The following is a 58793-nucleotide window of genomic DNA, read 5'->3' as shown; positions in this document are numbered from 1 at the left end:
CTGACCTCCCCCCCCAACCACTACCCTCCCTCTGATGCCCCCACCATTACCCCCCCCCCTCTGACCCACCACCATTAACCCCACCCCCCCACCATTACGCCCACCCTCCCTCTAACCCCCCCTCTGACCCCCCCCCACTAACCCCACCCCCCCTCTGACCCCCCCCCCCACTAACCCCACCCCCCCACTACCCCCACCCCCCCTCTGACTCCCCCCACTACCCCCACCCCCCTCTGACCCCCCCACCACTACCCCACCCCCCCTCTAACCCCCCCCCCTCTAACCCCCCCCCACCACCACCCCACAGGCCGCGCCTTTTCCGTTCCGTGTCTAGGGCGGAAGGGGCGGGGCCCGCAGGGGGAGCACTTCCGGTCTGAGACGCGGTGAGCAGTCAGAGTTCTACACACTGTCCATACTTCACCTCGCCTGTACAGTCCACACTGTCCATACTTCACCTCGCCTGTACACTGTCCATACTTCACCTCGCCTGTGCACTGTCCACACTGTCCATACTTCACCTCGCCTGTATACTGTCCATACTTCACCTCGCCTGTCCATACTGTCCACACTGCCATACTTCACCTCGCCTGTGCACTGTCCACACTGTCCACACTGTCCATACTTCACCTCGCCTGTCCACACTGTCCATACTGTCCATACTGTCCATACTTCACCTCGCCTGTGCACTGTCCATACTGTCCATACTTCACCTCGCCTGTCCACACTGTCCATACTGTCCATACTTCACCTCGCCTGTGCACTGTCCACACTGTCCACACTGTCCATACTTCACCTGGCCTGTCCACACTGTCCATACTGTCCATACTTCACCTCGCCTGTGCACTGTCCATACTGTCCATACTTCACCTCGCCTGTACACTGTCCATATATAACTTCCCCGGTCACTTCCGAGGGTCGATTAGTCTATGGGTCTCTGTGAGTCTATGGGTCTCTGTGAGTCTATGGGTCTCTGTGTGATTAGTCTATGGGTCTCTGTGTGATTAGTCTATGGGTCTCTGTGTGATTAGTCTATGGGTCTCTGTGAGTCTATTGGTCTCTGTGTGATTAGTCTATGGGTCTCTGTGAGTCTATGGGTCTCTGTGAGTCTATGGATCTCTGTGTGATTAGTCTATGGGTCTCTGTGTGATTAGTCTATGGGTCTCTGTGAGTCTATGGGTCTCTGTGTGATTAGTCTATGAGTCTCTGTGAGTCTATGGGGCTCTGTGGGTCTATGGGTCTCTGTGTGATTAGTCTATGAGTCTCTGTGAGTCTATGGGTCTCTGAGTCTATGGGTCTCTGTGTGATTAGTCTATGGGTCTCTGTGAGTCTATGGGTCTCTGTGTGATTAGTCTATGAGTCTCTGTGAGTCTATGGGGCTCTGTGGGTCTATGGGTCTCTATGTGATTAGTCTATGAGTCTCTGTGAGTCTATGGGTCTCTTGAGTCTATTGGTCTCTGTGTGATTAGTCTATGGGTCTCTTTGAGTCTATGGGTCTCTGTGTGATTAGTCTATGGGTCTCTGTGAGTCTATGGGTCTCAGTGTGATTAGTCTATGAGTCTCTGTGAGTCTATGGGGCTCTGTGGGTCTATGGGTCTCTGTGTGATTAGTCTATGAGTCTCTGTGAGTCTATGGGTCTCTGTGAGTCTATGGGTCTCTGTGAGTCTATGGGTCTCTGTGAGTCTATGGGTCTCTGTGTGATTAGTCTATGGGTCTCTGTGTGATTAGTCTATGAGTCTCTGTGAGTCTATGGGGCTCTGTGGGTCTATGGGTCTCTGTGTGATTAGTCTATGGGTCTCTGTGTGATTAGTCTATGGATCTCTGTGAGTCTATGCGTCTCTGTGTGATTAGTCTATGGGTCTCTGTGAGTCTATGGGTCTCTGTGATTAGTCTATGGATCTCTGTGTTAGTCTCTGTGTGAGTCTGTGGAGCTCTGTGTGAGTCTATGGGTCTCTGTGAGTCTAAGGGTCTCTGTGAGTCTATGGGTGTCTGTGTGCGTTTATAGATCTCTGTGTAAGTGTCAGTGTGAGTATGTGGATCTGTGTGAGTCTGTGGGTGTCTATGGGTCTCTGTATGATTAGTCTGTGGGTCTCTGTGTGAGTCTATGGATCTCTGTGTGAGTCTATGGGTCTGTGTGTGTGTCTATGGACCTCTGTGTGAGTCTCTGGCTGTCTATGGGTCTATGTGCGAGTGTGTGTGAGTCTACGGGCCTCTGTGCGAGTCGTGTAATGAGCGTCTCCTCTTTCGGCGTGAGGGCAGCGGGCGGCCATGACGGTACACAACCTGTACATCTTCGACCGGAGCGGCGCGTGCTTATACTATGGCGAGTGGAACCGGCGCAAGACGGCCGGCATCTCCCGCGAGGAGGTGAGGGGCGAGGAGGAGGGATGAGGGAGGAGGGGGCAGCGGGTGGGAGGAGGAGGCGGCATGAGGGGGGAGGAGGGGGGAGAAAGGAGGAGAGAGGAATGAGGAGGGTAGTGGAGGAGGAGGGGTGCAGAGGGGGGAAGGGGGAGCGGGGTTAAGTTAGTCGACGGGTGAAGGTGCAGCCCGGGAAATGCTGCTCACCCCACTTGGCTGGAGCAGCCTCCACGATTAGCGGCTGTAGAGAGTTCCCATCCCGTGAGGTTGTTTGGTCACCCCCACGGCACCCGGTGCACCTAGCCTGGCACAGACGCGGTGAAGTCACCGCCACTTGCTGGTGAATGCCGGTTGAAGTGCCCACGTGTGCCCGAGTGCGGTGGTGCGGTTAGCGCGCCGCGCTACGAACCTGACGACCCGGGTTCGATTCCCGCTCACAGCCAACACCGATGATGATTATCTGAACCGGTTCTGGGCCTCCCCCTAGATAGACTCAGCCTCAAATAAGTACCTGGTGCGGTATGCAAACTTCGCCACTCGGGAGACAAAGCTGACCGGGCGTGTTAGTGGCACCCTCGTGTGCCGCAGTGCCGGCCTTCATCGTTGCTGCTGCTACTCGCGGTGCCTCAGATATTGGAAGAAGTCACCTCCTGTGAGTGGCTGGCTGAGGTGCCGTTTGTTGAGGAAGTACTGAAGGCGATCTAAAGTCTGAGACCAGGAAAGGCACCGGGCAGAGATGATTTCCCAAGCGAAATGCTGAGGGCGGGTGGCGTTTGTACACAGACTGCCCTATATGACATAACAACAGTCTGGACCGCTGGACGGGTTCCGCAGGATTGGAAGGATGCCCTGGTGGTCCCCCTCTTTAAGAAGGGGGACCGCACAGACTGTAGCAGCTACAGTGGCATCTCACTCCTCAGTGTGCCGGGAAAGGTCCTGGCAAGGATTATTCAACATCGCCTTGCTAGGCACGCTGAGGAGGGGCTTGCGGAGCCCCAATGCGGTTTCAGGAAAGGGCGGTCCTGCACAGATGCCATATTTTCTGTCCGTCGGCTACAGCAGAGGTGTAGGGAATTCCAACAAGACCTACATCTCAGGTTTGTTGACCTGGTCAAGGCCTATGATACCATCAGTAGACCTGGGCTCTGGGTTGTTCTTCGTGTTTTCGGAGTCCCTGACCCGCTTCTTACAATCATTAAGGACTTTCATGATGGTGAGCGGGCCCGGGTAAAACTACGTGGCCGGGAGTCGGAGCCATTCTCTGTTCACTTTGGGGTGCGACAGGGATGTCCTCACGCTCCCACATTATTTAACATCTATTTTTACCACGTAGTTCGTGAAGCCTTCAATAGCTGTACCGGAGGAATTTCCATCTGGTACAGATACAATGGGAGGCTGATCGATGCCTGGGTGCGGTCAAGGCATGGCTTCCTATTGCTCAACCATGTTTTGTATGCCGATGATCTGTTAATTGCTGCTCACTCAGAGGATGAGTTGGAGGCACTGCTGCTGAACCTGGAGCTTGCCACTAAGAGGTGGGGACATACTATCAGCCAAAACTAAACACCTGCCTGGGTATTTTGTACCATCGGACACTCCACCCCCACAACTCCCAATCGGTGATGGGGCAGTAGTGGAGAGAGTGGAGAGTTTCCCATACCTGGGCAGTGTGCTTATAACCGGCTCCAGTTTAACAGCAGAGGTCTCACTCCGAATCAGTCGAGCGGCAATATCTTTTCATCGGTTGCGTAACGCTTTGTGGAAGCTACCTGGTCTGTCGCTCCGCACGAAGCTTAAAGTCTTCTCGGCCACAGTCATTCCCTCCCTTCTCTACGCTTGCGAAACGTGGAACCCCCTAATGGAGCATCTTCGCTGGTTGGAGACATTTAGGCTGGCCTGCCTACGATCCATCCTGGGTTTAACCAGGCTGGATTGTGTGAGGAGCTCACAAATCCTTGAAAGATCTGGGCAAAGTCCCATCGGTGAGCTCCTCCGGCAGGCAAGGCTGCGTTGGCTGGGTCATGTAGCCCGCATGCCCAGCCACCGCATGCCAAAACAGCTTTTGTTCGGCCGGATCGAGGGGGCTAAATGGGCGCGGCACGGGCTAGAGAAGAGATGGAGTGATGTGGTGCAGGAGGACGTGGAGCTGGTACCAGCCGATGACTGGTACCAGCGGTGTCAAGATCGGCCTCTATGGAGGAGGCCCGTGAAGGACGCTACTGCGCAGTTGGAGGCAGTCGCCCTCCAGCAACAACGGAGGGCGGAGGAGCGACGCTCACAACAACGAGCGGAGCGCCGGGTGGCTAAAGCACAGCAAGTTGGCACAGTAGGGGGCACAGGTGGTGCATCAACCAGTCATCTCGGTCATCTCAGTCAGTCGACCCGTGGCACCTGGGTCTGCCCCGTGACCTGCCAGCGGGCGTTCGACACTTCACGTGGCCTCAAGATGCACATGGCCTGGCACAAGCGTCGTGGTGACGTCACCGCCACTTCGTGGCGAATGGCGGTTGTTGTTGTTGTGTATCCATCCGAGCATGTGTGACTGTGTGCGTGTGTATGTGTGTGTAGGAGTTTAAGCTGATGTACGGGATGCTGTTCTCCATCAAATCCTTCATCAGCAAAATGTCTCCCACGGACATGTATCCTTTTAATCAAACTCACACCCCACATACACACCACTCGCACATACACTCACCACACACAGAACATACACACCACATACCACCCACACTCACCACACTTACCACACTCACCATGCTCACATACACGTATCACACACCACACTCACATACACTCACCACATAACACTCACATACACTCACCACACTCACCATGCTCACATACACTTATCACACACACACACAGCACACACACACCACATACACACCACATACACACCACACTCACATACACTCACCACACACAAAACACACACAACACACACACACCATAAACACATAACACTCACATACACTAACCACACACAGAACACACATACCACACACAACACACACACAGCATATACGTACCACACTCACATACACTCACCACACACAGAACACAGTGGGCAGACGAGCGTGCGAGGAGGCGGGCGGGCGGGCGAGCGGACGGGTGAGCAGAGTGAGCGGGTAGACATGTGAGCGGGTGAGCAGAGCGAGCGGGTGTGCGAATGAGTGGGTGGGCGAATGAGCCGGTGGGCGAATGAGCCGGCAGATGGATGTGTGACGGGTGTTCGCAGGGCTCGAGGTTTTTGATCCCTGACAGCATGGGTGGTGCGCAGGAAAGATGGCTTCCTGAACTTCCAGACGAGCCGCTATAAGCTGCACTACTACGAGACGCCCAGCGGCGTCCGCGTTGTGCTCAACACCGACCTGCAAGTGGGCTCCCTGCGTGACATCCTGCACCAGATCTATAGCACGGTTAGCCCTCCACCATCGCCACGTCCACCATCGCCACGTCCACCATCGCCACGTCCACCACCGCCACACCGCCAGATTCACCACCGTTTACGCCACCAGATTCACTTTAGCTTACACCACCAGATTCACCACCGCCACATCGCCACATCGCCACATCGCCACATCCACCACTGCCACTGTGCTGTGTGCACGCTGCCTGGCCTCTCGCTCCTTACCAAGCTCCAGGCCTTCTTAGCCATGAACCGTGGATCCCCCGAATGGAACATCAGCTCCAGTTTGAAATATTGAGGCCGACCCTGCCTACGATATCAGCCTGGGTTAAACCCAGGATGGATTACCGTGTGAGGAGTTCAGATTTGTAAAAGATCGGGACACAGTCCCATCAGAGTTCCCAATCCAAATCAGTCGGGTGGCATTACATCGGCTGCGTAACACCATGTGGAAGCTACCTGGTCTGTCGCTCCACACGAAGTTTGGGTCTTCTCGGCCACAGTCATGCCCTCCCGTCCCCTGTGCTTGGAACATCTGCGCCAGTTAGAAATATTCAGACTGGCCCTGCCTACTATTCATCCTGGGTTGAACCAGGACACAGTCCCATCAGTGAGCTACTCCGGCAAGCAAGGCTACGTTGGCTGGATCATGTAGCCCACATGTCCAGCCACCGGGTGCCCAAGCAGTTTCTGTTCGGCCGGATAGAGGGGGATAAACGGGCATGACACTGGCTATAGAAGAGATGGATTAATATGGTACAAGAGGATGTGGAGCTGAGTGGACTTGCTAATTACTGGTACCGGCGGTGTCATGATCGGCCTCTGTGGAGGAGGCTCGTGAAGGACGCTGCTACTGGGCAGTTGGAGGCGGTCGCCCTCCAGCAGCAACGGAGGGCAGAGGAGCAACGCTCACAAAGAGCGGAGCGCCGGGCGGATAGAACGTAGCAAGTTGGCACAGTATGGGGGGGCACAGGTGGTGCATCAGCCAGTCATCTGTCAGTCAACCCACGGCAGCACCTGCTGGGACTATGCCATTATCTCTTGGCAGCAGTGAGCCTTCGACACTTAACTAGGCCTCAAAGTGCACCTTGTGGTGAGTAGTCTAGTAGGATGAGCGGTAGTGCAGCAGTTAGCGCTACTCTGCGCTACAAATCCGGCGGCCCGAGTTCGATTCCCACTAACGGCCAACACCAGTGATAATTATCTGAACTGGTCCTGGGCCTTCCCTAGGTCGACTCGGCCTCAAATGAGTACCTGATGTGGTGTGTAAACATCGCCACTGGGGAGACAAAGGTGCTGGCCACCCAGCCCCTTTGTGTGCCGTGCCAGCCATCATAGGTGGTGGCGAGTAGTTTGTAGTGTGTGGTGGTGGTGGCGAGTAGTTTGTGGTGGTGGTGAGTAGTTTTGTATTGTGTGTGTGGTGGTGGTGAGTAGTGTGTGGTGGTGAGTAGTTTTGTATTGTGTGTGTGGTGGTGGTGAGTAGTGTGTGGTGGTGAGTAGTTTTGTATTGTGTGTGTGGTGGTGGTGAGTAGTGTGTGGTGGTGAGTAGTTTTGTATTGTGTGTGTGGTGGTGGTGAGTAGTGTGTGGTGGTGAGTAGTTTTGTATCGTGTGTGTGGTGGTGGTGAGTAGTGTGTGGTGGTGAGTAGTTTTGTATTGTGTGTGTGGTGGTGGTGAGTAGTTTGTCGTGGAGCTGGTGGTGAGGAACCCTCTGGTGAGCCAGCGGGACGTGGTGAGGAGTGAACTCTTCAAGCAGAAGCTGGACAGCTTCATCCGTGGGCTTCCCTTCTTTGCACCACGCCCAGCATAACCATCCAGCAGTGGACAACCCACCAGCACCGCCACCACCACTCCCCTCCCCACCTACCCTGGAATAAACAGCGACGATGTGAATCGTGACTGTAAATCGTGAGCAACGTGGTGGCTAGGAGATGTTAATGCCATCGCCTGGTATACAGGAGGTCGTGGGTTCGATCCCAACCCTGACTATGCCTGCTGATGTATATTTGGATTCTGCATTTCTCCCTTCCTCCGGTTTTTACCCTCATTTAGACTCAAGCTCACGGGTTCAGAGCATTTGGCTGCTGCTGTAGATTCCCACGTGCACGATGGTGATAATCCAGTTGGTTAAGCTGCTATCGTTTGTGATGCCCAGGTCGCTTCTGAAAAAGAGCTACACAAGCAGCTCAGTAGGGGCCTTACCTGGTCAAATAAAATACAGCAGTTACATTTTAGTTGAGTATATAGCTGTCTATGCGTCTCTGTGTGTCTGTGTCTATGCATTTGGCTGCTTCGATAAATTTACACGTGATGATAATCCACTTCCTTGGGCTATCGTTTGTGATGGCAAGGTCGCTTCTCAACAAGAACCGCGTTGTAGTAACTCAGCGGTGCCGCCTTAGCTGGTCTACTGAGACTTGTCGAGAGCTTTCGTAGCCGTCGTGTTATTCACGTGAATGACGAGCAACAGCGGCGCGATTCGGGGAATCCGTTTATTGTGGCGTTGGTCAGCAACACCGAACCACGGCCGGGGCCGCCTCCACGTTACTGGGTCAAGGCTGAGTTGACCTACGGAAGGCCCAGGACCGAGTTAGTGTGCCAGGCACAGGAGGTTCATAATGGCTGTCGGCCAGGGCCAGTGGACGAGGCATCACACCCAGCATGCCACTTCACTCCGTACCCAGCGTGCCACTTCACTACCCACCAGACACACCACACCCAGCGTGACACTTTACTCCGTACCCAGCACACCACACCCAGCGTGCCACTTCACACCCCACCAGACACACCACACCCAGCGTGACACTTCACAACGTACCCAGCACACCACACCCAGCGTGCCACTTCACTCCACACCCAGTGTGCCACTCCACTACCCACCAGGCACACCACACCCAGCGTGATACTTCACTCCGTACCCAGCACACCACACCCAGCATGACACTTCACTACCCACCAGGCACACCACACCCAGCGTATGGTGAGAGGGGAAAACCCTCCGTGGCCGGACACGGGCACGAGGTGGCCCTCATTCAGCAGTGGATTGAGCGTGGCCTCTAATTGATTAATTTGCAGATCCCACGCATTCACGGTGGCGATGAGATGTTATCTCCCTCGCCTGGCATGCAGGAGGTCGTGGATCCTGACCCTGACGCTTGCTGTGTATTTTTGGAGTCTGTGTCTCTCTCCGAGGTCGCGTATATTTTTCTCCGGGTCCTCTGGTTTTTCCTTCCACATTTAGAATCAAGGTCATGCGTTTAGAGTGTTTGGCTGCTGCTATAAATTTCCACGCGATAAGCTATTTCATTGAGCGATCGTTTGTGATAACCAGGTGACTTCTGAAAAAGATCCACATATCTCCGTGGGCTTTACCTAAAAAATAAAATAGTGTAGTTTTATTCCGACCGCTGCCACCCCCCAGGCGCCGAGTTGGTTTCTCCCGAGCAAAGTCTTGTCCCAGGCACGTGGATTGCTCCACTCCATGGGTGGGGGGTGGGGGATTTCAGGCATCGATCTTCCCATCCACGCACAGCACCGGCCAGAACCCCAGCAGCCACTGCAGAGAGACATGTATTCATGTTATAGCAGCCTTAGCCTGGCTCGGTGAGCCTCAGATTAACACAGAACCCCACAGGAGCCTTCGTCTGGCTCAGTAAGCCTCGGTGATTAACACTAAATTTAACACGTAGGCTTTGGCGACCAATATTCATAATAAAGGTTTTTGGGTTAGATTGTGTAACCCACCACCACGTGACCAGTAAGGGTTGTCACTTAAACAAAACGTGTCAATTCGTTGCTACTTCAGCACACCGGTGTTGGAGAGTAAACCCACGACAACATTTACAATTTGAGTACTTTGATGTTTCGCCGGTGATTGAAAGTAGCAGCTTCAGGCGATTTGCCAGAATTGTGAAGTCTTCCTGCTTCCGGTCTTAAATAGAGCAATGGTGTGACGTCATCACGCCTATCAGGTACAATGACCAGTGGGGGGTTTATTGTTATAGAAATCACAATGGATTGTAGGAATCTGAAAATATTCAGTGCATATTTACAGATGGGCAAACCACAGTTAATTAACACGCGATGCCTTGAATAGGCACCCACCCATCCACGTATCCCCTCACCCACCCATTTATCCACCCACCCACCGTCCCCTCGTCCTACACGGGAGCATGGAGCCACTGAGTACCCTCACCGTGACTCGGGGTCGTTTCTTCAGATACAAGAGACGCGCGCTGAGGCTGCAAACACAATGGAGGGGGGAGAGACAAGAGGACGCGTCTGAGGCCTCTTTGCTGGTGATGGTATTGATGCTGGTGAAGGTGACGATGTTGGTGACATTTGGCGGTAAAATGGGTGTGCGTGGGGCTGGTAACCCCCTGCACCTGGTACTTCTACCAAGCATCACGATGGAAACACTGCAATAAGCTCGTGCTGGAGGCCCCATGGGGACAGGCCTTCATGATGCCTTCTGGCCAAACTCCATCTGGCAGAGCCAGACTGAACCCCACCCCCACCTCGGGGTTCCCTCCAGGAACAGGAGAACACACTGCGATTGGCTACGTGGAATGTTCAGGCTCTCGTTTTGAAGGCGAGACTGTCACTCCTCTGTCGGGAGATGGACCGGTACCACCTGGGATCTCTGTGAAACACAGGAGGTCCGGTGGACCAGTTCTGGATCCAGTCTTCATGAGCGGTGAACAGTTCTCCACTCGGTGAAGGAAACTACCAAACAACATGGTGTGGGCGCTTGTTTTGAACAAACGAATGAAGGGGGTGTGTGAGCATGGCGGTGAGGTCCCAGGTTGCTGTGGGCCTCAACAAGGTGAGGAATGGTGGTGGTAGTTGCTTACGCCCCCACCGAACATTAACATCAGCGGAGGGATGCAGGCAAGGCCAATGAGTCAGATGCCTTCTTTAACCTCCGGTCCCAAGTGCTAGCTAAATTGGCCCCTCGGGATAGAGTCATCCTGTTGGGTGACTTTAATGCCTAAGTGGGTCATGACGCAGACACCTGGATCGGAGTGATTGGAAGGCATGGGCCAGATGAGCTCATTAATAACGGTAGAAGGTTGCTTGACTTCTGTGCAGCCCATGGCCTTGTAATTATCAACACGATGTTCGGGCATCGGCACATCCACTAAATATCATGGATGCACGCGGGGTCCAAGCAAGAACATCTGCTGGACTATATAATGGATGGCCCAGTGGATGCAGCCCATGTCCTTGACACCAGGACTAACCATGGAGCTGATCTGCCCACTGACTATCAGCTTGTCATTTTAAGATGCGCCTGACATGCTTCCACTCCTGTGGTAGGTGTCCATGTAGGGCTCCATTAAAACTCACATGAGTCTGGTCTGAGCTAGCTGAGGATAATTTCAAGCAGGAATTTCAACATTGCTTCCAGCTGGGGTTGGCATCGTTCCCCCTCCTGATGCTGAGGGGAAATGGGCAAGGTTCAGGTCTGTGGCTCATGCAGCTGCAATGGTTGCATTGGGTATGCGGTCCAGACCTCCCCAGATGCCTTGGCTGAAGGAGGTGCTCTGGCTCGTTGAGAAAAAATGATAGGCCCACACTTCCACCATCTACAGCATCCCACGTCGAAGAATGAGGAGGCTTACCGCAGCCTTCGCTCGGAGGTTCGGAGAGCCGTGCGGCGCTGCAATAATGGGTGGTGGTTGCGGATTGCTGAGGAGATGGAGTCTGCCTCAGTAGCGCGCGATCACAAATCCATCTTTAAATCCATTCAAAAAGATACTTGCAGTACCTCACCTATCACCATCCTTAATGGAAAGAACGATACTCTGATCTCTGACCCCCAGGAACTAAATGCAGGTTTGCAGAGCATTTCTATCAGGTCTGTCGAGGATAATTCCCTCAGCAAAGACAATAAAATGGGGCAAGGTGGGGACGACCCTGCTGGGGCTGCTGTGCCTCAAATATTGGCATAAGTAGCCACCCCTTCTGAGTGTTTGGCTGAGATACCATCTGTCGAGGAAGCACAAGAGGCGATCCAGAGTTTGAGACCAGGAAAAGTGCCGGGCAGAGAGGATCTCCCAAGCGAAATGCTGAGGGAAGGTGGCATGTGTGTGCACAAATGTGTAGACCAGAGGATGGGTTCCACAGAATTGGAAGGGTGCCCTTGATTGTAACAACTACCGGGACATCTCTCTCCTCAGTGTGTGGGGAAATGTTCTGGCAAGGATTATTCAAAATCGCCTTGCCAGGCACGCTGTGGAGAGGCTTGCTGATGGTCTGGTGAATGCTGCTCACTAAGAGGAGAAGTTGGAGGTGCTGCTGCTAAACCCAGAGTGTGCCACTAAGAGGTGAGGTCTTACCATCTGCACCACCAAAACTAAGAACCTGCATGGGTATTTTGTACCGTCAAACGCTCCATCCCCTCAACTCGCCATTGGTGATGGAGCAGGTTTGTATAGAGTGGAGCGTTTTGCATACCTGGGCAATGTACTTATGACCGGCTCCAGTTTCACAGCAGAGGTCTCACTCCGAATCAGTCAGGTGGCATTGTCTTTTCCTCGGCTGCATAAAGCTGCGTGGAAGTTACCTGGCCTGCCAGCTTCGGGTTTTTTCAGCCACAGTAATTCCCTCTCTTCTCTATGCTTGTGAAACGTGGACCCCTCCTCTAATGGAACATCGGCGCTGGTTAGAAACATTCAGGCTGGCCTACCTACAACCCACCCTGGGTTTAACCAGGCTAAATTGTGTGAGGAGCTCACACATTCTTGAAATATCTGGACACAGTCCCATCAGTGCGCTCCTTCAGCAGGCAAGACTGAGTTGAGTGGGTCATGTAGCCCGCATGTCCAGCCACCGCATGCCCAAGTGGATTCTGTTTGGCCGGATAGAGAGGGCTAAACAGGCATGGCACGGGCTGGAGAAGAGATGGGTTGATGCGGTATGCGAGGATGTGGAGCTGCATGGACTTGCCAAAGACTGGTATCAGCGATGTCAACATCGGCCTCTGTGGAGAAGACTCATGAAGGATGCTTCTGGGCATTTGGAGGCAGTCGCCCTCCAACAACAACAGAGTGCAGAGGAGTGACACTCACAACAATGATCCGAGTGAACCCCCAGGCGGCAAAATTTCAGGAAGTTGGCACAGTAGGGGGCACAGATGGTGCATCTGCCAGCCATCTCGGTCAGTCAACCCATGGCACCTGCTGGATCTCTCCCATGACCTCCTGTCAGCGAGTCTTCGACACTTAACGTGACCTCAACGTGCACCTGGCCTGGCACAGGCGCCGTGGTGATGTCACTGACACTTAAGTGTCGAATCGTGGCTGTTGATGATGATGTTGGGGATATTGATGATGGTGAGGATGTTAGCGATGATGGGTTTGGTGATTTTGATTATGTTGGCGATGATGATTATAATGTTGGTGACGGTGATGTTGGCGATGGTGATCGTGATTACAATGTTGGTGACGGTGATGTTGGCGATGGCTGCGGTGATGTTGGTGATGGTGACGCCACCTGAACAGGATGTGCAGGTACGAGCCGAGGCCCGACAGGAGGTGCCACCATGCGTGGAGCTGCGACACGGCGCCCAGAGACGTGGGCAGCATGGAGACCCTCACCCTCCTGCACACCTCGTCACACTCACCTCGTCACTCACCTCATCACACTCACCTCGTCACACTTACCTCGTCATGCACACAACAGCCATTCGTCACTAGGTAGCGGTGATGTCACAATGGCGCTTGTGCCCGTTGGCAGGTCACCGGACAGACCCTGCAGGTTTGCATGGGTCGACTGACTGAGACGACCTGCAGATGCACCGCCACCTGTGCCCCCTACTGTGCCAACTTGTTGCCTCTAACTGCCCAGTAGCGTCCTTCACGAGCCTCCTCCACAGAGGCCGATCTTGACATCGCGGTCCCAGTCATCGACAAGTCCACTCAGCTTCACGTCCTCCTGTACCACATCACTCCATCTCTTCTCTAGCCCGTGCTGCGCCTGTTCAGCCCCCTCTATCCGGCCAAATAAAAGCTCAAACTATACTCTTTGGTTCTTTCAGTAAAGTCACATAGGTATAAAATAAAATAAATCACGACGTTTCAAACTAGATTCTAAGCTTTCGTGACTGCAGGAATTACTCTTTGGTTCTTTTGGTCAAGTCACGTAGAAAGAAAATAAATTAAATAATAATGGAATACGACGTTTCGATTGCAACACAAGAATGAATGAGAAAACAAACAGTAAACTTAGAAATATAATGCAATACAACACAGAGTCGGCTAACACAACAGTCAACACCCTACCTGGTTGATTACGTTCTTCCAAAGATTGCTAAATTTGAGAGAAAAAACACAGACACGGAGACACATAGACACAAGCAGAGAGAGACACAGAGAGAGACACACCCAGAGACAGAGAGAGGCACACACATAGACAAACAGAAAGACAACGCCTCTGTGTCGAGGCCTTAAATAGAGAGGGGGGGGGGATTGGGGTAGAGAACAATGAGAGAGTTGTGTGGAATTCCTGCCCATAGCGGCCAGAGGAGAGACAATGGACTCATAAACAAACAAGCACTGCAAAATTTAGAGAGAGAAATATGAAGTTTGAGAAAACAAATTTAGTAAAATTAGGAAGTGTAATGCAATGCAACACAGAGAGTCGGTTAACACACAGTTAACGCATAGCCTGGTTGATTACGTTCTTCCAAAGATTATGACATCAACAATCAACAACCACCATCACCTGTATCCCATCGCCCACATCATCAACATCAGCGTCATCTTCAATATTCCCCATGTCAGTCTGACCTCTGTGCGGACCCTGTGAGCTGTAACTTAGCAACCCGTCACCCTCAACTAAACTATGTTTTTATTTTACCACGTGGACATTTATAGCATCAGCCAAATACTCTATACGTGTGGTGATGTTGATTATAAATGTGGAGGGGACAACCGGAGGGCCCGGAGAAAAATCCACGCGACCACGGTGAGAGAGAACAGCATACAAACTCCTGATATACAGAGGCGTCAGAGTCGGGATCGAACCCACAATCTTCTGCATACCAGGCGAGGTAGTTAACATCTCGTGACCCCAAGACCGTCGTGACCCGGTGACCCCTAACCTCCACGTGGGGCAGAAGTTGTTGTCGAGGTTCCAGAGGATGAAGCCGAGGAGGAAGGAGGCGAGCGAGGAGAACATGAGGGTCTGCAGGCACGGGAGGACCCTGCACCACCATCACCATAGCAACCATCATCATAGCAACCACAATCATAGCAACCACCACCGCTGCAACCACAGCAACCACAACCATCACCACAATTACTCCTACCACCACAGCAGGAACAACCACAACTACTACAACCACAGCAACCACCACAACCACCACAACCATCACTGATCCACTCAGTGTCAGTCACTATGCTCCAGCCTGGTCTAGTAGCTGGGATTGCTGTCGCCATCCTAGAATCTCACCCAGACCTGGAAGAACGCGGCGAACATAGTGGAATAACACGGAAATCCAAAAGAAACACCTCATTTGAGACCGAAACATCATCGCACCTCCTGGCTTTGAGATTCCTCATCCTGAAAGACATGCCACTCACTCACTCACCAACCTACCCACTCACTCACCAACCCACCCACTCACCCACTCATTCACCCACTCACTCATCCACTTACCCACCCATTCACCACTGGGGTGACCATCAACCACATCAGAGCAGCACCAGGCGGATGCACACATCTCCTTCATGAATGGAAAATTAAAGACACTGCCACAGTCGTGCAACGGTGGGCATGCAGCCAAAACAATTAAACTAGGCAGTACACTCAGACAGTTCCATAGAGACTCATGGAGACAGAGTCAGAGAGATCCATAGAGACTCATGGAGACACAGAGTCAGAGAGATCCATAGACTCATGGAGACACAGAGACTCAGATAAATTTATAGAGACTCATGGAGACTCATGGAGACAGAGTCAGAGAGATCAATATAGACTCATGGAGACACAGAGTCAGAGAGATCCATAGACTCATGGAGACACAAAGACTCAGATAAATCTATAGAGACTCATGGAGACACATCGAGACTCCGAGAGATCCATAGAGACTCATGGAGACAGAGAGTCAGAGAGATCCAGAGACGCATGGAGACACAGCGACTCAGATAAATCTATAGAGACTCATGGAGACACATCGAGACTCGTGGAGACACATGGAGACACATAGAGACTCAGAGAGATCCAGAGTCTCATGGAAATCCATGGAGGCACACAAAGACTCATGGAGACACATAGAGACTCATTAAGATCCGTAGAGTCTCGTGGAGACACAGGAAGGCCACATAAGCTACACCACTGTATTCTGAACTCCTTAGACGGAGGAAAAGGAGGCAAAGGAGGAATGGCAAAACTCCACCATCTGTCTCTGATTAAGCAGCAGCATCAACAGAAGCAACATCAGCAGCAGAAGCAGCAACAGCAGCAACAGCAGCAGCAGAAACAGCTGCAACAGCAGCAGAAGCAGCACCAGCAGGAGCAACAGCAGCAGAAGCAACAGCGGCAGCAGAAACAGCAGCAACAGCAGCATCAACAGAAGCAGCAGCAACAACAGCTGCAGTAGCAGCAACAACAACAGCAGCAGAAACAGCAGCAAAAGCAGCAGCAACAGCAGCAGAGACAGCAGCAGCTGCTGCAGGACCTCCACATTGAGCATCGAGCTCCTGAACCACATCTACATCAAGCACAACAATAGAACCACCACAGCCACCACCACAACCCCAATGACCACCACAACCACTCAACACTACTTCAACCACAACCACCCAACACCACTCCAACCACAACCACTCTCAACACCACTCTAACCACAACCAGTCCCACCACAACCACCCAAGACCACTCCAACCCCAACCAATCAACACCACTCCCACCACAACCACACTCAACACCACTGCAACCACAACCACTCTCCACGCCATAATAAAGGTGTTTGGCTTAGATCGCGTTATTTATAAATGTGTCGCAACCCTCCACCACCCGACACGGCCAATCAGTAAAAACTTGTGTCACGTTGACAAAAGACAAAATAGTTCACTACTTTCGCCCACCGGTGTGTTGAAGAGTGAATCCACGACATTTACAATTCTTGAGTAGTACGACGTTTCGCTGGAAATTACATCCAGCTTCATCGGGCGATTTGCCAGAATCGTGAAGCCCTCCACTTGCTCCCGGTTTTAAAAAGTGCAGATTGGCCGAAGATGCTGGATGTAATTTCCAGCGAAACGTCATAGGGGCCGTCCATAAATGACGTCACACACCTAGGGGGGGGGGGTGGGGTCAGACATTTGTGACGATATGTGACGAAGGGGGGGTAGGGGGTTTGATAAATGTGACGTCACAGGGGGGGGGGCGGGGGGCAGAGCTTTGTGACGTCATATTTGAGGGGGGGGGGGGTCTGACTTTTTGTGACGTCGTGTGACGAAGGAAAGGGGGGGTCAAAAATCGTCCAAAATAGCGTGACGTCATTTATGGACTGCCCCATACTCAAGTTGTAAATGTTGTGGATTCACTCTTCAACACACCGGTGGGCTAAAGTAGTGAACTATTTTCTCTTTTGTCAACGTGACACTTTTTTTACTGAGTGGCCGTGTCGGGTGGTGGAGGGTTATGACACAAAATCTAACCCAAAAATCTTTATCATGAATAATACTGGTCGTGAAAGCCTCCATGTTAAACCGACTCTCCACACCACTCCCACCACAACCACAACAACCACAACAACCACCACAACCACCGCAACCACCGCAACCACCGCAACCACCACCACAACAGGCATCACGAGCACTCGGTACCAGAACACGATGTAGACTCCACGGACGACGAGGAAGCAGACGAGCATCCCGTACATCACCTGCAGCAGCAGCAGCATCATCAGCATCATCAACATCATCAACATCATCAACATCGCCATCAACATCACCACAATGATCACCTAGTGCAAAGTCACCTACAGCAACATGATCACCATCAACATCACCATCATCAACATCAATGAGCATCAACACCAACATCGCCACCGTCACCATAAACACCAACATCGTCACCATCATCAACATCACCATCAATGTCATCATCGCAATCAACTTCACCACCATCACCTACAGCAACATCATCACCACCATCACCATTTACCAAAATCACCATCACCACCATCAACATTGCAATCAACTTAACCACGATAATGTACAGCAACATCACCACCATCACAATCAACATAACCCCCATCACCTACAGCATCGCCACCACCATCAACATCACCAAGTGCAACGTCACCTACAGCAACTTCATCACCACCCCCATCAACATCAAACAAAAACCACCACTGTTGGCCACCAAATAGCGGTGAAGTCGCCACGGCGCTTGTGCCAGGCCAGGGGCACTTTGTGGCCACGTGAAGTTTCGAAGGCTCGCTGACGGGAGGTCATGGGACAGACCCAGGTGTCATGGGTTGACTGACTGAGATGACTGGCAGATGAACCACCACCTGTGCCCCCTACTGTGGCAACTTCCTGTGTTTTAGCTTGCCCAGCGCTCCACTCGTTGTTGTGAGCGTCGCTCCTCTGCTCTCTGTTGTTGTTGGATGGCGACTTCCTCCAACTGTCCAGTAGCCTCCTTTACGAGCCTCGGCCGATTTTGACACCGCTGGTACCAGTCATCAGCAAGTCCACTCAGCTCACATCCTTGTGTACTGCATCAGTCCATTTCCTCTTTAGCCCATGTGGTGCCCGTTTAGCCCCCTCTATCCAGCCAAACAGAAGCTGCTTGGGCATGTGGTGGCTGGGGATGCAGGCTATATGACCCAGCCAATGCAGCCTTGCTTGCCGGAGGAGTTCACTGATGAGACTGTGTCCAGATCTTTCAAGGATTTTTGAGTTCCTCACACAATCCAGCCTGGTTAAACCCAGGATGGATCGGAGGCAGACCAGCCGAAATGTTTAAAACCGGCGCAGATGTTCAATTAGAGAGATCCACGTTTCACAAGTATATAGAAGGGAGGGCATGACTGTGGTCGAGATGATCCGAAGCTTTGTGCGGAGTGACAGACCAGGTAGCTTCCACACAGCGTTATGCAGCTGATGAAAAGGATAATGCCGCTCGGCTGATTCACAGCGAGACCTCTGCTGCCAAACCGGAGCTGGTCATAAGCATACTGCTCAGGTATGGAAACCTCTCCACTCTCTCTGCAACTGCTCCATCACTCATGAGGAGTGGAGGGGGTGGAGCGTTTGGTAACATAACATACCCAAGCAGGTGCTTCGTTTTCGTGGTGCTGACGGTAAGACCCCACCTCTGAGTGCCATGCTCCATGTTCAGCAGCAGAGCCTCCAACTCCTCTTCTGAGTGAGCAGCAATCACCAGCTCATTAGCATACGCATCATGGTTGACCAATTGGGAGCCATCCCTCGACCGCACCTAGGCATCAATCCGTCTCCCATTGTATCTGTACCAGATGGAAATTCTACTCGTACAGCCATTGAAAGCTTCTCAAATTAACTGGTCGAAAATATATAAAAGAGTGTAGTGGCCAGAGGACATCCCAAGGTGAACAGGGAATGGCTCCGATTCCCGGCCACATAGCTTTAGCCAGGGATGCCCACCATCATGAAGGTCCTTAATTATTGTGAGCAGAGAGTCAGGGAATTAGAAAGCACGAAGACCAACCCAGATCCATGCCCTGTTGATGGTATCATAGGTCACAACCAGGTAAATAAAGCAGAGATGTAGGTCCTGTGGGAATTCCCTACACCTCTGCTGTAGCAGACGAACAGAGAATATGGCATCTGTGCAGGACCGCCTCAGTATAAAAGCACATTGGGGCTCCGCAAGCCTCTCCTCAGCGTGTCTGGCAAGGCGATGGTGAATAATCCTTGCAAGGACCTTACCCGGCACACTGAGGAGTGAGATGCCCCTGTAGTTGTTACAGTCTGTGCGGTCCCCTTTCTTAAAGAGGGGGACCACCAGGGCATCCTTCCCATCCTGTGGAACCCATCCAGTGGTCCAGATAGTTGTGATGATATCATGTAGGGCAGTCTGCACACAGATGCACCTTCCCTCAGCATTGCGCTTGGGAAATCATCTCTGCCTGGCGCTTTTCATGGTCTCAGACTCTGGATCACCCCTTGTACTTTCTCAGAAGATGGGATGCCAACCAGCCACTCATAATGGGGGGGCTACTTCCTCCAATATTTGAGGCACAGCAGCCCCGGCAGGGTCATCCCCACCCTGTCCCATGGTATCTTTTGAACCGAGGGATTTCCCCTCAGGGGTCAGAGATCGGATCACCGTTCTTTCCCTTAAGGATGTTGATCGGTGTGGTGCTGCAAGTTGCGTTTGTGATGGAATGAAAGAGTGATTTGTGATCGTGGGCTAACGAGGTATTTTCCATCTCCTCAGCGACCCGCGACCACCACCCATCCTTGCAGTGCCACACGGCTCTCCAAACCTCCGTGCGAAGGTTGTGGTAAGCCTCCTCATTTTTTGACGTGGGATGCGGTGCAGACAGTGGGAGTGAGCCTGTCGCTCTTTCGCAGTCAACCGGAACACCTCCTCCATCAGCCAGGGTCTCGGGAGGGGGGGAGGTGGGGAAGGAAGGTCTGGACCGTTTAGAGAACCGCACGGCTCTCTGAACCTCCAAGAGAAGCCTGCTTACGCGTGGACGTTGCGTGTTGTGGACACTGGGAGTGGGCCGCCCGTTTCTCTCAGCTCACCCGAAAACATCACCATTAACATCAGCATCATGATCATCATAACCAGCATTAACATCACCACCACCACCATCAATATCGCCAATGTCAACAACATCATCACCAGAATCATGCTCACCAACATAACCACACATCAAAATCACCAATATCAACAACATCAACATCACCAAAATTAACACCACCACCATCAATATCGTCATCATCGTCACCACCGACACCACCATCAACATTACCATCTACAGTAATATCATCAACATTATCACTACCAACATCACCACCAACATCATCACCACCACCACCAACTACATCACCAACAGCATCACCACCATCAACATGACCTACAGCAACATCACCACCACCATCAATATCGCCAATGTCAACAACATCATCATCATCAGGATCATGATCAACAACATCACCACCATCAACATGACCTACAGCAACATCACCGCAATCATTAACATCACCAACACTAGCACCATGGACATCACCCTTGAAGTCATCAAGATCAATAAAATCAGTGTTATCCCCAGTGCCAGGCTAGGTGCACCATCAGCCGTGTGATCGTCCTCACCTGATGGAACACTGGCTCCTTCAAGAGGAGGTAAATCTGCAGAGACACAGACGGCTGCGTGAGTGGTGAGGTAAGTGGTGAGCGATGAGTGAGTGTGGTGAGCGATGAGTGTGTGTTTTGGGGCATCACGGTGGCTAGGAGATGTTAACTACCTCGCCTGGTCTACAGGAGGTTGTGAGTTCGATCCTTGACCCTGATGATGCCTGCTGCTGTATATTTGGAGTCTGCGTTTCTCGTTCATCATCACGGTGGCTAGGAGATGTTAACTATCTCGCCTGGTCTACAGGAGGTCGTGGGTTCGATTCCGACCCTGACGATGCCTGCTGCTGCTGTATATTTGGAGTCTGCATCTCTTTCCCCATGGTCGCGTGGATTTTTCTCCGGGTCCTCCGGTTTTCCCCTCCACGTTTAGAATCAACGTCTCCACCACGTGTTTTAGAGTTGTTTGGCTTCTGCTATAAATTCCCACGTGACTACGACGATTATGATAATAAGCAGTCAATTGTTTGAGCTCTCATTTGTCATGGCCAGGTCGCTTCTGAACAAAAGTTGGTTACAATGAGTGTGGTGAGTGTCTGTGGTGATGTAGGGCAGCGGGTTAGTGCCGCGCTCCACCACAAACCCGGCGACCCGAGTTCGATTCCCGCTCAAGGCCATCAACACCAGTGGCGAATCCTGGGCCTCCCCTAGGTCGTCTACGTCCCAAATCAGTACCTGGTGCAGTGGGTAAGCATCGCTACTGCTGTGGTGCTGGCCACCCAGCCCCTCATGTGTCGTGCCGGCCTGCAGTGGTGCTCGCTAACAGCTCTTGCCGCACAGTTACGGCTACGAGAGATATTTAACAAGTAGGCTTTCGCGACCAATATCATCCACAATACAGGTCTTTTGGATTCTACCACTTAAAAATATAAATGTGTCGTTAAACCCGCCACCACCCGACACAGCCAATTTGCAAGGTTTGTCACGTAAACAGAACGTGCCAATTCGTTACTAGCACACCGGTGTGTTGGAGAGCCAAGCCACAACATTTACAATCTGAGTACGATGTTTCGCCAGCAATTACAACTAGCATCATCAGGCGACAGCCAGATTTGTGGAGAAGTCCACCTGTTTCGTTCCTTAAATAGAGGGGTAGATGTGATGACAACACTTGTCTTTGTCTTGTGGTTATATTTAAGCAGCTGAGGAGGTGGCGGTGTCTAAGTGTTAAGTTAATTTATGTCAGTTAGGGTGAGGTGAGTAATGTATACGTCTGTAGATGTATGTGTGGTGTTTCAATTGCTGTTAAGTGTTTCAAAGAGATTGCCTGTGTGTCTCTGCGTGTGGCTATGTGTCACTGTGTTAATTTGTGTGTATGCATGTCTCCATTACAGTATTCAAGGGGCTGGTAACCCCGCCATTTTAAAATCACCTTACCAATTAATCACGGTGAACATACTATAATAAGCTTGTCCCGGATTCCCTGAGTGGACGTACATATGTACGTATGTATGGGACAAGCATCTTCTGGCCAAACCCCATTTGGTGGAGCCAGACTATACCCCTCCCCTAGGGATTCTTCCAGAGACAGCAGGAAACCACGGTGGGTGGCCACGTGGAATGTCCAAACGCTCAGTGTGGAGGAGAGGCCGCCACTCCTCTTCAGGAGCTGGACCGGTACTGCCTGAATCTATGTGTGGAATACAGGGGGGTCCAGTGGACCGGCTCTGGCTCCAGTCAGATGAGGGGTGGACAGTCCTCGACTTGGGGCAGGAAACTGCCAAACAATAGGGAGTGGCTCTTCTTCTAAACAATATAATGAAGGGGTGTGGGAGCATGGTGGTGATTTGTGGGAAGCTGTAAGCCCCAGGCTACTGTGGGCTCACCTTCCCATCAATCAGAGGCGAGGAGTGGTGGTGGTAGCTTATGCCCCTTAGGATAGAGTCATCCTGTTGGGTGACTTTAATGCCTGAGCAGGTTCTGATGCTGGCACCTGGTCTGGAGTGATTGGAAGGCATGGGCCAGATCAGCTCAAACACAATGCTACGAGGCTGCTAAACTTCTGTGCAGCCCATGGGCTTGTAATTACCAACACGCTGTTTCGGCATCGGCGCATCCACACAACATCATGGATGCATGCCGGGTCCAAGCAGGAACATCTGCTGGACCACATAGTGACGAAACAGCGGATGTAAGCCCATGTCCTTGACATCAGGACCTACCGTGGAGCTGATCTGCCCACTGACCATTGGCTTGTCAACTTAAGATGCGCCTGCTGCTGAAGCTGGAAAGTGACGGCGATGTTGATGTTGATGGCGATGTTGATGTTGATGGTGATGGCGATGGCGATGTTGAGGGCAATATTGATGGTAATTTTTATGGTGATGCCGATGGTGATATTGATGGCAATACTGATGGTAAAATTGATGGTGATATTGCTGGCGATGTTGATGGCAATGTTGATGGCGATGTTCGTGATGTGGATGGCGGTGTTGATGGTGCTGATATTGATGTTAGTGATGTTTATGTTAGTGATGTTGATGTTAGTGATGTTGATGTTAGTGATGCCCTCACCCCTGTGACGAGGCAGCTGAATGCCACCAGAGTGAGGATGAACGGAACATTCATGAAGTTTGGCTTCTCAAAGCTGAGAAACCTGCAACATCAACAACATCATGATCAACAATATCAACAACATCAACATCATCATCATCAAGCACTCACAGGCAAAGTACACAGTACACCAGTCATCTGTGATGTAGAGGTCATCCGTGATGTTGTAGAGGTCAGAGGTCATCGGTGATCTTGTAGAGGTCATCCGTAATGTGGTGGAGGTCATCAGTGATCTTCTAGTGGTCATCAGTGATCTTGTAGAAGTCATCCGTGATGTGGTGGAGGTCATCGGTGATCTTGTATAGGTCATCGGTGATGTTGTAGAGATCATCGGTGATCTTGTATAGGTCAGTGGTGATCTTGTAGACGTCATCGGTGATGTTGTAAAGATCATAGGTGATCTTGTATAGGTCAGTGGTGATCTTGTAGAGATCATCGGTGATCTTGTATAGGTCAGTGGTGATCTTGTAGAAGTCATCGTTGATGTTGTAGAGATCATCGGTGATCTTGTATAGGTCAGTGGTGATCTTGTAGACGTCATCGGTGATGTTGTAGAGATCATAGGTGATCTTGTATAGGTCAGTGGTGATCTTGTAGAGATCATCGGTGATCTTGTATAGGTCAGTGGTGATCTTGTAGAGATCATCGGTGATCTTGTATAGGTCAGTGGTGATCTTGTAGAAGTCATCGTTGATGTTGTAGAGATCATCGGTGATCTTGTATAGGTCAGTGGTGATCTTGTAGAAGTCATCGGTGATGTTGTAGAGATCATCGGTGATCTTGTATAGGTCAGTAGTGATCTTGTAGAAGTCATCGGTGATGTTGTAGAGATCATTAGTGATCTTGTATAGGTCATCGTTAATGTTGAAGAGATCATAGGTGATCTTGTACAGTGAGGGAAAAAAGTATTTGATCCCCTGCTAATTTTGTACGTTTGCCCACTGACAAAGAAATGATCAATCTATAATTTTAATGGTAGGTTTATTTGAACAGTGAGAGACAGAATGTAGAGGTCATCCGTGATGTTGTAGAGGTCAGAGGTCATCGGTGATCTTGTAGAGGTCATCCGTAATGTGGTGGAGGTCATCAGTGATCTTCTAGTGGTCATCAGTGATCTTGTAGAAGTCATCCGTGATGTGGTGGAGGTCATCGGTGATCTTGTATAGGTCATCGGTGATGTTGTAGAGATCATCGGTGATCTTGTATAGGTCAGTGGTGATCTTGTAGACGTCATCGGTGATGTTGTAAAGATCATAGGTGATCTTGTATAGGTCAGTGGTGATCTTGTAGAGATCATCGGTGATCTTGTATAGGTCAGTGGTGATCTTGTAGAAGTCATCGTTGATGTTGTAGAGATCATCGGTGATCTTGTATAGGTCAGTGGTGATCTTGTAGACGTCATCGGTGATGTTGTAGAGATCATAGGTGATCTTGTATAGGTCAGTGGTGATCTTGTAGAGATCATCGGTGATCTTGTATAGGTCAGTGGTGATCTTGTAGAGATCATCGGTGATCTTGTATAGGTCAGTGGTGATCTTGTAGAAGTCATCGTTGATGTTGTAGAGATCATCGGTGATCTTGTATAGGTCAGTGGTGATCTTGTAGAAGTCATCGGTGATGTTGTAGAGATCATCGGTGATCTTGTATAGGTCAGTAGTGATCTTGTAGAAGTCATCGGTGATGTTGTAGAGATCATTAGTGATCTTGTATAGGTCATCGTTAATGTTGAAGAGATCATAGGTGATCTTGTACAGTGAGGGAAAAAAGTATTTGATCCCCTGCTAATTTTGTACGTTTGCCCACTGACAAAGAAATGATCAATCTATAATTTTAATGGTAGGTTTATTTGAACAGTGAGAGACAGAATGTAGAGGTCATCCGTGATGTTGTAGAGGTCAGAGGTCATCGGTGATCTTGTAGAGGTCATCCGTAATGTGGTGGAGGTCATCAGTGATCTTCTAGTGGTCATCAGTGATCTTGTAGAAGTCATCCGTGATGTGGTGGAGGTCATCGGTGATCTTGTATAGGTCATCGGTGATGTTGTAGAGATCATCGGTGATCTTGTATAGGTCAGTGGTGATCTTGTAGACGTCATCGGTGATGTTGTAAAGATCATAGGTGATCTTGTATAGGTCAGTGGTGATCTTGTAGAGATCATCGGTGATCTTGTATAGGTCAGTGGTGATCTTGTAGAAGTCATCGTTGATGTTGTAGAGATCATCGGTGATCTTGTATAGGTCAGTGGTGATCTTGTAGACGTCATCGGTGATGTTGTAGAGATCATAGGTGATCTTGTATAGGTCAGTGGTGATCTTGTAGAGATCATCGGTGATCTTGTATAGGTCAGTGGTGATCTTGTAGAGATCATCGGTGATCTTGTATAGGTCAGTGGTGATCTTGTAGAAGTCATCGTTGATGTTGTAGAGATCATCGGTGATCTTGTATAGGTCAGTGGTGATCTTGTAGAAGTCATCGGTGATGTTGTAGAGATCATCGGTGATCTTGTATAGGTCAGTAGTGATCTTGTAGAAGTCATCGGTGATGTTGTAGAGATCATTAGTGATCTTGTATAGGTCATCGTTAATGTTGAAGAGATCATAGGTGATCTTGTACAGTGAGGGAAAAAAGTATTTGATCCCCTGCTAATTTTGTACGTTTGCCCACTGACAAAGAAATGATCAATCTATAATTTTAATGGTAGGTTTATTTGAACAGTGAGAGACAGAATAACAACAACAAAAATCCAGAAAAACGCACGTCAAATTTTTTTTTCATTGATTTGCATTTTAATGAGGGAAATACGTATTTGACCCCCTCTCAATCAGAAAGATTTCTGGCTCCCAGGTGTCTTTTATACAGGTAACGAGCTGAGATTAGGAGCACACTCTTAAAGGGAGTGCTCCTAATCACAGCTTTGTTACCTGTATAAAAAACACCTGTTCACAGAAGCAATCAATCAGATTCCAAACTCTCCACCATGGCCAAGACCAAAGAGCTCTCCAAGGATGTCAGGGACAAGATTGTAGACCTACACAAGGCTGGGATGAGCTATAAGACCATCGCCAAGCAGCTTGATGAGAAGGTGACAACAGTTGGTGCGATTATTTCGCAAATGGAAGAAACACAAAAGAACTATCAATCTCCCTCAGCCTGGGGCTCCATGCAAGATCTCACCTCGTGGAGTTGCAATGATCATGAGAACGGTGAGGAATCAGCCCAGAACTACACAGGAGGATCTTGTCAATGATCTCAGGGCAGCTGGGGCCATAGTCATCAAGAAAACAGTTGGTAACACTCTACGCCGTGAAGGACTGAAATCCTGCAGCACCCGCAAGGTCCCCCTTCTCAAGAAAGCACATATACATGCCCGTCTGAAGTTTGCCAATGAACATCTGAATGATTCAGAGGACAACTGGGTGAAAGTGTTGCGGTCAAATGAGACCAAAATGGAGCTCTTTGGCATCAACTCAACTCGCCGTGTTTGGAAGAGGAGGAATGCTGCCCATGACCCCAAGAACACCATCCCCACCGTCAAACATAGAGGTGGAAACATTATGCTTTGGGGGTGTTTTTCTGCTAAGGGGACAGAACAACTTCACCACATCAAAGGGACGATGGATGGTGCCATGTACCGTCAAATCTTGGGTGAAAACCTCCTTCCCTCAGCCAGGACATTGAAAATGGGTCATGGATGGGTATTCCAGAATGACAATGACCCAAAACACACGGCCAAGGCAACAAAGGAGTGGCTCAAGAAGAAGCACATTAAGGTCCCGGAGTGGCCTAGCCAGTCTCCAGACCTTAATCCCATACAAAATCTGTGGAGAGAGCTGAAGGTTCGAGTTGCCAAACGTCAGCCTCGAAACCTTAATGCCTTGGAGAAGATCTGCAAAGAGTGGGACAAAATCCCTCCTGAGATGTGTGCAAACCTGGTGGCCAACTACAAAAAACGTCTGACCTCTGTGATTGCCAACAAGGGTTTTACCACCAAGTACTAAGTTATGTTTTGCAGAGGGGTCAAATACTTATTTCCTTCATTAAAATGCAATCAATTTATAACATTTTTGACATGCGTTTTTCCGGATTTTGTTGTTGTTATTCTGTCTCTCACTGTTCAAATAAACCTACCATTAAAATTATAGACTGGTCATTTCTTTGTCAGTGGGCAAACGTACAAAATCAGCAGGGGATCAAATACTTTTTTCCCTCACTGTATAGGTCATCGGTAATTTTGTAGAGATCATAAGTGATCTTGTATAGGTCAGTGGTGATCTTGTAGAAGTCATCGGTAAGTTGTAGAGATCATCCGTAATCTCGTACAGGTCAGCGGTAATCTTGTATAGGTCATCGGTAATGTTGTAGAGGTCATTGGTGATGTTGTAGAGATTATCGGTGACTTTGCAGAAGTCATTTGTGATCTTGTAGAGGTAATCAGTGATCTTGTAGAGGTCATCAATGATCTTCTAGAGGTCATCTGTGATCTTCTAGAGGTCATCTGTGACTTTGCAGAAGTAATTCGTGATCTTGTAGAGGTCATCGGTGATTTTGTAGAGGTCACCGGTGATCTTCAATAGAGCTGTCTTAGTGCTTGTGGCACCTCTGGTACAGACTGCAATGGAGTTGAATCTGACCATTGCAGCGATGTGGGGACGTAGCGACCGCTTCAGACGCAGGCGCTCCGTGACCACTGATGTCGTACTCAGGTTTGAGATTGGGGACGATAGTTGGTGGGGTCTCACTATATGTATATTTACATTGACTCAGGGCAACTTCTTTTCGGGAGCAGTGTTAACTCCTCCATTTCGACACAGGTCTGGGGGAAGCAAACCCCTCGCTCAACTAAAGATTTTGCCACGTGGACAATCAGAATGGACAGCGTGGATGCGGTCGAGTGGCGGCGTCTTCATTTGGCAGCCGTGGCGATGAATATCGACGCCCGCCTCCTGCTACCGACGTCGCATCCGGGCCCCAGGTTGATAAAAACTCAGAGGGCAGGCCGGGAGAACGCCGTTGCCTCCCTCAAGTGAGAAACCATTGCCTCGATCTTCACGCTTTAAATTGGTGAAGAACGTCGCGAGAGCCGTGCACAGACCCCGGGTTGACCGGTTGATGGGTGGTCAGAGTGCAGTGGAACTCTTCACGATGCGCCACGGAGGCACAGGGGGAGGCAGGGGTCGCGAGCCGACTCAGAGTGCAGTGGTTGGGGGGAGGCACGTGTTGTGGCCGTTGTGTCACTGTGTTGTGGCAATGGCGTCGTGGTGTGAGGCCGCTGCTCTTTGGGCATTGCTCTCGAAAACATGGCTGCCGATGTCATTCTTTGACAACTAAAAGCCGTGTATGGAGTGATCCTGGCCAGACGGCTCGGCAACATGGTCAGTCGGCAGATCTACAGCGGTGGGTCTGCAGGCGAGGTGTCTCGACACTCCCACAACCTCCTCCTTTGTCTCCTCCCTCCCTCCAACTTCTCCCTCCCTTCCTCCAACTTCCTCCTCCTCCCTCCTTGATCCTCCCTCCTCCTTCTCCTCCCTCCAACTTGCTCCTCCTCCTTCCTCCCCTCCCTCCCCTCCCTCCCCCTCTCTCCCCCCTCCCTCCATCCCTACCTCCCCCTCATACCCCCTCCCCCCCTCCCTCCCCCTTCTTCCCCCTTCCTCCCTCCTCCCTCCTCTTCCCCCTTCCTCCTCCGTGTGTCTGCTAAGCAGCGATTGCCTGCCAGTGACGGCCGCTGCAACTGCACCGCTTTTGCCATTCTCTTTGTTTGTGCTCGTCGCTCGGATTGGGCGCGAGTCCGTGGAAAAGAGAAACAGCAGCGATGTCATTTTTCCCAACTGAGCTGCAGAATGAATGGATCGTCGATGCGGGTTTTAGACAAGCCGATGCTAATGGCCGCCAATGCCACCGATGCCCCCGCGCCAACGATGACGACGACGACGATGGCGGCAATGACGAACACCGGATCTCCTGACGGAGCATGTCGCGATGTCCGGTCGCTTGCGGTCCCTCTGCGCGATGTTTGTGCAACGACGTGGGCGAACAATCAACAATAATAATCGTCATTAACACCATTTTGCGCGGCACGAGACTGGGATTTAAAATTACCGTCACCCCCATGTCTTCAAGAGCAATGTTGGTACAGTACTCACGTACAGTGTTGTACAGTATGTACGATGCTCACGGGTAGTGCACAGTGCCGAGAGGCAGTTTGTACAGTATAGAGTGTCCAGCTGTAGTTTGTACAGTATGTGCAGTGTCCCGCGGTCACTTTGTGCAGTGTGTACAGTTCCCCGTGTGTGGGTTGTACAGTATATACAGTGCTCCGGTGCAGCTTGTGCGGTGTATCCAGTACTCACAGGCAGTACACGAAGACGCAGCATGTGTAGATCATGGGTAGCTCATCCAGCAGCTAATAGAACATGACCGACATCAACATCATCAACATCACCATTCACATCATCAACATCATCACCATGACCATAATCATGAACATCATGATCACCATGAACATCACCATGAATATCACCATGAATATCACCATGAACATCATCACCACCATGAACTTCACCCTTCGTATTTGTGGATCAGGCGTAATTGCGTAATTACGTGATGTACAGTAATAGGGTTAGATCGCCTAAATATAAATGTGCCGTTAAACCTGCCACCACCACCGCAAATTTTGTAAGGTTTGTCGCGTAAACAAAACGTGCCAATTCGTTAATAATTCAGCACTAACCGGTGTGTTGGAGAGTGACAGCCTCATCTGGATTTCGCCTGATGAGGCTGGTTGTTGTAATTACCGGTGAAACGTCACAGTACTCGAATTGTAAATGCTGTCGTGGTTTTACTCTCCAACACACTGGTTAGTGCTGTGCTAGTAACTAATTTGCACGTTTTTGTTTACGTGACAAACCTTACTCGTCAGCCGTGTTGGGTGGCGGAGGGTTTGACGACACATGTTTATATTAACACGATCTAACCCACAAACCACCTATATCAAGGATAACATTGTGGTCACGAAAGTCTCCTACGATGTGTTAATCTCTGTCATACGGTCTCTGTTCTGGATGGCCACAGTCGCATCACCACCACTCCTGGAGCGTTTTTAATTTCCCGTTTGTGCATTCGATTGAGAGTATCTGGCTACTCCTAAAAATGTTCCCGCGGGATGACGATGACGATGATGATAAGCGACTTTGTAGAGCTGCTATCATTTGTGATGGGCCAGGTCGCTTCTGAAAGAGCCTCACAGCTCAGTGGGGCCTTACTACCTCGTAAAATACAAAACATTTTTGCTTATGGGTCTCCGTCTCTCTAGGTATGTCTATGGGTATCTATGTATGTCTATGGGTCACTATGTATGTCTATGGGTCACTGTGTCTCTAAGGATCTCTATATGTCTATGTGTCTCTATGTATCTCTATGTGTCTCTATGTATGTCTATGGGTCACTATGTATGTCTATGGGTCACTGTGTCTCTAAGCATCTCTATATGTCTATGTGTCTCTATGTATCTCTATGTGTCTCTATGTATGTCTATGGGTCACTATGTATGTCTATGGGTCACTGTGTCTCTAAGGATCTCTATATGTCTATGTGTCTCTATGTATTTCTATGTGTCTCTATGTATGACTATGGGTCACTATGTATGTCTATATGGGTCACTGTGTCTCTAAGGATCTCTATATGTCTGTGTCTCTATGCATCTCTATGGGTCTCTATGTATCCCTATGCGTTTAGAGTATTTGGCTGCAATGCATGTTCACGGGACGATGACGATAAGCCACTTGGTCGAGCTGCTATCATTTGTGATGGGCCAGGTCGCTACACAGCAGCTCAGCGGGCCTTCTCACCTGGGTTAAATACAACATCTGCTGCTGCTGTCATGGTTTGTGCAGTGGACAATGCGTGGGTTAGGGTGGACCACGAGCAGCCTCATACTCTTTGTTTTTTTCGGTAAAGTCATGTAGGTATAAAATAAAATAAATCACGACGTTTCGATGGCAACACAAGCAATCATCACCAGGTGGGAAAGCCACAGCAAGAAATGTTTTTGCTGTGGTTTTCCCACCTGATGATTGCTTGTGTTGCTATCGAAACGTCGTAATTTAATTAATTTTATTTTCTACCTACGTGACTTTACCGAAATAACCAAAGAGTATGGATCCCTGCAGTCCTGAAAACTTCAAATCTAGAATGAGCAGCCTCAGTGAAGATCAAACCCCAGACATATTTCTGCCGTTGGCTCTTTCACAGCAAGGCGGTATCTCTACACAGACAATGATGATGCTGCTGCTTCTTCTGCTTTGTGCACAACAAACATATGCAATGAACGATACAAAACAACGTGGCTTCACCCGCTCTGGCATACATAGAGGAGGCGTTAAGATGGTCAGACACCAAATAAACACTGATATTATATTGTCTCGTTAGTCACGAACCGGCCATCCGCGATGTTGGCTATCCGATCTCTGAGCTAGTGAATGGGTAGGTAAATGAATAGGTAAGTGAATAGGTGAGAGAATTTATGACTGTGAGGGAGTGAATGCAAAGGTGAGTGTATGCAAAGGTGAGTGAATAGGTGAGAGTGCGTCTTAGAAAGTGAATGAGTGGGTAAATTAATAGGTGAGAGAATAGGTGAGAGAGTGAGTGACTGAGAGAGTTAATGGGTGGGTAAATGAATAGGTGAGTGAATAGGTGAATGAGTAAGTGAATCTGAGCGGGTGAATGGGTGAGTGTATAGATGAGCGAGTCTCACCTGCATCTCGTACAGGAGGGTCATGTGGAAAAACCAAGAGCCGATCCCGACCACTACAGAAACAGAACATCATCATCATCACGACATCCCTCACCATCATCGTTACAACATCATCACCGTCATCGTCATAACATCATCACCATTGTCACCAACGTCATGTCTTTGTCTGTCCCCCCCCCCCCCATGTCTCTCTGTGTCCTTCCCGTGTCTCCGTGGGTACCTGAGATCCCCACAAGCGCCAACAGGTATCTCCACTCCACGTGGGCTCGAGCGCAGAATGGCGCGGAGAGAAGAGGGGCAGCCACCATGGGCAGGTTACTCAGCGTGTTCCCTACACACAGAGAGACACAGGGACAGCAGCACGGGCAGGCGACTCATTCAGCGTGTTCCCTACACACACAGAAAGACAGCAGCACGGGCAGGCGACTCACTCAGCGTGTTCCCTACACACAGAGAGACAGCAGCACGGGCAGGCGACTCACTCAGCGTGTTCCCTACACACAGAGAGACAGCAGCACGGGCAGGCGACTCACTCAGCGTGTTCCCTACACACATAGAGGGGCAGCAGCACAGGCAGGCGACTCACTCAGCGTGTTCCCTACACACACACAGAGAGACAGGGGCAGCCACCACGGGCAGGCGACTACTCAACAGTGCTGCACTGCTGCCCAGCGCGTCCGCAGGTAGCGGGATAGTGGATCGACCTTCCGTGAAGGTTAGCTGCTAAATAAGCAGGGGCCTGATGAATACGCAGTCGTGGACCAAACAGCGATAGCACCACCAGGGTGTGGTTAGGACCCCAGAGTGCAGTGCTTTTCCTCTTGAAACGCCACATATACCCGTTGATGATGCTGTGACATGGCAAGTATAGGCCGCCATTACAATAAGCCCCCAGCTATGGGTTAACAAGTCCTCAACGGCAGCGCAGGCGGAAGAAGATGTGAACATCTCAACGGCTGTGAAGCCGGACGAAGGCTGCAGCAGAATGATATGCCCAATCGTCCTTGGTTTCCTTGCTATCGGATTCATGGTCCCGTTCCGTCAAGAATTGTGTGGAGGCTGCTCTGCAACCGCTTCTCCACAATAAAAGAAATCGTGCACAGGCGTCTTTCATGAAAGGGACAACATCTTCCGGCACGTTCAAATCAAGTCCTTGGACATCCGGCTAGTGATGACTGGAGCAGGATTGTGAAGTCTTGAAGCTTCTAGCTACAAACTGGCGTGACGGCGGCAGCTACAAGACAGTCGTCCAACACTCGGCGGAGACAAGAGTGCATTTGGACAGCTGCAATTGCGACCGAACAGTCCTTTTTTGGATCCACTTTGCTCACCCCACGTGGGGAAGGGCGCGAGAAAATGTTCCCTAAACAAAATCTGTCTCGGCGCTTCCCGACTGGATGACCGCGTCCAGAGGGACCACCGTTGCTGCGGTGGAAACAAAAATTTAAGTCAGACGATATAATTTGGGACCTGGAATGTCAGGAGCCTCATGGACAACCCTAAAAGTGAATTCCCAGAACGCCACACCGCAATCGTGGCCCAGGAACTCAAGACAACACAACATTGACGTGGGGCTGCCCTCAGTGAGACTCGGCGAGCAGGGGAAGCTCAAGGAAACAGGAGGTGGCTATGCTCCCCTCTTCTGGAAAGGCAGCCAGGAAGAACAACAACGGCGGCTGCGCAGAGTTGGTTTCACCATCAAGAATGAACTCATCAATCAGCTTGACGAGTTACTTATCGGAATCAGTGAGCGCTTCGTGACTATGCCTCAAACTCGTGGGAAGTCAATAGTGCCACTGCCATCAGCGCATATGCCCCGACTCTTGACTCCGATTATGAAACCAAGGAAGAATTTTACACCAACCTTTACCGGGTCTTTACGACCGTTCCGCTGGGAGACAAACTTGTTCTTCTCGGTGATTTTAATGCCAGAGTTTGAACGGACTTAAGCCTCTGGAATGGAACCATCGGCAAGGGAGGAGTGGGAGAAGTCAATTCCAACGACATCCTCCTCTTGACTAAATGCACGGAACGTGGACTCATTGTCGCCAACACCGTGTTCCGCTAGAAAAGAAAATACAAAACATCATGGCAACATCCACCATCTAAGTGTAGTGGTGGTATTGACGTGCGCCGACTGTGACAGTGATGGATCACGGGGCGGCGCGGGGTGCGGGGTTGGGCACGCGTTGTGGGCGTGGTGTGGACGCGCGCGCCGGGAGTGACAGATGACGAGGCGGCGCGGAGTGAGTGGTGAGGCACGATGAGATGTGGGAAAAGAGGATCGTAGCCAGCGCCCGGCGATTGGTCGAATAAGCGGGTGCTCGCAGCGACGTCCGCAGGTGGGGTATAAAGGGGGACGCGCGAGAGCACCCGGGGAGAGTTACCCAGTTGAAGACCCGAAGACGGAGCTGAAGACCTAGTGAAGCCGAGTAGCTCAGTGGCGTTAGTCGCCGAGTAGCTAAGTGGATGTTGGTCATCCGAGTAGCTCAGTCGCGTTAGTCGCCGAGTAGCTAAGTGGATGTTGGTCATCCGAGTAGCTCAGTGGGCGTTAGTCGCCAAGTAGCTAAGTGGGTGTTTGTCACCCGAGTACTCAGTGGATGTTGGTCATCCGGGTAGCTCAGTGGCGTTAGTCGCCAAGTAGCTAAGAGGATGTTGGTCATCCGAGTAGCTCAGTGGGCGTTAGTCGCCAAGTAGCTAAGTGGGTGTTTGTCACCCGAGTACTAAGTGGATGTTGGTCATCCGAGTAACTCAGTGGGCGTTAGTCGCCAAGTAGCTAAGTGGGTGTTTGTCACCCGAGTACTAAGTGGATGTTGGTCATCCGAGTAGCTCAGTGGGCGTTAGTCGCCAAGTAGCTAAGTGGGTGTTTGTCACCCGAGATACAAAGTAGGTGTTAGTCACCTGTAACCAAGTTTGATAAAATAAAGAGTGTGTTACCCGTGAAGTCGTCTCCCGTGGAGTTACTACATTACAACTGGCGTCAGAAGTAAGCCTGTCTTCAAGAAGTATGGACACAAGGAAGACTACCCGTACCCACGAGCGAGGTCGGGATGACGACGGCGTACCGGGGACACCAACCTCGGGAGGAGAGGACGAGGAGTGGCCGCCGATGCAGCACCTCGCGGTGATGGCCGACGCTCTGCTTGCCTCCGACACCAGCCTCCAAGACGCACACTCCCGGTTGGCGGAGTTGCTGCTCGCCGCCGCTGCAATCTTGGCCGAGATCTCCGTTCCAGCGGGCGGGAAAACGGCTGCGGGGTTGGAGGAAGGAGCGAGGCTGGCGGGATCCCGCCAAACGGCGCTTCGCGCCGAAAGCCTGGAAGTTCCCGCCGTTTTTGAGGGGCCGCCATTGATTGGCGGGAAAGACGGACGCCACGTGGCCGGACACCTCCGCGCAGCGCAGCCCACGTCATCAGCGCGCGCCGGAGCCCTCCATTTTGCGCCTGACAACCGAGCCGACATTTTACACAACTCCAGCGGAGCGCGGGAAAATCTCTCCGACGTCGACGACGATCGGGTCCTCCAGCAAAGATTGCCCGCGCTGTCGGCGTTCAAGGCGGATGGGGGCGACTGGTGAGCCTTCCAACGAAGGTTCCTCGCTCATCAGGAGATGTCGGGGTGGTCCGACACCACTGCCCTGCGTGCGTTGCCAGCGATGCTTGACGACGACGCGCTTGCAGCCTTCACATCTGCTGCAAGGTCGTCCCGCTCTACGCTCCAGGCCGCACTACACCTGATGGCGAAGGTGTTCGGGCCGCCCTCCACGTGCCGCCACCAGTTCTACGATCGGCGGAAGGTGGCTGGGGAAACGACGCTAGCCTACCGCACGGCACTGCTCGCCTTGGCGGACGCGGCTTTTCCCCGCATGGATAAGGAGGGGAAGGACGCCATGGTGACGGAGCAGCTGCTGGTGTTGGCCCACGAGTTGGGGGTCCCCATCAACGTGGCAGACGAGATGGAGATCTGCTCCCTGGCGATCGCCATGAGCATTCACGCGTACGAGGTCCTCAAACGCAAGCCGGGGGTCGTCTGCAAATGGCCGGGGAATGTGGCACTGGCCGCCACGATCGCCGAACCTCAGCCAGCTGCGGTGCAGGAGCGGGGCTTCGCTGCATCGTGTCCGGGGGAGTGGAGAACGGGAGGTCGTTCGCCCACACGTTCGCCCCGCAAGCTGGAGCAACCGAAACCTACGACTTCCGTCGTCTGCTACAACTGCGGCCTTCGGGGTCACGTCGCAGCCGGGTGCCGGGCCCCGCGTCCGCGCGCCGCAGGACCACGTCGGGACGACGACCAGGGCCACAAGTCATCCCAACAAAACCCGGCAAGTCGCGGCACCTCACACGTTCGGTCCACAAACACGGCACATTCGGGTCGCCGCTTCGCGGTGGGGGGTTCGCGGCTGGGTGCCGGGGGTTCAATTCGGCGAGGGGGGTCCGTACGCGGCCCGCAAGCAGTCGAGTGGTCCGAATTGGCCCACAGGATCGTGGCTGCGTCAGCCGGGTCGTCCGTGGTAACGGGGTTCATTGACGGGGTTGAGGTCCGGGTGCTTGTTGACACGGGTGCGTCGGCCACCATCATCTCGGACCTTATTTATAACATTCTTCCCGTCCAAAGTAGACCCCTTCTGCCGGTAGACGTGCCATTTTATGCGGCGAATGGGGGATCCCTGGGGATCATCGGCCAGATTCGGGCGACTATTTGCATTGGGGACATTAAATTAGCGGGCCCTATTTTTGTATCATCATCGCTGGCCGTTCCCTGTTTGCTAGGTACGGACTTTTTGTCAAAAATGCCCATCAAAATTCTTATTGATCAGGCCTGCATAGAGCTTCCGTCAGGTCGGCGGGTTGCCTTCTTGTCGAGCCCTATCAAAGTGCGCACGGTTTGTGCGACGGTGCAGGCGCTGGCGACTCACACTGTACGGGTACCCCCGGGATCGCAAATGTTAGTACCCCTTCGGTTCAGGAAGCCACTCGAGGTGGGTGCGGAGGCACAGGGGGTGCTGTTGGGGCCGTCAAACAGAGCCAGTAAGGGCCTCGACTTAGCGGTTGCTCAAACCGTGGTGAGAGGGGACAGTAAGCCGTTCGTAATGGTCCTGAATACGGGGTCGCGGCCGGCCGTAATTGCGCAGGGAACGGTGCTGGCTCACGCCGCGCCGCTGCCCGTTGAGGAACGGCTCGTGGCTCAAGCAGATTTTACTGTCGAGTCGCATCCTCAAAGTGGTGAGGGGACTGAGTGGTTGGACTCGCTGTGTGCGGGTTCTGATAACTTGTCCGGGGTGCAATTGGGAGCATTGAGGGGTTTGCTCATCGAGTTTGCTGACGTGTTCAGCAAACATAAGTACGATATCGGCTGCACTGACCTGTTGCGCCACCACATAGCTACAGGGGACGCGGCCCCTATTCGTCAGAATCCCTTCCGGCTCAGCCCGGCCGAGAAGGAACATGTGCAATCGGCGGTTAATGATATGTTGGCGGCCGATATCATTTCGCCCTCTTCTAGTCCGTGGGGTGCTCCTATTGTCCTAGTAAAGAAACAGGACGGGTCCTTGCGGTTTTGTGTCGATTTCTGCCGCTTAAACAAAATCTCGATGGCGGATGCGTATCCGCTCCCCAGGATGGATGAGTCGCTGGATGCCTTGGCGGGAGTGCAGTTTTTTTCCACACTCGATCTGCTTTCTGGATTTTGGCAATTGCCACTCGATAACGAGTCTAAACCTAAAACTGCTTTCCGGACACCTGGGGGCCTTTTTGAATTCAACCGTTTGCCCATGGGCTTACATTCCGCTCCCGCCACGTTCCAGAGACTCATGGAATTGGTTTTGTCGGGCCTCCAATGGGATACCTGTTTGATTTATCTTGACGATATTATCGTCTTTAGTCGGACTTTCGAGGAGCACCTCCAGCGACTGAGAGCGGTGTTCCTCAGGATGCGTTCCGCTAAGCTAAAATTTAAACCGGCTAAATGTTTTCTGCTTCGGGAATCGGTCAGGTATTTGGGCCATATCGTGAGTCGTTCAGGGATCTCGACGGACCCTGCTAAGACGCATTGCGTCAGCTCATGGCCAACGCCAACCTCGGTCACGGAGGTTCGTAGTTTCATTGGTTTTGCCTCCTATTACCGTCGTTTTGTCAAGCAATTTGCCACCATAGCCAAGCCCCTGCACGCTTTGACGGCTAAGGGTGTGAGGTTTCACTGGGGGGCAGAGGAGGAGGATGCGTTCTGCTCCCTCCGTGACGCTTTGGTGCAGGCTCCCCCCTTGTGTTACCCCGATTTCACACAACCGTTTTTGCTTGACACGGACGCCAGCAATACGGGTATCGGGGGGGTGCTCTCACAGTTGGTCGGGGGGGTTGAACGGGTGGTCGCCTACGGTAGTAGGGTTCTTTCCCCCGCAGAACAACGCTATTGCGTAACTCGTCGTGAATTGTTAGCCATTGTGTTTTTTACACAGCAATTCAGGCCGTATCTTTACGGCCGTCATTTTACGGTCCGGACGGACCATGCGGCTCTACAATACGCTATGCGCGTGGCGCAGCCATCGGGCCAATTGTCCCGATGGTTGGAGGTCCTTCAAGACTACCAATTCACGACGATTTACCGCAAGGGGTTGCGGCACTCAAACGCGGACGCCTTGTCGCGGTTGCCGCCGTGCACGGACTGCACATGTTTGTTGGGATCAGCGCGGTGCAAACCCCCGGTCGCCGGCACCCCGGGAGTTGCGCTCGCCGCCACTGACACCCCGGGAGAGGACGCCCCCACGGGGAGGGATTCGCTGTTGTCGTTGCCCCTCATTGAGTGGGGCCGCCTCCAGATGTCCGACAGCTCCCTACTTACGCTGCGTCGGAAAGTTGGCGCTCCCGAAGAAGGGGAGGCGCGGGTCGGTTCCTGGGTGTGCAGACAGGGCCTTTTGATGAGGTGGGACAACATGTCCCGGCGTCACGTGCTCGTTGTGCCTGTTGCTATGCGGGGTAGGGTTGTTCTGGCAGCTCATGAACGGCTCATGCATCTGGGTTTTCACAAAACGCTCGCCCTAATCCAGCGAGACTATTATTGGCCGGGGATGGGTAACGACGTGGCGAATATTCTTAAGGGATGCGTAGGGTGCGCAAAAAGGAAACCGCCACCATTGGCAGCTAATCCACCGCTGCAATCCATTCAGGTTTCGCGTATAAACGAATTGGTAGCGTTGGACATCTTGGGGCCCTTTCCGGTTACACCAAGGGGAAATAGGTTCCTGCTGGTTGGCGTGGAATACTTCACCCGATGGCCTATGGCATGGCCGCTCGCCAACCAGTCGGCTGCGGCGGTGGCGGACGCCTTTGTCCAGGGTTATGTGTTGGACAAGGGCGCCCCCGAACGCTTGCTGACGGATCAAGGGAAGAATTTTTCGAGCGTTTTGTTGCGCGAGGTGTGCGACCTGTTGGGTACAAAGAAAGTGCGTACTTCCCCCTACCACCCGCAGACTGACGGGATGGTTGAGCGTCTGAACAGGACGATTACGTCTATGTTGTGCCAACAGGTCTGCGACGATCAGGTTGATTGGGACTTACAGGTGCCGGGGGTACTCGCGGCCTATCGAATGGCCCCTCATGCGGCGACGGGGTTTTCCCCATTTTTTCTTATGTATGGGCGGGAGGCCGATCCGGCCATGGACGTCCAACTGGGGATTTCCCAGCCACGTGCAAAATCTAAATTGGCAGACCACATCAAATTTAATATCGCCAAATTGACTGAAGCGCGGGAGGCGGCAAGGTTGAATTCGCGGTCGCAGCAAATTGCAAACGAGAAATTGCATGAGCGGAGGGTGCATACGCATGATTGGAAACCAGGCGATAAGGCCTGGCTGCATTGTCCACATGCACCGTTGGCTACGTCCCCCAAGTTGTTGAGACCTTGGAGGGGACCGGTGGAAATTGTGCGGGTTGCACGGCCCCAGAGTATACAGATTAAATGGGGGAAACGCCGTTGGTATGTGCACCCCTCCCGACTGAAGCCCTATGCGGCACCGTGTGACCCCGTTCTGTGCCGTGACGACCGGGCGTGTGATGTGACCGTCGACTCGGGGAGGGAGGTGTCGCAGGCTGCTCCTCACGTGTCTCCACCTGACCCACCCCCAGGTGCCTCGGGCTTGACGGCTGCTGACCGTCGAGAGCCTGAACCCCGGGGCACGCACGAGTCCTCGATGCCTGGCCGATGTCTTCCTGAACCGCCGGCACCACCGGACGTTCAACCGCGTCTGGTGCCGTACGACGGACCGGCAAGGCGGACTCGGGCTAGGTCTCAACAATTTTCATGAGGACGGTTTTTTTTTTGTGCTCTACACCGAGCTCGCCCGGTGTTCCCCTCTGCCGGGGTAATGTCCCGTTGTAGGGACGCTCGGAAGAAAAGGGGACACTGCACGAGTCGAAAGAAAAAAAAAAAAATTTCCATTTTTTTTTTTTGTATACACATTGCTATTGTCACTCGCCGGTTTGTATATATTGTTCTATTGTCGCGGTGGCATTGGTTGAGGGTTGCGGATGGTGGTGTTCGCGTCGTGTTGTGTTGTTAGCTTAGTTGTTGTTCTTGTTGTTGTGTTGTGTTACGGGGCACACAGGGAGGGTTTGTGTGTTTTTGTAGCAGCCGGGGCGGCTGCGAGCTATGTGGTAGGGGGTGATGTAGTGGTGGTATTGACGTGCGCCGACTGTGACAGTGATGGATCACGGGGCGGCGCGGGGTGCGGGGTTGGGCACGCGTTGTGGGCGTGGTGTGGACGCGCGCGCCGGGAGTGACAGATGACGAGGCGGCGCGGAGTGAGTGGTGAGGCACGATGAGATGTGGGAAAAGAGGATCGTAGCCAGCGCCCGGCGATTGGTCGAATAAGCGGGTGCTCGCAGCGACGTCCGCAGGTGGGGTATAAAGGGGGACGCGCGAGAGCACCCGGGGAGAGTTACCCAGTTGAAGACCCGAAGACGGAGCTGAAGACCTAGTGAAGCCGAGTAGCTCAGTGGCGTTAGTCGCCGAGTAGCTAAGTGGATGTTGGTCATCCGAGTAGCTCAGTGGCGTTAGTCGCCGAGTAGCTAAGTGGATGTTGGTCATCCGAGTAGCTCAGTGGGCGTTAGTCGCCAAGTAGCTAAGTGGGTGTTTGTCACCCGAGTACTCAGTGGATGTTGGTCATCCGGGTAACTCAGTGGCGTTAGTCGCCAAGTAGCTAAGAGGATGTTGGTCATCCGAGTAGCTCAGTGGGCGTTAGTCGCCAAGTAGCTAAGTGGGTGTTTGTCACCCGAGTACTAAGTGGATGTTGGTCATCCGAGTAACTCAGTGGGCGTTAGTCGCCAAGTAGCTAAGTGGGTGTTTGTCACCCGAGTACTAAGTGGATGTTGGTCATCCGAGTAGCTCAGTGGGCGTTAGTCGCCAAGTAGCTAAGTGGGTGTTTGTCACCCGAGATACAAAGTAGGTGTTAGTCACCTGTAACCAAGTTTGATAAAATAAAGAGTGTGTTACCCGTGAAGTCGTCTCCCGTGGAGTTACTACATTACATAAGCACTGGCACTTTATTGATTATGCCATTGTCCATGCCCGAATTCGGCAATATATCCACATCACTCAGGCTGCTAGCAGCTGATGATTGCTGGACTGATCATCGACTCAACTGTTCAGTTATGTCCAGAAAACTCGCTCCCAAGTGATGGCTGCAGCGGAAGAGATGCCGACGAAAGATCAACGTCGAAGGTCTGAAGGACTCGATTAAGCGAGACCTCTTCCGCCAATGCCTCATTGAAAAACTGTCAAAGTTGAATCGCCAACACTAGGAGTATGTGGGCGGCGCTAGGGATGTCCTTAAGTCCACCACCATTAACACTTGGAGTCTCTACCAAGAATCATGAGATCCAAGAGTTGATAGTGAGACAAAGCCATAAAGAAGGCTACCCTCTCCGGTGTAGGAATAACCAGCTTCAAAGACAATGCGTAATATTATAATCAGAGCATGTCTGTTTGCACATTCACCAAAAGCACTGTGTGTAGTTAATGCAGCAACTTGATTCCTTGAAAAAAATATATATTTTGTGTTTGAAAATCTTAACACCCGTTTTATTTCCAGAAAGGGCACGAAACGTATTCTTACTTTTCATACTTTGATATTGATACCGGCAAAAATGTCCCATGCTATATCCCCCATGATGTAGCGTACTCCAACACAAGCCAGCAAGCACAGAAGTCCCCGCACTGTCCTGTGGGCTGAACGAAATCTCCTCGTCCATGGGAAGTCTGCTGCTGCTGCTGCCCCCTGGACTTTGCCTGCCACGTGTCCCGGCAATCGCTCTTCGCTGGTGTCGTTTCAGTGTCTCCCGATGACGCTGTGCGTGTGTGCAGCGGATAAATGGCAGTGGTTGATGTCTGCTGCTGCTGCTGGCCATGACAGATAGAGGGCTTCAGCAGAAAGACAGTGCATGTCGTGTGGCTGTTCCTCCTCTGTTCAAGGAGCGCAGGCCGCCACAGTGGGCTACCTGCGCAAATAATAGAGGCTAAACGAAGTGGCTTATCATTAACATCATCATCATCATCACGCGGGATTATTTTTTTTATTGCAGTCGCCAAATAATCTAAACGCGTGGCGACGTTGATTCGAAATGTCAAGGGGAAAAAACTGGAGGACTCGGAGGGAAATCCAGTGACCACCACGGGGGGAGAGAGACATGGACTCTAAATATACAGCAGCAGGCATCGTCAGGGGTCGGGATCGAACCCATGAACTCCTGCATACCAGGCGAGGGAGAACACATCTCACCATGGCGAGAGAAAGACGCAGATGCCAAACATACAGCATCAGCCATCGTCTGGGCCGGGATTGAACCGACGACCTCCTGCAGCACACCAGGCAAAGAAATTAACATCTCCTAGCCACTGTGATGATGATGAAAGAGCAAGATACAGACTCCAAATACACAGCAACAGGCATCCTCAGGATTGGGATCGAATCCACGACATCCTGCATACCAGGCGAGGCATTTAACATCTCACCTGGCCATCACAAATGATCGCTCAAAAAATGCGCGTGATGTTGATTCTAAATGTGGAGGAAAAAAACGGAAAAAAATTAACCCGTAAAAACAAAGTTTTTCACTATAAATCCTTTATATGCGTGGCGGCTAGAGTCCTCTCGTCCTCTGGCTTGAGATGGCTGCCACCTATGGGTCAGATGATTGCATGCCACCATTAAGCAATTGGTAATTAAATATAAAAAAAAAATCCTAAAATATTGAAAATTTTTGAAAAAAAAAATTTTGAAAAAAATTTTCACGAAAATAAATTGTCACGCACAACGAGTCTGTGTGCAAAATGTCAGCTTGATTGGATCACGGGAAGTGGGTTAAAAACCGACCAAAAGATTTGCACGGTCGTAAGCGCGCAAGCAAGCAAGCAAGTGAACTTAATATAAAGGATTTAAAAACGGAGAACCCGGAGAAAAAACCACGCGACAACAGAGAGAGAGACGCAGACTCCAAATATAGAGCAGCAGGCATCGTCTGGGTCAGGGTCGAACCCACGACCTCCTGTAGACCAGGCGAGGTAGTTAACATCTCCTAGCCGCCGTGATGATGAGAAAGAGACGCAGACTCCAAATATACAGCAGCAGCAGGCATCGTCAGGGTCGGGAACGAACCCACGACCTCCTGTAGACCAGGCGAGGTTGTTAACATAGCCTAGCCACCGTGGCGTGTCGATCGCTCCACCCGGCTTTAACAGCATCCAGCATCGTCACGGCTCAGCAATTTCGACAACAGCCGCCGACATTCGGTGACGTCACTACGTCGCTTGGTGCCAGGCTAGGTGTACCTCGAGGCCGCCACGTGAAGCGTAGAAGGCTCTCGCTGCTGGCAAGAGGTCATAGGACAGACCCAGGTGCCACGGGTTGACTGCTGTGCCAGGCTATGTGCACGAGGAGGAGATCACGGGACACACCCAGGTGCCACAGGTTGACTGCTGTGCCAGGCTAGGTGCACGAGGAGGAGGTCACGGGATAGACCCAGGTGCCACAGGTTGACTTCTGTGCCAGGCTAGGTGTACGAGGAGGTCACGGGACACACCCACGTGCCACGGCTTCACTGACCGAGCTGACCGGCAGATGCCCCCCCACTGTTCATACCCCGCACCGGGAGCTCATTTAGGGCTGAGTCGACCTAGGGGAGGCCTACACCACTGCCCACCCCCCACCACTCCGCACCCCCACCACTCCCCACCCCCCCCCCACCACTGCCCACCCCCCACCACTCCGCACCCCCACCACTCCCCACCCCCCCCACCACTGCCCACCCCCCACCACTCCGCACCCCCACCACTCCCCACCTCCCCCACCACTGCCCACCCCCCACCACTCCCCACCCCCACCACTCCCCACCCCCCCCACCACTGCCCACCCCCCACCACTCCGCACCCCCACCACTCCCCACCCCCCCCACCACTGCCCACCCCCCACCACTCCGCACCCCCACCACTCCCCACCCCCCCCACCACTGCCCACCCCCCACCACTCCGCACCCCCACCACTCCCCACCCCCCCCCACCACTGCCCACCCCCCACCACTCCGCACCCCCACCACTCCCCACCTCCCCCACCACTGCCCACCCCCCACCACTCCGCACCCCCACCACTCCCCACCTCCCCCACCACTGCCCACCCCCCACCACTCCCCACCCCCACCACTCCCCACCCCCCCCACCACTGCCCACCCCCCACCACTCCGCACCCCCACCACTCCCCACCCCCCCCCACCACTGCCCACCCCCCACCACTCCGCACCCCCACCACTCCCCACCCCCCCCCACCACTGCCCACCCCCCACCACTCCGCACCCCCACCACTCCCCACCTCCCCCACCACTGCCCACCCCCCACCACCCCCCACCACTCCCCACCCCCCACCACTCCCCACCTATCTTCACCACGTGCTGCGTCCGTGCAGGAATGTGAGGAGCGGTGGCGGAGCGGTTAGCGCCCTGCACCACGAACCCGGGACCTGGGTCGGGGTTTGACTCCCGCTCACGGCCACCAGCGTCAGCGACGGCCATCTCTGAACCGGTTCTGGGCCTCCCCTAAGTCGACTCGGCCTCAAATGAGTACCCGACGGTTGCCGCGGTGGCCCTCGCCTGGTCTACAGGAGGTCGTGGATTCGATCCACGACCCTGACGATGCCTGTTGCTCGTGCTGTATATTTGGAGTCTGCATCTCTCTCCCTGTGCTCGCGTGGATTTTTCTCCGGCTCCTCCTGTTTGCCCCTCCCCACATGGAGACTCAACATCACCACGCGCCTTTCGAGTATTTGGCTTCTGCTAGAAATGTCCACGTGATGATGATGAAAATGATACCAGCCACTCCGTTCAGCCAGCATCTGTGATGGCCAGGGCGCGTTGGAAAAAACACATCGCTCTACATAATAGCTCAGTGGGACTTTGCTGGTAACATTTTTAAAAAGTTTAGTTTTGAATAGTTTTAGTTTAGTGTAGTAACCGTCAGCACTTGGGAGACGAAGGCAGCCGGGCCTGCTGTTGGCAACTCAACCCCCATCGTGTGTCACAGTGCAGCCCTTCATGAGGTGCTCCTGCTACTCGCTCCTAACAGCACTTGCCCCTACAGTCTGTTAGAGGCTACACGGGGGACCTTTATCTGTCTACCTTCATAGGCGCTGCTGCTCGCTACTCACAGCACTTGCCCTTACAGTCTGTTAAGAGGCTACACGGGGGATATTTGTCTGTGTCTACCTTCATAGGTGCTGCTGCTGCTCGCTACTAGCAGCACTTGCCCCTACAGTCATTGACCTTTATCAATGATTAATATCGCATGGCTGCTTAGGTACGGTGGGAAAGAAATTCGGTTCCAACTAAATTCTTTGAGTGGTCATTTGCGATGGCGAGGTCGCTTCTGAAAAAGTGCTACACAGCTCAGTAGGGGCCTTACCTCGTCAGTTGGGAAAAACATAGTGAATATGTCATTGTATTCATGTTGTCTATTTGTATTTAAAGTTATTGTTTACCTTGCATATACTTTGCAACGCCCACCGTGTCTGTTGTAACGTTCTGAGCCCATGCCCCTACTGGAACATCCGTGACAACAAAAAGCTTTATAGCTCATCGGATTCCTCCTGCGGTCTATGAATACAGATCCTGAAGTTCACGTGTTAGCCGTGGTGGGGTCACGGTGGGGTCACGGTGGGGGTCCAGGCGCAGCCCTGCAATAGCCCACTCGCTCGACTGGAGCCGAAAGAAGCCCCCCCCCACAGGGTGGGAACTTTGGTCTACTCGTCTATGCCGGGCTGGACTAAAAACTAAACTATTTTTTTATATTCGCTTTTATTTAACTCACTCTGTCTGTTGTATCCTCAAATCTTGTAACTCAATGTGCTATCGACTGCAAACTTTGTATACTTACGTCATACTGATGACAATACTATATTCTATCATAAAAAAAAATTTAAACAATCTTTTCTATATTTTATGTTTCGGCTTGGTTCTAATTGTCCACGCTCAACTGACGTTGGCTATAATTGGCCACGGTCCCCTTACGTCATGGCAAGCTTCGGGGCCACTTGCTGGAGTCGTGGAGTTCAGCCATTACTCGTACGGTTCATTAAAGCGTGTTTTTCAATAAGTATTTTTAAAGGTTACTTATTTTTTACGTAACCAGGTACGGCCCACCACTGAGCTGTGTGGCTCTTTTTCAGAAGCAACCTGGCCATCACAGACGATAGCTCAACGAAGTAGCGGCTTCTCGTCGTCATCATCATGCACGTGGCAATGTATAGCAGTAGCCAAATACGCGTGGCCTTGATTCTAAACGTGGAGGGGAAGAGCCGGATAAAGATCCACGCGACCACGGGGAGAGGGAGAGACACGATATGGACTGTGAAAATATTTTTTTGGGTTAGATTGCGAAAATATAAATGCGTCGTCAAACCCGCCACCACCCGACACAGCCAATGAGGGAGGTTTGTCACGTTAACAAAACGTGACAATTTATGCGTTGGAGAGTAAACCCGCGACCTCCTGTAGACCAGGCGAGGTAGTAAACATATCCTAACCACCGTGATGATAATGAGAGAGAGATGCAGACTCCAATCGTCAGGGTCGGGGATCGAACCCACGTCCTCCTGTAGACCAGGCGAGGTAGTCAACATCTCACGCTCCACCCCCACACGCTCCACCCCGACACGCGCCACCCTACCCACGGCGGAGTGGAGCCGCTCTCAGCCACGAGTCGCAGAGAGTGGAGGAGAAACTGGTTTCTCCGGATCCAGAAACCGGTTCGACTCGCCGAAGCTGGCTGCATTTTGGGGGCCAAATCAGACAGAGCCGCACACAGACAAAGGTGCCCCGTGTAGCCCTGTGCAGATTGCAGGGGCAAGCGCTGCTTGCCAGCAGCACGGTTACACGCCTCGGGCGAGGGGCGGCAAATCCACCGCGCGCCCGGCCGCCTTCGTCTCCCGCCATGCCCACGTCTACGACCGCACCGGATCTGATTTGTGGCCGAGTCAACCCATGGGAGGGCCGAGTCAACCCAAGGGAGGGCCGGTTACCGGTTCAGACATTCGCCTTCACCGCTGGCTGTGGTGGCGAGCGGGAATCGAACCCGCGCCCTCTCCGCTCCGGGGGCGTCGTTCGCCATAGTGCGCTAAGCGCTCCCCCACCGCTCCCCGCGCTACTCTGCTCGGGATGAATCCACACTCTTTGGAGTGACTCATGCAGCCAGCCATTGCTACAGGGTTTGGTGGTACATGTTGTTTGTAGTTTATTGTGAAATTTCGGTCACAGTTCCTATGATCACTGTTACATTGCTTTTATGGTTTATTTTGGTGATTTCGAAAAGTTTTTTTGGTTTGGCCATGTTTGTTTGTTGTAGTACGGAGTTAGAATGATGGCTTTAATCTAAGTTGTCTTGTGGTTGTTGTTGTTTGACTTGCATCTCACTGGGATTTTTGCACATCGTTGGTGTACGGTGCTTTTTTTCTGGAAGACTTTGCAGTTTTTTCCTGGATTTTTCTGTTTGCGCAAAGTCACTTTAAGAAGTTTTCTTGTTCATGTTTTTGTTTGTTGCGGTTGCACCCGATTCAAGAGCCGAATGGCTCACAGGGCTATACCTAATAAATACAACTGAAACTGGTTCTTTCGGTAAAGTCACGTAGGTATAAAATAAATTAACTCACGACGTTTCGACTGCAACACAAGCAATCATCAGGTGGGAAAACCACAGCAAGAACATTTGAAAAAAGATTGCTTGTGTTGCAATCGAAACGTCGTGAGAATTTTATTGTTTTATTATTATTTTCTTATTTCCCTTCTACGTGACTTTACCGAAAGAACCAAGAATGTGAATCCCTGCAGTCACGAAAGCTTTAAATCGGAATAAATCTGTCACGCTCAGAGCCTCCATTCGACAACACGACAAAGAGACCCCCCCTGCCCGCCCTCAGTGTAGCCTCGACAAGCTCTTGGGGCAAGTGCTGCTAGCCAGTGGCGGCACGGCGCGCCGCCTTTGTCTCCCCTGGGCGATGCTTACGGTGCATCGCACCGGGTTACTCATTTGAGGCCGAGTCGACCTAGGGGAGGCCCAGCACCGGTTCAGAGGATCGTCACCGTTGGTGGTGGTCGTGAGCGGGGTGCTAACCGCTGCGCCACCGCTCCCCACCTCCACCTCTCACAGCCTGAAACTCACCCCGCAGTCACCCCCCACGTGTGACTACTCAGTCAGTCAACCCCCGTGAGTGACTCACAGAGGCAGTCAGTCACCCCACAAGTCACCCCCCGTGTGAGGAGTGACCCACAGAGTCAGTCACCCCCCGTGGGTGACTCACAGAGTCAGTCAGTCACCCCCCGTGAGTGACTCACAGAACTCGGCTACGAAGGGCGAGTGGTCGTAGTTGTCCTCGCACCAGTCCAGGGTGGCTGTGGGGGGGCCCCAGTAGCCGAGAGGCGCCATGGTGAGCCGGGGTGGAGCAGCAGCAGGAGTCGAACTCAGGTGGCCGGGTGGGACGAGAGTTCCCCACGCCCACTAGAGATGTAACCACGCCTACTAGAGATGTAATCACGCCCACTAGAGATGTAACCACGCCCACTAGAGATGTAATCACGCCCACTAGCCAGGTACCCACGCCCACTATAGGTGTAACCACGCCCACTAGCCAGGTTATTAAGAAAACTCTTCGGAATTTTCAGTAGTCACGTAGGTAAACCAATGAAAATAAATCTATTAAATTACGACGTTTCGGAGGCAACACAAGCTTCCTTCGTCAGGCGTAAAAAGGCACAGCAAAATAACTACAGTTATAACTACAGTTATTTTGCTGTGAAGGAAGCTTGTGTTGCCTCCGAAACGTCGTGATTTAATTGATTTATTTTCATTTATTATTATTTTATTATTATTTTTAACTTACGTGACTTTACTGAAAAACCTAAGAATATAAATCCTTGCAGTCACGAAAGCTTCAAATCTAGGTTATTAAGAAGTCAATTTAATTAAGTAGAACGTGTTATCTATATTTATTTAAAGTTGCGCATTTTGATGTGACGTCACATTTCTCAATCCCTCGTCACACATCGTCACAAATGTCTGACCCCCCCCCCCCAGGTGCGTGACGTCATTTATGGACGGCCCCAAAGGGGATCTGCGCGGTTTATTTGTGGCAAATGCATCGTTGTGTGCAAGAAGGAGTGATGCTGCCCGATCCACAAACGCGACGTCGCGACTGCTCCTCACGTGGTTTGTCCGTGGCTGGACCGCCTCAAAGTGAAATTGGAGTCGTTCTTTGGAGAGGCCGAAACCGAAACTACATTTCTGGTTTCGGCCGAAACCGAATATCGGTCGGCCTCTAGTTCTCGAGTCGGTTTAACACACACAGGCTCACCAGGCGACAGCAACACATCTGACTGTCGCCTGATGAAGCTCGTTGTGATTACTGGGGAAGTGTCGTGCTTAAGATTGTAAATGTTGTGGCTTGGCTCTCCAATACACCGGTGTGCTGTACTAGTGACGAATTCACGATGTACTTACAAAAAAATCCGCAGACTACCTGCTGGATCACTTCTCTGTTTCGAACCAATGTGACCTAAGGTCTTCGCTCATTTACCAGCTTCACATTCCTTATTGCCGTACAAATACTGGAGGAAGGTCCTTTGCTGTTGATGCCCCTAGGGTCTGGAATGCTATCGCCAATAAACTGAAACTTGGATCACTACCTGTGAGATCTTCACTCAAAACTGCTCTAGAGGAGCTGGACACCGCTAGCTGCCACTGCTATTCAGAGTGGCCTGAAATCAAATGTATCGCCCCGGATGACCGCTGCAAAGTATGATCTTGAGTTTTGATTATAGTGTGCTGATCTTTAAAGGTGCATTGAAAATTTGTGATACTCCTACTGATACTCCTGCTGTTATGGAGTGACTCATGCAGTCAGCAATGGCTGCAAAGTTTGGGAGTACATGTTATGTACAGTGAGGGAAAAAAGTATTTGATCCCCTGCTGATTTTGTACGTTTGCCCACTGACAAAGAAATGATCAGTCTATAATTTTAATAGTAGGTTTATTTGAACAGTGAGAGACAGAATAACAACAAAAAACCCAGAAAAACGCATGTAAAAAATGTTATAAATTGATTTGCATTTTAACGAGGGAAACAAGTATTTGACCCCTCTGCAAAACCTGACTTAATACTTGGTGGCAAAACCCTTGTTGGCAATCACAGAGGTCAGACGTTTCTTGTAGTTGGCCACCAGGTTTGCACACATCTCAGGAGGGATTTTGTCCCACTCCTCTTTGCAGATCTTCTCCAAGTCATTAAGGTTTCGAGGCTGACGTTTGGCAACTCGAACCTTCAGCTCCCTCCACAGATTTTCTATGGAATTAAGTTCTGGAGACTGGCTTGGCCACTCCAGGACCTTAATGTGCTTCTTCTTGAGCCACTCCTTTGTTGCCTTGGCCGTGTGTTTTGGGTCATTGTCATGGTGGAATACCCATCCACGACCCATGCCCTTGCTGAGGGAAGGAGGTTCTCACCCAAGATTTGACGGTACATGGCCCCGTCCATCGTCCCTTTGATGCGGTGAAGTCCTGTCCCCTTAGCAGAAAAACACCCCCAAAGCATAATGTTTCCACCTCCATGTTTGACGGTGGGGATGGTGTTCTTGGGGTCATGGGCAGCATTCCTCCTCCTCCAAACACGGCGAGTTGAGTTGATGCTAAAGAGCTCCATTTTGGTCTTATCTGACCACAACACTTTCACCCAGTTGTCCTCTGAATCATTCAGATGTTCATTGGCAAACTCCAGACGGGCATGTATATGTGCTTTCTTGAGCAGGGGGACCTTGCGGGCGCTGCAGGATTTCAGTCCTTCACGGCGTAGTGTGTTACCAACTGTTTTCTTGGTGACTATGGTCCCAGCTGCCTTGAGATCATTGACAAGATCCTCCTGTGTAGTTCTGGGCCGATTCCTCATCGTTCTCATGATCATTGCAACTCCACGAGGTGAGATCTTGCATGGAGCCCCAGGCCAAGGGAGATTGACAGTTCTTTTGTGTTTCTTCCATTTGCGAATAATCGCACCAACTGTTGTCACCTTCTCACCAAGCTGCTTGGCGATGGTCTTGCAGCTCATTCCATCCTTGTGTAGTGGTGATACGCGCTGGGGTAGCGATCAGGTGCCAGCGCGTTGTGATTGGATGTGTGGGTGGTGACGCGCGCTGACGGTGTGGGAGGCTGTTGGTTAGCAGCCGGGACGGCTGCAAGCTATGTGGGGGGGGGGGTGATGTAGTGGTGATACGCGCTGGGGTAGCGATCAGGTGCCAGCGCGTTGTGATTGGATGTGTGGGTGGTGACGCGCGCTGACGGTGAGGGATCAGGGGCCAGCGCGGGATCGTGGGTTGTGTGGTGTTGATTGGCTGGGTGCCGGTGACGTGCTGGTGTGGGAGTGATCGAGTGGCAGCGGGGCGTGATTGGTTGGTGAGTGAAAACACGCGTTGGGGAAAAAGGATCGTAGAGATAGCGCGTTGTGATTGGTTCACTAACAAACGATGCTCGCATCGAGGTCCGCATCTGCTCCGTCTCCCGGGAGGAACGACTATATAAGGGGATGCGCACAGGCGCACGGGGAGAGTGTAACCAGCGAAGACTGAAGACGGGAGGAAGAGCCAGGGCCCTGCGGTACCTAGTCCCGCTGTCCTGCGAGGACCGGGACTCTGTGTAACCCAGAGGCGGGGGTAGTGTGAGCATGCAGTGTCAGCATGCCGAGTGTGTAGCCGGGGCCTAGAGTCTACACGAGACGAGTGATATGGGTGTAGCCAGAGGCGTAGGGTCTACACGAGACGAGTCTACACAAGAAGAGTCTACACGAGACGAGTGAGGCGTGTGTAGCCAGAGGCATAGGGTCTACACGAGGCGAGTCTACACGAGACGAGTGAGGCGTGTGTAGCCAGAGGCTAGAGTCTACACGAGTTCAGTACGGTGTGTTATAAGAAGGACAGAGGTTACGAGTTGTACCGGTGTCTGGTGACCGTACGCGGAAGAATAGAGACTACACGCTGTATCGAGATAAGCGAAGATTTAATAAAAGAAGTGTGTTACCCGTCAAGGAGTTTCCTGCCGTCATTTCCAATACTTCACTTGTGTAGGTCTACAATCTTGTCCCTGACATCCTTGGAGAGCTCTTTGGTCTTGGCCATGGTGGAGAGTTTGGAATCTGATTGATTGATTGCTTCTGTGAACAGGTGTCTTTTATACAGATGTAACGGTGTAAGTAGCGCAGGAGACGGTTGACGGAGGCAACACGTATTTATTAACAAATGCGTACTATCTTCTTGGTTCTTTCGGTAAAGTCACGTAGAAGGGAAGTAATAAAATAATTAAAATAAAACATGATACAATAATTCTCACGACGTTTTGGCCACAACGCAAGCAGCCGTCCTCAGGTGAAGAACAGGTCTGTCGAGAAGCCAGAGTCTGAATGACAACCCCAGGCTTGGAGCGTCTTTTTAAGCTGGGTTGGAGGGGGTAAGAGCGCCTTGACAAAATAATTAGCATATCAAGAGGAATTTAGCATATATATATATAAGCTGGGTTGGAGGTGGAAGAAGAGCGCCTTGACAAAATAATTTGCATATCAAGAGGAATTTAGCATATTTATGGGAAATGCGTAGGAGGTGGGCTGGGTGGTTTCAAAGTCATATTATGCCCATGCATTATGCAGGATTAGCAGCATCAAAGGGAGGGGGTAGGGGGTAGCATTAACAAAGGGAGGGAATGTTAATAGTATGTAGAAGCAGGAGACCCGCAGCGGAGCAAATAATGCATTCCCTGTGGAGAACACAAGATACACAGTCAATTCCAGTGAGTGGACTGCGGTCTGAAAGTGACCGTAAACGTGAACAACAATCAGTTAAGATCCAAAATGGTTTATTACGTCCTTCCAATGATTGCTGAGCCAGAATCCATCTTCTCGGTTGAAATTGTCTCTGTGTTTGTATATGTGGATCGCCTCATGAACGAATCTCTCATGGTAGCCAGATGGCTTGCAGAGAACCTCCGTCTTGGAGAAGTAAATGTCATGTGAGCCCACTGAATTGTAACAGTGATCTGCCACGGCTGAGGTGTTTGTCCTACCGTGTTTCAGGTCTGCTTTATGTTCACGGATGCGGTCCGAGACATGTCGTTTGGTTTCTCCAATGTAACTGCTGCCACAGAGGCAACTTAGTAGACGCCAGAGTACTGTATGTCTGGAACCACGTCTTTTACAGACGGGACCAGATCACGGATTTTATTTACTGTGTTGAATCGGACCTGGATCTTGTGTTTAATCAGGATTTTGGAGATCTTTTTTGTGACCCCAGCAATGTAGGGTAAGGAGATGGTTTTGATAGGCTCCTCAACAGGATCCTTCTTGATGGTTGGAGTGATGGCCTTGCGGATTGTGTAGTCGGAGTAACCATTAGCCTTAAGAGCTTGGCGTACGTGTTTGAGTTCACTGGGAATGTGTTCCTGGTCGGAGATGCATTGGGCTCTATGGTATAGAGTCTTGATGAGGGAGTTCTTCTGGGATGGATGGTGGTGGGAATCCAGTTTTAGGTAAGCATCCGTGTGGGTGGCTTTCCTGTAGACAGCATGAACCATCAGGTCTCCTTTTAATTAGGACATCCAAAAAGGGTAGCTTGCCATCTTTTTCGACTTCCATGGTGAATCTGATGGCTGGGTGTATGGAATTGATGTGGTCGAGGAATTGGTCTAGAGCAGTCCGGCAATGTGGCCAGATGACAAAAGTGTCATCTACGTACCTCTTCCATAAGGTCGGGCGTAGAGTGGCAGTCTGGATGGAGTCGGTCTCAAATTTCTCCATGAAAACATTGGCTACAACCGGAGATAGGGGGGAGCCCATTGGGGTACCCTCAGTTTGTTTGTAGAAAGTTCCATTCCAGGTGAAGTATGTATTGGTTAAGCAGTGTCTCACCAGGGGGGGTACCCCAGCATTCAGTCCTTGATGAACCAAGTCTTCAATGATTGCGATGGTGTCAGGTACAGGAACTTTGGTGAATAAGGAAACCACATCAAAACTGACAAGCAGGTCGTCTGGGGACAGGGAAATCCCCTTGATTGTCGATACCAGGTCAGTAGAGTTCAGTACCGCAGAGGTGGGTTTTCCAGTGAAAGGCCGTAGGATTTCAGACAAAAAACGAGCCAGTTTGTAGGTGGGGGAGTTGATAGTAGAGACAATGGGACGAAGAGGTGTATCTTCTTTATGTATCTTTGGCAAGCCGTATAATCTTGGTGGCCTGGCTGCAGAAGGTTTCAACGAGAACTGTTTGGTCTGATGGCAGATCACTGTTACAATTCAGTGGGCTCACATGACATTGACTTCTCCAAGACGGAGGTTCTCTGCAAGCCATCTGGCTACCATGAGAGATTCGTTCATGAGGCGATCCACATATACAAACACAGAGACAATTTCAACCGAGAAGATGGATTCTGGCTCAGCAATCATTGGAAGGACGTAATAAACCATTTTGGATCTTAACTGATTGTTGTTCACGTTTACGGTGAATTTCATACCACAGTCCACTCACTGGCATTGACTGTGTATCTTGTGTTCTCCACAGGGGATGCATTATTTGCTCCGCTGCGGGTCTCCTGCTTCTACATACTATTAACATTCCCTCCCTTTGTTAATGCTACCCCCTACCCCCTCCCTTTGATGCTGCTAATCCTGCATAATGCATGGGCATAATATGACTTTGAAACCCCCCAGCCCACCTCCTACGCATTTCCCATAAATATGCTAAATTCCTCTTGATATACAAATTCTTTTGTCAAGGCGCTCTTCCCCCCCTCCAACCCAGCTTAAAAAGACGCTCCAAGCCTGGGGTTGTCATTCAAACTGTTTTCTCGACAAACCTGTTCTTCACCTGAGGACGGCTGCTTGCGTTGTGGCCGAAACGTCGTGAGAATTATTTTATGATGTTTAATTTTTATTATTTTATTACTTCCCTTCTATGTGACTTTACCGAAAGAACCAGAAAGATGAATCCCTGCAGTCACGAAAGCTTTAAATCGAAATGGGTACTATACAATACGTAGCGCACCCTAACACAGGAAGGGGTAACGGCCCCTTCACCCGGTCTGTCCGAGGCAGTGTCCCTCGGCTAACGTTTCCCCGTTAGCTCCTACACTCCTCTAACCCAGACCATCCTAGTAGAGGCTAACTCACCTGGCCCAGCTTCGGCTCAGGTCCGACCCTCAGCCACACGAGCCCGGTCCTCACAAGGACACAGACCTCGCTGCTCTGAAGTCGCCCCTGGCTTGCCCTGCTCGGCTCTTATCAGAGTAGCGAGTCAGGGTAGTCCCAGGGCTAGCTAGCTGGTCTTCAGTCTTCACTGGCTCTTCTGCTCCAACGACTGCCTCGAGCTCTCTCGCGCACCGCCTTATATACCCAACTGCCCCCCGAGGGGCGGGGCTGTATGCGGACGTTGATTTAGACACCCCACGCACGGACCGTAATGTAGACACCGCAACGTAATGGCTTGCTACACCCTGGTACGTAACACCTCTACACAGGTAACAAGCTGAGATTAGGAGCACTCCCTTTAAGAATGTGCTCCTAATCTCAGCTCGTTACCTGTGTAGAGGAGTAGAGGAGAGTGGTGGCGTCATGTGCGCTGTCCGGTGCGGTGACATCACGGGACGTGGGGTCGCACATGCTGGGCAGTGCACGTGACGTCACGCCTCAGAGGGTATTTAAGGGAGACCCCGTGACGTAAGCGGGGTCACTGGAGGAACGGGGATAGTAGAAGGGGTGAAGAGGGAACCAGGGATAGTGATACGTGTTAATAAACCCTGGCGGAAGCCCTTAACTCACCTCCGTCTCCGAGTACCTCCGTCTCCTACTCAACAACTGGTGTCAGTAGTTTACACCGTCGCCAACATGTCTAAAGCGGGCGCACGGCATAAGAACCCACCGGCACATCACTTGGAGGGTGCCGAAGGCAGAGAGGAAGCTCCAGCAGTGACCCCGGAGCCCGGGACCCCGGTGACGGTCCCCATGGAGACGAGCGGGCCGGAGCGGGAGGAGTCGGCTGCGGGGAGTGCCAGCTCACCGCCGCCGCCAGAGACGGAGAGCGTCCCCACAGCAATGCTGCAGCAGGTCCTGCAGGCGGTGGGGCAGCTGACCGTCAGGTTGGCCGAGGTGGAGGCGCGGACGCAGCCAACCGGCCCGCACTCGGGATGGGAGCAACCGTCAACCGCCATCGTTGAAACCGCCGCCGTTTTCCCAGCGACCGCTCCACCGGAAATGGCCGCCATTTTGGCTGCGACGCAATCCGCGGCGGCCATGTTGGCTCGGGAGCCGTATGCGGCCGCTGCTACGGCTGCGGCCGGTGGACATTGTTGCTGCGACGCCGCAAGTCGGCGCCATGGCTGCCATGGCGACCGCGACGCCGCGTCTCTCCACCGACGCGGCCGGGGTTTCTCGGCACGCCGCTCCTGCGGGACCAGCCGCCGGCGACGACGCGGCTACACATCAAGCTGCGCCCGCCGGGGGGCCCCGGGTAAGTACGCGCGTGCCGTCCTTGCCGGGCCGCCGGGGTGGCCAGCGGCGGCTGCCGCTGCCCCGTACATCGCCGTGCCGCCGGAATGGGCCGCGGGTGCTGCCGCGGCTCCACCTGTCGCCGCGCTCACGGGGCCGGCCACCGGCGATGCCGCGGCTCTGCACCTCGCCGTGCCTGCGTCCCTTGTCATGGATGCCGCCACGGCTCCGTGTTATACCGCCGCGTCTTCGGCGTGGCCCGGGGAGGCCGCAACGCCGTGGTGCCTCGCCGCATCGCGAGAGGTTGCCGCGGCTACGGCCGCTGTCCCGCACCTCGCTGCGCCGGCGGGGTGGGCCGCGGGGGCCGCTGCAGGCCCGAATTATACCGCCGCGTCTTCGGCTTGGCCCATGGAGGCTGCAACGCCGTGGTGCCTCGCCGCGTCGCGAGAGGTTGCCGCGGCTGCGGCCGCTGTCCCGCACCTCGCTGCGCCGGCGGGGTGGGCCGCGGGGGCCGCTGCAGGCCCGAATTATACTGCCGCGTCTTCGGCGTGGCCCGTTGAGGCTGCAACGCCATGGTCCCTCACCGCGTCGCGGAATGACGCCGTGGCTTCGTACGCCGCCACTGACAGGTGGGTCGCGAAAGCGCAGGCGCCTTCACACCTCGCTGCATCTACGGCGTGGCCCATGGGGGCCGCAACTCAGCCGCACTTCGCTGCATCTACTGCGTGGCCCATGGGGGCCGCAACTCAGCCGCACTTCGCTGCGTCTACGGCGTGGCCCATGGGGGCCGCAACTCAGCCGCACTTCGCTGCGCCTACGGCGTGGCCCATGAGGGCCGCAGCACCACCGCAAGGGCGGCGCATCCGCCAAGGCCGTGCGAAGCGCCACAAAAGCTGCCGCCTCCTCCGCGCCCCAGTGAAACCTTTGGCCTTTGGCGGAAAGGGCGTGCAGTGGCTTCGCAATTGTCGCAAAATCGCGGACAAACCGGCGATAGTATGATGCGAAGCCAACGAAGCTACGCACCTCCGCGACAGATGTGGGAGTCGGCCACGTCCGGACACAAGCCGTTTTATCCGGGTCCATGGCGACACCTGACGTGCTAACAATGTGTCCCAAATACTTCACCGATGGTTGTAGTAAGTGGCATTTCTGGAGTTTGAATTTCAAGCCAGCAGCACGCACTTTGACGAACACCGCCTCAAGGCGTTGCAAGTGCTCGCCAAACGTACGGCCAAAAACAATAACGTCATCCAAGTAGATTAGACAAGACTCCCACTGCAGCCCCGCCAAGACCATCTCCATGAGACGCTGGAAGGTGGCCGGGGCCGAATGG

At 52.1% G+C, this 58793-nt stretch overlaps 2 protein-coding genes across 2 annotated transcripts; one reads left to right on the top strand and one right to left on the bottom strand.

Annotated features, from left to right (window-relative positions):
- The first annotated feature begins 301 nt into the window (after positions 1-301).
- Positions 302-8079, top strand: TRAPPC1 (trafficking protein particle complex subunit 1). The gene is made up of 5 exons (XM_078882726.1): positions 302-383; positions 2257-2364; positions 4924-4994; positions 5636-5774; positions 7444-8079. Exons 2-5 carry the CDS (start codon positions 2266-2268, stop codon positions 7570-7572), a joined length of 438 nt encoding a protein of 145 aa, XP_078738852.1. The 5' UTR covers positions 302-383; positions 2257-2265; the 3' UTR covers positions 7573-8079.
- Positions 8080-9068: 989 nt separating this feature from the next.
- LOC144952348 (alkaline ceramidase 3-like) lies at positions 9069-49380 on the bottom strand. The gene is made up of 11 exons (XM_078882724.1): positions 49290-49380; positions 32648-32758; positions 32428-32480; positions 30026-30078; positions 23640-23721; positions 21087-21122; positions 17600-17658; positions 14869-14970; positions 13260-13367; positions 9958-10003; positions 9069-9318 (listed from the first exon to the last, which is right to left on the bottom strand). Exons 1-11 carry the CDS (start codon positions 49378-49380, stop codon positions 9265-9267), a joined length of 795 nt encoding a protein of 264 aa, XP_078738850.1. The 3' UTR covers positions 9069-9264.
- Positions 49381-58793: the final 9413 nt, after the last annotated feature.

Source organism: Lampetra fluviatilis, chromosome 67 (assembly GCF_964198595.1).
Source record: "Lampetra fluviatilis chromosome 67, kcLamFluv1.1, whole genome shotgun sequence".
Lineage (NCBI taxonomy): Eukaryota > Metazoa > Chordata > Hyperoartia > Petromyzontiformes > Petromyzontidae > Lampetra > Lampetra fluviatilis.
The sequence above is the reverse complement of the archived record's forward strand: the minus strand, read 5'-3'. Positions and strand labels throughout refer to the sequence as shown.

What these genes read in the sequence shown, in the direction of transcription:
- TRAPPC1 (XM_078882726.1), top strand. Translation starts at nt 2,266, where the DNA reads ATGACGGTACACAACCTGTACATCTTCGACCGGAGCGGCGCGTGCTTA. An exon ending in AAAATGTCTCCCACGGACAT is followed by an intron (nt 4,995 to 5,635) that starts GTATCCTTTTAA and finishes GGTGGTGCGCAG; the next exon opens with GAAAGATGGCTTCCTGAACT. An exon ending in TGCACCAGATCTATAGCACG is followed by an intron (nt 5,775 to 7,443) that starts GTTAGCCCTCCA and finishes GGTGGTGAGTAG; the next exon opens with TTTGTCGTGGAGCTGGTGGT.
- LOC144952348 (XM_078882724.1), bottom strand. Translation starts at nt 49,380, where the DNA reads ATGGCGCCTCTCGGCTACTGGGGCCCCCCCACAGCCACCCTGGACTGG. An exon ending in AACTTCTGCCCCACGTGGAG is followed by an intron (nt 13,368 to 14,868) that starts GTTAGGGGTCAC and finishes CGAGGTGTGCAG; the next exon opens with GAGGGTGAGGGTCTCCATGC. An exon ending in AGAAACGACCCCGAGTCACG is followed by an intron (nt 9,319 to 9,957) that starts GTGAGGGTACTC and finishes GTCTCTCTGCAG; the next exon opens with TGGCTGCTGGGGTTCTGGCC.